This window comes from Glycine max, chromosome 19 (genome assembly GCF_000004515.6).
Source record: "Glycine max cultivar Williams 82 chromosome 19, Glycine_max_v4.0, whole genome shotgun sequence".
NCBI classification, from domain to species: domain Eukaryota; kingdom Viridiplantae; phylum Streptophyta; class Magnoliopsida; order Fabales; family Fabaceae; genus Glycine; species Glycine max.
In genome coordinates this window covers 6,227,031-6,293,201 of record NC_038255.2, presented here as the reverse complement: position 1 = coordinate 6,293,201, position 66,171 = coordinate 6,227,031, and the positions used below count along the sequence as shown (strand labels likewise).

Below are 66,171 nucleotides of genomic sequence, written 5' to 3'. Positions count from 1 at the left end.
GTATCTATGAATAAATCCACTTACAATAAAGGTTTCAAGTTTAATCTTGTAAAAAGATATCTCAACAACAACAAAATCTTATCCTACTAAGTAAAGTCAGCTACATAAATCACACAATCGACACAACTCAATACAGTTAAAAACCGAAGTATTGTATAAGGGTATGAATTAAATTCAAATTAATTAACTGGTGTAGTGAGGCTAAATAGCTGTTTAGGTAGAGTATTTCAAAAGAGTTGTCTTAATCATACCATACTTTCCTATAACATTATTTTCTTTTTCCTTTAATATCTTTCCATCAGATCGATTATCTTATCCCACAATGTTTCTCTTCTCTTCTTATTTCATTTAATAGCACAAAAAATTATATAAAAACTTATACAAATACAATTATTTCAAAATTTGCAATAGACTGATAATGAACTCAATAATCTTCAGACCTAAAATGGATAGTTAAGGGAACAACGGTTAGATAACTAAAGGAACAATGTTAGAAGACTAGTCCTTAGATTTGACTCATGGGCCATAACAAAGTTGTTTAAGAGTAATTAAAGGAACACGGGTTAGATAAGATTAAAATCTTAAAATGGATAATATGATTAAAATCTTAAAATGGATAATCTGATTAAAATCTCATCAAACACTAGCCTCTGTTGACCAGGATATCTAACAGATCAAAATATTGTTAGTCAGCTGATTACTGAAATTTGGTCAGGGAAATTTGTTAGTCACCAGATCAATATATATATATATATATATATATATATATATATATATATATATATATATATATATATATATATATATATATATATTTGAAAAACAATCTTATTGAACTCAAATAAGATTATTATGAATAACAAAAATTCTCCTTTAGAGTACTTAACACAACTTGGAAGGAGAATTAAATATTGATCATAATGATCCTATCCAACTTGATTATCTCCCAGGAAAATACCTAGGATCTATACAAAAAATAAATAAAAAATAGTGTATTGGAATATGTATTTTACTTGTTTTATTATACAGCTTTATTCAATTATAAATCCATGTATACAAGCTTATTTTCAATTTGATTCCCAAAAGGAGTTTTCAAATCAATCCTCATAATTCTGTTTTCTGTTTAGCGCGTATAGAGCTGAATTTTGGTCCGTAGACGTTTTTAATTTTGGTCCCTATATATAATTATGCTGAATTTTGAATAATTTCACATCTGAGAACAAGTTTGAATGATGCAGAGACCAGGTTAGAAAGGAGTTTCACGTATAACAATCAAAAGTTTACAACAACAAAGTCTTTCATCCTTGTTCGGCGCTTGTTATTGAGTTGGTGTAAAAGAGGGCTAAGCCCAAGACAAGAATTCCAATAGTTCGCTTTTTCGTTTTATCCCACTTGATAAAGTCAGCTATATTGATCAAATGATATCATTCTACTCGGTTTAAAACCAAAGCTTTAGGAATAACAATCAAAAGTTTTATTAATATAATTATAATTTAAAATGGAAGATCTGTTAGAATGATATAATGGAAAATGGTGTGGAAATAACATTACAGTTTTCTTTCAAAAGATAGGAACCATTATCTAGCATTTCCTAATACAAGATTACACAGATAATGAAGAAAAAAATAAAAGGAATACGTTGGTGACATGGGGAATTTACAAACAAATGAAGCAATTATATAATTAAGTCCTCTTGTTGAAAACAAACATTATTTTCCTTCCTGTGTTCCAATGATCCAATCTTCATGGTTGCATAACAGAATGAGCAGCAGTTTCTTTCATATCATGACAATGACTCTAAATTTGTAATGTTTCTACTATCACACCTATTCAAACTCAAATTCATAGCAGACCAAACAAAAATCCTCTAATTAATCCAATTGACTAATTCACTAGTTAGGAATAAATGTTTCTTCCAAAGCATACACTTAAATATACCTAAGATATACCATGAGGTAACAAAATAACAAGGGAAGCTATAACAGTTGAAAAGGAATTTAGTGTTTTAGTGATATACCAACTAATTATTGAGACACTAATTCTTTTCAATGGTTTGTCACAGAATGCACAATCATGAGCCAGAGTTTCAAACCTTAAGTTTTATCTAATACCTCATGGCACAAAACAAGATCACTGCTGGCTACTAAAATAATTGAGTTGGATGATTTGAGATGTTAATGTTGTACCCAAAAAGAATAGTTCAGATGTTAATGAGAAACTTTCCAGATTTTTAGTTAAGAACTTTTAATTAACTATTCCTTCCAAATTGACCCAACAAAGAAAATGAAGGGAACAAGAGAAAATGAGGGTCAGTTAAAAACAAAGATTGTTATTTTCTTGTCACCTTGACACTGTTAAGAATTCTATAAGTCTATGAGTTTACATCATCAAAAACCTCCTTAGTTTCTCCTGCTGTCAAATGCACTACAACTACAGCAAAGCCTTATCTCACTAGGTGGGTTCAGCTACATGGATAACACAACGTCATTGGACACGGTTAAAAACCGAAGTTTCAGAAATATTGTTTAGCCTTCGTGTCAAATGGACTGATATTTCAGAAAGAAAAAAAATGCACCATATTCAAAAAAAAAAACACAATTGAAAAGGCCAGATGCTAGCTAAAGAGCTTAAACCTTAAACCATAATGTTCTCATGACACAATGAGGGTTAACAGAGAACGAATGCTCAAGTCCACAACACATTTTACTGAAATAAATATTGAAAGAAACAGCCATCAGATGTATACAGAAATTTATTTTTGTACAATGTAAGAAACTATCATAATTTCTTTTTAAATACCTGAAACCATTAACAATACCTAGTGGCAGTAATGACCAAACCAGCAGATTTTTTCATGACCAAATTCCTCTTTATCAGATCTGCTATGAATCCACCACAAGAGATTAGTCAATGAGTTTCCATCATCAAATCCATTTAACCTTCTTATCTTCTGCATTGCACCTTCATTGTCATAAATACCCTGCAGAGCATAGACAAACCCCTTCCATCCTTCTCCAACACCTTCCCTATTCAAAGCAGGCAATGTCCACTCCACAAGCTCCTTCACAAAATCAACATTGGAAAACAAGACTTCAGAAATAGGCAGTATTGGTAAGAGTTGAATGCCGAGCCTACATTCTCTCCACTCAGGAGGCGCAAACCATAGTCCACTATCCCTCTTATTTGCCCAAAGAACACCAACTACCTTGTTCTCTTTTACAAAATCTTGATCATACTGATTATCTCCCTCTTGCACATGCCACCACATTTGAGCTGCATGAATTTCCAATGCTGTGAGTGTTGATCCAATGGCAACAAGATGCGTGTCACCATACGCCAGACCCATCAAGGCAGCAGAATAATATGCATTAACAGCTTCACTAGTACTCTCCTGATTTCTTCCATCTCCAAACTCAGTTAACCCTCCAGCCCATGAGTGGAGTTTATAAAGGTCAAAGCACCTCAGTCTTGTGTAATTTGAGTTTGATCTTCTGCTCAAGGTCATAAAATCTGCCATTAGTGAATAGGCTTGAGGCTTATACTTCCTACCCCACACCGGATCAATCTTAGCAAGCACTGCAATTCCATAAAGGAAGTACCCCAAATGATAATGGTGATCATTGTAAACTCCAAACCCAAAATCAGCACCAGCATCAGTAGATCCTTGTTTGGTGACAATGCCACCCCATTTCCTATCATACAGAAATCCATTCCCATTAAAAGTCCCCTCCAGCCACGGCTCGATGGTTTCCTTCAAATACTTTCTAACCTTGGGAATCACATCAAGAAAACACACCTCCTCAGCTATCAAAGCAAACCTTGCAGCCCTTGCAACCAATTTCCCATAAAAATACGACGAATTTGTCGCTATTGCCGAAGAATTCAGCCCCTCGACATCGTTCACAAGCGCCGAAACAACCTCATCCCGGGATTCTTCCCTCACACCTCTAACAGAATGCCAAGTCACAGAAACAGGATCAGTTTTCAAAAGCCAAGAATCCCCAACAACCCCAACGAGCTCCCCATCAATGCTCCCATACTTAAAATCACTCAAAACACTAACATCTTCGCTGCCACTATCAGCCAAAAGCTGAATATGGAGAGGGTGTGCCAACATCAACAAATCACCCCACCCTCTCTTCTCCCACTTATACTCCACACAAAAGGGTCTTGCAAACACAGCCTCACCACTCACAGGGTAACAAGAACTGAACCTGTCAAGCACAGCCTCATGCTTCCAATCAGAACCAGGCAAAAGGGCAATCCTAATTATGCCAGAAAAGGCATCAGAAGTTATCTCAGAGAGTCCATGACTCAACCTGATCGGTGAAGAAGCATACAAAAACCAAGTCTGGCCATTGTTAAGATGGAAAGTGTGTTTGGTGAGTGACTCACTTGAGGTAAAGGAGAGAATTGCATGGATTGTGGTGATGGAAAGAGGGGTTGGTTGAGTCACAGAGAGGGTCAAAAAGGGGCTTCCCCGAACAAGGAAAAACCTCAAATTGGAAGAAGGGATATCCAATGTAACACTGAGATCATTGTGGGAAGAGATGGTGTGGTTCAAATGGGAAGGGTGGGATTTTTGAGAGGAAGAGATGGTAAGATCAGGGTTGAAGACTTGGTAGATGAAGGAGGGGTTCATGAAGCGAGATGGGTATGAGAGGGAAAGACAAGAGTTTGAGGATTTGATGAGGTAAGGGTGAATGTATTCAGGTTGGTCACCGTTTTTGAGGACAAAGTTTTGGAAGAAGGAGTTTGTGGGGAGTGGATTTGAGACAAGGTTTGAGGAGAAGAAATTGGAGGGTTCAGGGACAACAGTGGAATCAACATGGGGGAACAGAAAAGGAGTGTGCTTTCTGGTGTGAGACATTGTTGATCTTCGTGGTGGTGATGGAAGTTGTGATGGGGTTGATGGTGATGGGGATGGTGATGGGGTTTTGATTTTGAAGGTTGTGTTTTTATAGGGTTTGGAGCCTTTTCTCGAGCCACCTGCGAGAGCTGTGCTAACCTTGCGTCTAAGTTTTTTCAACATTTTCTAGGTTGTTTGATTAAAACTATGTTTGTATGATTATATTATTGTTTGTATTATTATTAAAAAAAATAGTTATTAGAAAACTCTTTGCAAGATTTTGTAGGGATAACTTGATTTAATTTCTTTTAACTTTAATATAAGAAGAAAAATATTGCAACCCTTAGATCGTGAGTGTATAGGATGATATTTGTGAAACTTGAGGGAGATTAGTCGGGTTAATATGATTTTGGATAGGAGGGTTGGTTAAGCAATAAAGTATGATTTTTAGCATTAAATTAAGAGGTGGGGTTTGGATTTTGGAATTTTTGGTGGTAGTTGTTGAAGGGCTTGACAAAGACAACAATGGTTTTATTGGATTGGGGTTTTGCATAGGATGTGGAGAGGCGAAGGAAGAAGGTTGGTTTTTGGACTGGGCATAATTGAATAAGATTGGTACGCGGGGGAATTTATGAAGGTTGAATGGTTTGATTGAAGGTTAAGGAATAGGGTATGATGGGGCAGCAAGGTATGTGAATTTGACTATGTCAAGAAAGAAAACACAAAAAGGAGGTTTTTCAATAGGAAAGTGCAAGGAAGGGATGGCGTAATGATGTGCAGTTAGATTTTGTGAGGGGTGACTTGTCCAAGTGAGAAGGGGAAGACAAAATCTATGGAACTCTACGCGGTTAAGGAATTATGATCTTACTATGGTACATAAATGAATTGTGATCTAGGAAAGTGACTTGAATTTTAGGCTACATGAGCGCACGTTGTTTGTGTTGCTGTTGCCACAACTCTCAAATATTAAATTGGCTTAATTGTTAGTGATTATTACTTAATGTAACTCCTTTTTGGCTTGATGCACCCCCATTAAAAATGATAAAGCACCTGAATAGACTCTTTTACCCTTTTAAATTTTATCCTAACCCCAACACCTCAACTTTCCTTGTTCTAGCACCACTGCACCGCTTCTCCCCTATTCTATTTTCGCTTCTTTCTTACTCCCCCCATCCTCCTAGTGTTGTCGGGCCTCGGGCCCTATTTGTTGTTGCTCCCAACACCATTGCACCCTATTCTCTCTTTTGTTCATTTCGTATAACGAACCTCATAGCCTCCTCCATGGTATAAACTAATATTTCAACAAAATAAAACACCTCAAAAAAATTTAAATTTTTTACTTATATTACAGATTGACTAATATGTAACAACATATACATTACTAATTGCTCAATCTAAAATTGTATTGACAATATTATGGAATGACCGGTCCATAATGCAACTAATACAATTAGGAAGTGTGCAATCCGGAGCGTATATGTTGTTGCAAATTATTCAATTCATAATGTATTTTTTTGTATTGTGGATTTTCTCTTTTTGTATATACACTACGAATTGTACGGTATGTAATGGTTCACCTCTTCATAAATATCATGCCTTCCAAGCCATCTACAAAGGAACCAACGATGATTTCCAAGTTAATACATACCCACATACAAATTACCCAAAATTAAAACACACCATACCAAATCTCATTCAAAGGCATTCGCCTTGATATGCGCCCACACCAAGCCCTTGTCGTTGGTTGCGATGGAGGAGTTCACCGTTGGTAGAGGAGGAGGAAATGACATCGTTTGGGGTCAGAGGAGAATTTGGATGGCGTGAAGGGTGAGGTTTATGCAGTGTCGGATAGCACGAGGGTTGTGTTGGATGAGATTCAAAGGCATGAGTGCAGAGCATTGCGAGCGGTTACCATTGGCGACAGAGGGTGAGGGAGAATAGTGATGATGTTGTTAGTGGTGGTGGGCAGAGAAGGATGGGGAGAGGGGGAAAGGAGTGGTGATGATGTTGTTAGTGGTAGTGGAGGGTGGGGGGAGAGTGGTGATGATGTTGTTAGTGGTGGTGGGCGAGAGAAAGCTTGGAAAAAGAAGAGTAAAATGAAAATATTAAAAATTGAGAGGTGCATTAAGTAATTGTCATTGTTGACTTGTCTTTTTGTTTTTAGTTTATGCTTTGGGCTATGGATTTTGCCCAACGGTGGTCCATTTGGTTAAAAGGTAGGTGGGTCCAACATCTAATTTGTAGAAAATGTTTTTGAAAGAACTTTTGTCTTGTAATGATTTTTGAAAGAATTTAATATGTGATAAATAATGGTCAATTATTTTAATTATATTGTGGTTGATTAAACTTTTTTCAAACATTTAAAAAATAATTAAACTAGCATTGTGATGGAATTCATTGTGGGAACCCGACGAGTTTAATTACTTTGAAATGCGACAAGTTAAAATTATTTTGAGAACAATTGAGGAGTCATGTGTTTTGTACGGTTCATAGATAGAGTCTGAGCGCTAAAATGTTCTCTAGGTTGAACCTAAATTAGGAGGGAGAGACCCTGATGGACTCTTCGGAGTGTAGGCCTTGGGGGTAAATACACTCGATTTGAATGTTCACTTGGGGGTAAATCAATTAAGGCAACAGTATAAACTGTTGTATTTGGGAAAATCCTTTCCATCTCTGGATCAACATTTATTCCATGTTGGATGAACTCGGTTTTTCCTTGTATGTCCTCTATATCTGTAGTATTAACTATTGGATTTGGGGACTTCCCTTCCTTCTCTTCATCAAATTTTGGCTCAATGAATTCTTTTGTGGCATTTATCACGTCCTGGTTGAACCCGGTTCTACTTGTATGCCCTCCATATCTACAGTAACGGTTGGATTTGGGGACATCCTTTCCATCTCTTTGTCAGCTTTTGGCTCAATGATTTCTTTTGTAGCATTTATCCCATCCTGGTTGAACCCAATTCTGCCTTCTATGTCCACCATATTTGCAATATTAAGTGTTGGATTTGGGGACTTCTTTTCCTTCTCTTCATCAACTTTTGGCTCAATGACTTCTTTTGTAGCATTTACCTCATCTTGGTTCAACCCGATTTTTCCTTGTATGTCCTCCATATATGCAGTATAAACTGCTGGATTTGGGAACATCCTTTCCTTCTCTGGATCAGCTTTTGACTCAATAACAACATTTATCTCATCCTAGTTGAACCCGGTTCTGACTTGTATGTCCTCCATATCTTCAATAACTGTTGGATTTAGGGACATCCATTCCATCTCTTTATTAGCTTTTGGCTCAATGATCTTCTCTGTAGCATTTATCCAATCCTGGTTGAACCCGGTTCTGCCTTGCATGTCCTCTATGTCTACAATATTATTTGTTGGATTTTGTGACATCCTTTCCATCTCTTGATCAACTTTTGGCTCAATGGCAGCATTTATCCCATCTTGGTTGAACCTCGTTCTGCCATGTATGCCTTCTACATCTGCAGGAATTAATTCTTTGCATATAGGATGCATATTGGAATGTAAAGAAAAAGGAAATATATGATAAGCTTTTCACTCCATACTTTCATAAAAAAAGAGAAGATTATGGTTGTTGCAGCAATTCTGAAAGGGCTTCAGAAGAACAAGGGTGAACCATTTTCTGAGTCAACCGATCCAAATTTGCATTATTAATTAAAGGGACACCAAAAGCGGGATCCATTTTTGTTCTTTTTGTAGGTGGTAGCACGACTTCAGTATTTCCAAAAGGAGCACCATTTTTTTTCTTTCAACAGAATATCAGTGCCATGCAATTTCCAGGAGTAACATGTACGACAACCATCATCTTTACAGTCATCAAAATGCAATAACAACTTGATATTTCATAACATTACCCCGCGAAATATTGTTAAAATTCTTCAAATAAAGATATTTAAGCATGATCCTCTATTCAACTGAAACTTTGGAACTACTGCATGAATTCATATTATCATATCCATTTAAACCAAAAATATATGTTGAGCTCCCTGAAGTGAACTATTGATCCCCACTGAGACTTCTTCTGAAAAGTTGTGGTTGTTTCAATTTTTTCGACCCCAACATTTGACCGCAACGTTCACCTTGATTGGAGAATGCATTAGGTCGCGCCATATAAGTTTTACCAGGAAGCCCATATGGCTGCACAAAAGGTTTAAAATTCTGCTGAAAATCTCGCTTTTGGTGTTGATGTTGCCTAATATCTCCAAGGCTTCTCGGGACAGGAGGAAGATCGGAAAATTTTGAAAATTCCTTCAAGGTATCTTGAGGAGTCATCGAATTTGAAGATTCAAATTGGACGGATTTTCCCATTGTAGTCCTAGAACAATCTTCATACTTCACCAAAAGTGTCATCCCTACCAAAGCAGCCAAACAAATGGTAAGCAATACATTATATATAATAACAATAATACTAGCAAAAGAAAAAAGGAAAAATAAAATAAAAGCATGGTTGTAGAAACAAAAATAATAAGTGCACGTGTATGGATTGAAACTTAAGAAACCACATAACTCATAAAAACATACAATTGTCTACCTGTCGCGAAGGAAAATAGGAACTAACTGACTTGCAACTAGCTTTTGGATTGCTTCTCCCACCAAAAACAAAAGAGTTAAGAAGCATGTCCAAATCAGTGCATGTAGCGATTGATGGATGGTTATAAGGTGAAAAAACTGGTTGGGAACAACAGAAGAATAAGACAACCCTCCATTTAGAAAGCCATTTTTATTATCTATAGTCGCTGCACAATAATCAGTTGCATTGGTGATAGAACTGACCATATTTTGAAAAGCAGGTTTCGATACACTTCCATTAGACCTAGCTTGCAATAACCAAGAAGATGGCACCATTTGGGATGTGCAAGCAATAAAGCTATTTACTTGGCTGAATTTTGGGGCATGCAACTTCTTGAGTTGTGTATCCATTTGCCGCATAATTGCTCGTCGATTGACATAGTCCTCCTGCCAAATATGTAGAAATAAAAATCATCAATAAATACCAGGATGCTTAATTAAGATTTGGGTATAATTTGCATTTGATCCTCCATTATCTTGTTAACAAATGAAAACCTCACATGCTAGGACACAGTTCCAAAAACAAACCTTTGAAGCAGCCTCAACAAATAGTCGGTTTTCCAGACAGTTTGCCAAAACAGAGGTCTGTCCTTGCTCATTAGGATGTTGGGAATGCAAAATTGTAGAACTAAAGTAAAATTTAGTTAGTCTGAACTCAATGACAATCTTAGGATGAAGCAAATGCCACCACTAATAATGTCAGCATCTTTGTATCATATAGGGATAAAAGTTATACAAGTTCAGGTTAATAAGAAAACTAAAATCACTTACATTTCAATTTTTATCAAGTTACGGTATTGGCTAATTCCAAGATCTTTTCGCTAGTCAAAGAAGAATGTTGCTTGATTCCTTATATAATTTTGATATCTTAAATCAAAATTTCTGTAGAGGATAGTTTGGGACAAATGATGATGAACTTCCTGGTGTTTGTTTGCAACTATTCCCAAGATTAGAACCTTTGGCATAAATCTTGCTTATCTGAAACATTTTTTCAGGTATAAGCCACTAGAAATTATTAGAGATTGTTTAAAATGAAATCAATATTTTTTATATGATATCTTAACTTGGAAGACATAAAATAGGATTATCAGATATTTAGACAAATTCATGATCAAGTTTACACACATACAAATACCATGACAAACAAACACACAATTGAATCATCAAATGTAAAAAAAATTAGAAAGAAAAGCTAATGATTCAACACACGTAAAATCTAAGATGACTACCTAATCTATCTGGCCACCCTTCAAGAATCCAGCATTGGAAATCATTCAATCACCCTTTAGGAGCATAAATATTATTATTAGCATTTAAAGAAGAAAAAAATTGTTTATGGTTCCAAACTCTTCTTATAGATGGTAAGTAGTAGTACTGTCTCATACAGGCAGACAGGAAAGAAGCTTGTTACTAAGATTCCAACAAGTATATATGGAGGAAAAAAATACATTGACAAACATAATAGGTCAACAAAGAGTCATACAGTAGAATCTAAGGAGCATAGGTATAACGATTGGGTAACATCTATGATGAGGACATCATAGATACATATTGGACATGTGTAGTGGGATTTAACAATAGAAATTTATATATATAATCATGATGGACAAAGTTCAAACATTTCTTTTAGGGCTATGAACACTTTTGTAAATCTTCGAAAGTAATACAGCACAAATGATATAATATATATTAATATTACATCATTAAATCATACAGATCAAATTTATTATATTACAAGAAATGTAAAATCGTCATGATTTTCATACCCTCTAATTAGAAAATTGTCACCGCGTGACATTCTAAGACGGTTCCACATAACCGTCTTAGAATGAGGGTCATAAAAAATAATTTTTTTAGTAGTGAACTGTTAAAGTAAAATTTGATAAGTTCACAACACACAAGTATAACATTGTGTTTGGATGAGAAATTTCAAAATTCCAAAAAATTTGAAATGCTAGAGATTTGAATTATACTTATTTAAACTTTCTTCATTTATAAATGATTTGTTTGGATAAATCAATTCAATTTTTTGAAATTTAAATTCTTAGATTGGATGGGATAATTCAATTCCTTCATATGCAAAATTTTATTTTTAAGTCCACATTTAAAAAATGAAATTTCAATATTAAAATTTACTAAAAATATTGGTTATTTTTTAAAATATTTAATAATTAAAAACTAATCTTAAATATTTAACCATTCAAAAATAATTTTAATGTTAGAGAATATTCAATAATAGTTTTAAATATTTAATAATTATAAACATTAATATTTTTTTAAAAAATATAATATCATCTACTAATTATTCCATTCAACATCGATAAAGTCACTCTAGTAATAAAAATTGCAATCAAGAGAAATAATTGATAACATGAAAACACAATATCATTATTGGGACATAACGCTATCCACAATCACAACATAAACAAGAAATCATTGTCAAGGTAAATATCATCCAATCATAATTCAAATTTTGCACAAATGACCTTTTCAGAAATGACATTTCAAACTATGGATAAAAGAAAGCTAAATAATGTAATTTTAGACTTGTTCATAAGTCATTGTTTTCCTATGTAACATGTTCTTTTTACAATCTTCACCACTCAAGTAATAAATCCTTGAAGATCCTACTTCAATCACAGTCAACATCTTCTCTGCAAAATGCACAACAAATTCGATTAATTATTAATTTATACACTAACAAAACAAAACCTTATTATCGAATAAAACATATGGCCTTGACTTATCAACATGTATAGCAAGTCTCAAATCTCAACTCATTGAATGATAAATTTATCATAAGTTCAACAATAAGCATTACTTCCACCCCCCCCCCCCCCCCCCCAAAAAAAATACAATAAGCATTGCATGGTAACTATTAAAAATAATATTTTGCTTATTTGACTATACTACTACTTGCCGAAAGAGCTGTCAGTGTATATATACAATATAAATGCTAATGTAGGATTAGTGAACGAGACATTTATGTGAATACTATTGTCTTTGTTTATCTAGGCGAGTTTTGGGTTCTTTCATATTGTTATTTAGAACCTCAAGCTGAGTGGACTAAAGATCCAACACAAGCATTTTATAGAAGGTGATTGATTCAATACATATATCATTGATAGAGGATGGACTAAAGGGGCATTGCTCATAAGATTCTAGAAACTAAAAAGACAGAGATGAGACATTAACGGTGTAAGATTTATATTCCTTTTATTTTATCTCCAAATGAAAATGGAGGGGGTTTGCTAATTAAGAGCAACACTTAACAAAGTTAGTGCAGAATGAACAGTGACGAGTTTATAAACTTTATAGAAGAGTTGATTTTTTATAATTATTTAAAGGTTAAACTTTTAATAAATAATAAGTTTTAAAAAATTTACTATTTTTACATATAAAATTCAAACTAATTTTTATATTAAATGATAATAACAACAAACACACAACTCATTTTACACAATTTTATATTAATTATCACTTTAAACATTACAATAAAGTAACAAATGCAATTAAATTTATATTAATTGATTTTAAATACACACACACACACACACACATAAATAGAAAAGTTCTACGGCCTCTAGATGCGTATCTAGGAATGAATAAACACAAATAGATATAACTATAAAAATTATCGTGAGAAAATGGCAAACAAGAACAAGTAGCATGGTCAACTTTCTGTTTCTTGGTTTTCTTAATTAGCATATGTTTAATTAAGCCAGAACACAGGAAAAACTAAGTGCAACAAAAATGCTCAACCCATTAAAAAGACACAATGATAATAAAAGTGAATGAAAACTCAGTTGTTCTCTGTCAGCGCCTCACACACGTTACATGTACACACCATCAACACATTAAAGAATCCCTAAACATTCATTAGAATAGTTCTAGCCCTTTCTATTAACCAGGATTTGGTCAATTCGTTTAGTTCACATTTTATATAAAAAAAAAGTGGTTAACTAGAATAAAAATGTCAATACATGAATTTAGCACATTAGATGGTATGCATCCAATAACATTTTCTACATCAATTATAATCAATATAAGAAAGTTTGAAAAATAGATATTATTTACTTAGCATACACATAGGTTTGGGTACGTTTGGACCAAAAAATAACAAACTTAAAATATTTTTATATTTATAAAAAAAAACATATTTTAACATATTAGTGGTCTTCTAAAACATGCGTTTGGATGTGTCTGAAGTTTTATTGTATGTTTAGAGAAAAGTTAGAAAAGGACTATTTTTTTTTTTACCAAACTAATATTTTCTCTATAATTCCCAGTTAGAAATATCACTACTAGAAAATTGGCATTTAGCATCAGTTATTTTGCACATTCAACATCTATTTTGAAGCGATGTTGAAATTACCATTGTTAAAAGTATATTATTTTTAACATCGGTTATAAACACTGATGTTGAAAGGCACTATACAACATCGGTTCTCCCCAAAACCGGTGTGATATAATAGAAAATAAGCAAAAAAAGAAGCAAAAGACGACATCGGTTCTGGAAAAATCGATATTATATGGTACTTACAACATCGGTTTTTAACAGAATCGGTGTTGTTTTTGCAATTTTTTTATATTTTGTTTATTTTTTATATTTTCTTTCTTATTTTCTAGGAATCTCCTGCATTTTTAACTTTGAGTCCACGAGCCAAATCTTCTTGCCGGTCTCTTCCACTGAGCTTTAGTTTGGTCAATGAAATAGTAATTAGATACTTCATATAATGAATGTTATCAAATAAAGAAGCATATAAATAACAAGTTATACCTACTTTGAAATCTCAAGAACTATTAGCTTAATTGTACCAGTTCCAACCTTCAACAACCAAAATATCTAAATTATGAAAATTTCTCCCAAAGAAACACAAATCTAATTTCATTTCATATGTATATTCGTGAATTCTCATAAATCATGTATTACTAAAAGGAAAAATGAATATAGGCCTCCAAAGAAGGTACTAAAGCATAATAAAGATTAAGGTAATAGCACATGTAGACTTAATGGCCAATGCAAACTAGTCTCCCTCAGACTCGTACCTCTCCAACACCCAAGAATAAAAATGTATGGTCAACTAAGGTCCCCCCCCCCCCCACAACTAATTTTAGGGATGCAAGCAATCCTGCTAATACCACAGATGATGTACCCTGCATTAAACCAAAGAAGGGCATAATCAGTAACCTGAAATACAAATAAGGAATTGTGCACAAGTCAAAAAGCTTTAATGCATGCTACATGTATATTAACATTGAAAAAAAGATGAGATGAGATGCATTTTTCAAGCAGGTCAAATGCATTATGATTGGTGAAATCCTCAAACTGAAAAGGAATAACAAAAATTAGGAAAACAATAATTTCAAGCAAACCAAAGCCACTGCAAGTGTTGAATCTGATATATTACCTGTATGAGAACTTTCTTCCCATATTTCTGCTTAATTGCGCGCATGAACTCCTTTAGAAGCTATGCATATTCCTGAACCACAACAAACAATTATCATGTTAACGGATTAGAAACATCACACTCAAATTATTTTTTTAAAAATGTGAATTAATTAGTATGTTTGTGAGGGCCAAGTATGATCAGACCTGGCCAGCTGCCCGCTTTTGTTAAAGCCCAATGTAAAACTCATCATTCAATAACTTTTCATTGTTTTTGTGAACATCAATGGTTATTAGCAAGCATTGAAATCAGAGAAGATCCAAATAGCAATTTATTATTTGATAAACTATGAGGGAGGGAAGGGAAAGGAAAAGGAATAGAGAAAACAACATTTAATAGTTCTAATAGATGAAGAGCGAACACCTCCTAAAGTTGTATAGAGAGAAAGTTTCCTGATAGGAATTCTTATTCCCTAACAAAATTTTAGAAAAAAATACATTATTATAATATTCTTTGTGTGTAGATTTAAGAGACTAACACTATATTTTACTACAATTATCTCATCTTGGTTCAACCCGATTTTTCCTTCTATCTCCTCCATATATGTAGTATTAGTTGTTGGATTTGGGAACATCCTATCTTTCTCTAGATCTACTTTTGGCTCAATGACAACATTTATACCATCCTAGTTGAACTTGGTTCTGACTTGTATGTCCTCCATGTCTTTAGTAACTGTTGGATTTAGGGACATCCATTCCATCTCTTGATCAACTTTTGGCTCAATGACCATCTTTGTAGCATTTATCTAATCTTGGTTGAACCTGGTTCTACCTTGCATGTCTTCCATGTTTGCAGTATTAGCTGTTGGATTTAATGACATCCTTTCCATCTCTTGATCAGCTTTTGGCTCAACGGCAACATTTATCCCATCTTGGTTAAACTCGGTTTTTCCATGTATGCCTTCTACATCTGCAGGCATTGATTCTTTGCAGATAGGATGCATATTGGAATGTAAAGAAAGAGGAGATATATGATCAGCTTTGCACTCCATACTTTCATAAAAAAGAAAAGATTGTGCTTGTTGCAACAATTCTGAAAAGGCTTCAGAAGAACGAGGGTGAACCATTTTCTGAGTCAGCCAATCCAAATTTGCATTATTAATTAAAGGGACACCAAAAGCAGGATCCATTTTTGTTCTTTTTGCAGGTGGTAGCACAACTTGAGTATTTCCAAAAAGATCGAGCACCATTTTTTCTTTCAACGGAAACCCATAATATCATGAAATTCCAAATAACCCCCAAGAATATAAGTGCCATGCCATTTCCAGGAGTAACATGTATGACAACCATCATCTTTATAGTCATCAAAATGCAATAACAGCTTGATATACCATCCACAATTACATGTCCCTTTAAGACAAACTGTTGAATGCAAATATTTCATAACATTACCCCGTGAAATATTGTTAAAATTCTTTAAATAAAGATATTCAAGCATGATCTTCTATTCAACTGAAACTTTGGAACTACTGCATGAATTCATATTATCAGATCCATCTAAACCAAAAATATATGCTGAGCTCCTTGAAGTGAATTGTTGATCCCTATTGAGAGTTCTTTTGAAAAGTTGTGGTTGTTTCAATGTTTTATGCCCCAACATTTGACCACAACGTTCACCTCGACTGGAGAATGCATTAAGTTGGGCCATATAAGTTTTACCAGGAAGCCCATATGGCAGCATAAAAGGTTTTAAATTCTACTAAAAATCTTGCTTCCGGGGTTGATGTTGCCTAATATCTCCAAGACTTCTCGGGATAGGAGGAAGATCAAAAACTTTTGAAAATTCCCTCAAGGAATCTTGAGGGTTCATCAAATTTGAAGATTTAGATTGGATGGATTTTCTCATTGTAGTCCTAGAACAATCTTCATACTTCACCATAAATGTCTTCCCTGCCAAAGCAGCCAAACAAATGGTAAGCAATACATTATATATAATAACAATAGTACTAGCAAAAGAAAAAAGGAAAAACAAAATAAAAACATGGTTGTATAAACAAAAATAATAAGTGCACATGTATGGATTGAAACTTAAGAAATCACATGACTCATAGAAACATACAATTGTTTGCCTGTCGCTGAGGTAAATAGGAACTAACTGACTTGGAGCTAGCTTTCGGATTGCTTCTCCCACTAGAAACAAGAGTTAGGAAGCACATCCAAATCAGTGCATGTAGCGATTGATGGATGGTTATCAGGTGGAAAAATTGACTGGGAACAACAGAAGAATAAGACAACCCTCCATTTGGGAAGCAATTTTTATTATCTACAGTCGTTGCACAATAATCAGTTGCATTGGTGATAGGACCAGCCACATTCTCAAAAGCAGGTTCTGGTACACTTTTGTTAGACCTAGCTTGCAATAACCAAAAAGATGGCACCATTTGGGATGTGCAAGCAATAGAGCTATTTACTTGGCTGAAATTTGGGGCATGCAACTTCTTGAGTTGTGTATCCATTTGCTGCATAATATTTCGGTAGTTGACATACTCCTCCCGCCAAATATGCAGAAATAAAAATTATCAATAAATACTAGGAGGCTTAATTAAGATTTGGGTACAATTTGCATTTGATCCTCTCATTATCTTGTTAACAAATGAAAATCTCACATGCTAAGACACAGTTCCAAAAACAAACCTTTGAAGCAGCCTCAACAAATAGCCGATTTTCCAGAAAGTTTGCTAAAATAGAGGCATGTCTTTGCTCATTAGGATGTTGGGAACACAAAATTGTAGAACTAAAGTAAAATTTAGTTAGTTTGAACTCAATGGCAATCCTAGGATGAAGCAAATGCCACCACTAATAATGTCAGCATCTTTGTATCATATAGGGATAAAAGTTATACAAGTTCAGGTTAATGTGAAAACTTAAATCACTTACATTTCAATTTTTATCAAGTTATAGTATCGGCTAATTCCAGGATCTTTTCGCCAATCAAAGAAGAACCTTGCTTGATTCCTTATATAATTTTTATGTCTTAAATCAAAATCTCTCTGTAGAGGATGGTTTAGGACAAATGATGAAGAACTTCCTATTGTTTGTTTGTAGCTATTCCTAAGATTAGAACCTTTGTGGCATGCATCTTGCTTAACCGAAACATTTTTCTTCAGGTATAAGCCACTAGAAATTATTAGTGACGGTTTAAAATGCAATCAATATTTTTTATATGATATCCTAACTTGGAAGACATAAAACATGATTATTAGATATTTAGCAAATTCATGATCAAGTTTATACACATACAAACACCAACGCGAATAACAATTAAAATAGTCTAAAAATCATAATTTAAAAAGAAGCTTGTTACTAAGATTCCAACAAGTAGATATGGAGGAAAAAAATACATTGATAGACATAATAGGTCAACAAAGAGTCATACAGTAGAATCTAAGGAGCATGGGTATAACGATTGGGTAACATCTATGATGAGGACATCATAGATACATATTGGACATGTATAGTGGGATTTAACAACAGAAATTTATATATATCCATGTTGGACAAAGTTCAAACATTTCTTTCAAGGCTATGAATACTTTTGTAAATCTTCAGAAGCAATATAGGACAAATGATATAATATATATTAATAGTACATCAGTAAACCATATAGATCAAATTTAATATATTACAAGCAACGTAAAACTGTCTGGTTGTCATTCCCTCTAATTAGAAAATTATCACCGTGTGACATTCTAAGATGGTTCCACATAAGTGGGTCATAAAAATAATTTTTTTAGTAGTGAATTGTTAAAGTAAAATTTGATAAGTTCACAACACACAAGTATAACATTGTGTTTGGATGAGAAATTTCAAATTTCCAAGAAATTTGAAATGCTAGAGATTTGAATTATAATTATTTAAACTTTATTCATTTATAAATGATTTGTTTGAATAAATCAATTCAATTTTTTGAAATTTAAATTCTTAGATTGGATGGGACAATTCAATTCCTCCATATGCAAAATTTTATTTTTAAGTCCACATTCAAAAAATGAAAGTTCAACATTAAAATTTACTAAAAATATTGGTTATTTTTTAAAATATTTAATAATTAAAAAATAATCTTAAATATTTAACCATTCAAAATAATTTAATGTTAGAGAATATTTAATAATAGCTTTAAATATTTAATAATTATAAATATTAATATTTTTATTAAAAATATAATATCATTTACTAATTATTCTATTCAACAACGAAAAAGTCACTCTAGTAATAAAAATTGAAATCAAGAGAAATAATTGATAACATGAAAACACAATATCATTATTGGGACATAACGCTATCCACAATCACAACATAAACAAAAAATCATTGTCAAGGTAAATATCATCCAATCATAATTCAAATTTTGCAAAAAGGACCCTTTTAGAAATGACATTTCAAACTGAGCGGGCTAAAGATCCCACACAAACATTTTGTAGAGGGTGATTGATTCAATACATATATCTCTGATTGAGGATGGACTAAATAGACACTAAAAGAGATTTGCTAATTAAGAGCACTTAACAACAAAATTAGCATAGAATGAACAACAACAAGTTCAGAAACTTTATAAAAGGGTTGATTTTTTTATAATTATTTAAAGGTTAAACTTTTAATAAATAATAAATTTTAAAAAATTTACTATTTTTACTCATAAAATTAAAATTAATTTTTGTATTAAATGATAATAACAACAAACACATAACTAATTATACACAATTTTAAATTAATTGATATATATATATACACACACCTGAGAATGTAGAGATAAGATTTGTCAGGAGATAACAAAAAAAATATTCTCATGCATAACGTATTCTTAGAAATTCATTTTGTATATGTTTTACAATCTTTTTATTCTCATATAAAGAAGAGAAAATATTTAATTCTCATGAGAATGTTTAAAATATCTTATACCAAACATCTTTTAATGAAAATAACATTTCCATAAATATTATTTCAGAAAATATAACAAATCCATGAAATAAAGACTCTCGATATAATATATATATAGGTATGATTTGTCTACAAATTCCTTCGGTTCTTTCAATGTTGGCTTCTTAAGAATTAATGATCTCCGTTGAAAATCTGTTTTAAATTTAAAAATATAAGTAATTTTGGTGAAAATTTCGTGAACTACCAAACTCCCAACCTAGGAAGGATAGAGACTCTCAAGCCATCGTTGAAATTGAAGTTGTAATCATTTTGATGCATGACATACGGGTTCTTTTTGTCTTCTATAAAGTTGCTTAAACGCTTTTCATTTTCATTATTTGAATACTTACATTTACAGGTAAGAAATTAAAGTTTATCTTTTTATTTATTTATTATTATTATATCTGATAAGGAGCTTTTCACTAACTTTTTGTAAATGATGGAATCGATTCCTTTTGATCTTATTACAAAAGAATTATGATTGTTTGGTACTCTTTGAGTATATACCCATGTGATGGAAGAGAGATAAATAAAAGAAAGAAAAAGAAGTTGCTAGATGTAGTAGTATATATATTATAATGAAAAAAGGAGTAAAATAAACATGCAAAATAAAGATGTGATGTTTTGCATAAATGTAGCCACTCACTAAGCACAACTAGACATATTGAATTTGGTGCGGCATGAGCAGCTCTTTTCTTATCATCAATATTAAATATTGGGGTATGGGTTGGGAAGAATAAAACATTTCTATATAATTCTTTCAAAATTTAGTTAGAATGTAATGTAATTTAATTAGCTAATTATAGATCATAATAATAAGATTAATAAATTTTATAATAATTTTAAAAAATTACATTTAAAATGATTTTATAGTAATTGATAATAAATTTTTATATTGATAATATATGAAAATTAAACTAATTTTTTATGTACGGTTCTTATACTTTGAGGGAGTAAATAGAGTAAGACAAGAAAATTATTTTAAAATTATATTACTTATATAATCATTTTTCATAATATTTTTTACAATATTGCATTTTATTACGTTAATTAATCCATTATATATAATTCTCTTCTCTTTTTATCTTCTTTATTGTAAAAATAAGTTTATATAAATGTAGTTTCTCTTTCTTATTAATAAAGTTCTCTTATTGGTCCATACCTATCAAGTGGAGCCGTGGAGGAACAATCATATATCCCTCATAAAGTTCACTTAAATTTCCTTTAATTTCCATTAACGCGATAGGATATGCTCCCCATCTATGTATCAACCAAACAAAGACCCAAGAAGACGTATTAAATAAAACTATAAAATGCAATTGATGAGACCGACGTGAAATTCTCCAATCATATCAAAGAAAGGAAAACAAATAATATAATAATATCGACCCACATAAGTCTTATGCCATATAATTATTATAAATAAAATAAAATGATTGTGAAATTTTTAAATAAAGTATAAGGTAAAGCTAGAAATTACTCAATTGCATATTATAAGTGCGTACGTACGTGATTGTGTATATAAATAATATAATTAGAGTAATCATGATACTGATTTGTTGGGAGGTTGCCATGTTGGACCTATCTTATCTTTTTTAGGGGGAAAAAAAGGTATTCAAAGTTCTTCCGCGATAAACTTGCATATATAATAATCGATTATTCAAGAAGTCATTATTTTCTAACCTGACCTTTCAATGGAATCTAGAAGCACTTAGATGGAGATTCGTTTTTCACACAGCCTGGTTAAAAATATGCATATTATTTAGTAAGAAAGAAAGCTCAGGATCATTAAAATTATGAAAATATATATGATACACATCAGAATAATTTCATAGAGAAATTGCAGACCGTGATTTAGAAATTAATATTAATGAATCCCTTTTCGATTTGAATGCAATTAAGGTTGTAATTGAGAGTGTGATCACACCCTGAACTTGTCAAAATTACCTTTAGGTTGAAATAAATTCATTGGAAACATTTGGTAAGTATGCTGCTCAAGGTAATTAACAGGTTGGACAGAATAACTAATCTTTCTGGTCAAACCCGAAAAATAGAAAAACTTTGTAAGAAAGTATTATCAATGCATCTCACTGTAATTTCTAATGCACCTTTATTGTATTTTTTAGTAAAAAAAACTTTTTATTTGGTAATTAGTAATGTGTGCTAGTACTTGTGTTAGTGAGAACTTTAATTTGATTGCTGAGTTAGTTAACTCACTTGCATCCATGTCACGTAACATATATTATTCCGCACCAATCAATTTCAAGTCTTTGAACAAGTGCCATTTATATAAAAAAAACAATTGAATGGAACCAACTTGATTTATAGCTAGGTAGAGAAACTTGGCAAATCCAATCCTTATAAATTACTATATATTTTTTTCTTGTTTTTCAAAGGTGACACTTGACCATTTTTTGCACTGTAATCTCTTATACTAATACACTCTTTTTTACTTAAAAGACTTTTCATTTAGTAATTGCTTTGTGTGCAACTTGTTAGTGAGAACTTTAATCTGATTGTTGTGTGTAAGTTAACCCACTTGCATCCACATGGCAATTTTTTTAAGTCTTTGAACGCGGAACGATTGTATAAAAATTAAATGAACGGAACTAATTAATTAACTTGACTTAAAGCTACATTGAGAAACTTGGACAACCCATGACTTAAAAACTATTCTTGTTTTTCTTACTCATTTTTCTAACCTGGTTTTACACTTTCCCAATTTAAGCATAAGTTTATTGCTCAACACAAAAGATCCGTTGCATTTCCAACAAAACCTACATAACAAAGCAGAATTTCATTTGATTGAATGCACAATTTCTTCACATTACAAAACTCTCTAATTTGTACAAAAAGTCAATGAATCCTGATTTCTGACAAATTTAGAACATTGCAGCTTTTAATCTTCTTCCCAACTCCTTTCTGTTCATAAAGAAACGACCATTGTTACCATAACATCAAATCCAATATTTTCTGTCACATGCTAAGAGATTAATGAAATAAAAATCTTAACTTACCTCATCAATTGCCTATCAAAACCTGATGCAGCCAAAAGCCCTCTATTTTCTTCAGCCCTTCTCAGAAGGTAAGGCATAACCATATCTACCGGCCCAAATGGCATATACTTGCTAACTTGAAACCCTGCATTGCTCAAACCAAAGGAAAGTGCCTCTGACATTCCATACAGTTGTGCAAATTCTAGCTTGTGGTTTACCTTTCCAACCCCCAATTCATATGCTTTTGCTGCAGCCAATTTCCCTATACCACATTGTCACATCATATCAGTCATTTGAAATTGAAATGCTAGCCAAGACATTTTCTTATTAGTAAAAGTAAATATTCAATGCACTAATTAATTATACTGTCATTCAATTACATTACATATAGATATGTATGGTAAGTTGTTGAAATTCGTATAATGATGGTTTTCGGTTAGTTGGGGATCTACATATAGAACTCTATTATGAATCATAAGAAATTGAAGAGCTTGAAAATTGTACATCTTTAAGTACCTGATTCAATATTGTGAGTTGCAAGAACAACTGAAATTGAACCGGGTCCATTAGCAATCTTCTCAAGAAGAAATGATGAGCAGCCATTGAAGCAATTGTGTGTTTCTTGAATGGTATTGTGAATTGGGGATGCATACCCAAATGACTCAGCCAATTTACTCTCTGTGGACATGTAGGCACCTCTAACCAATTTGAACCCCAATGGAACTCCCATTTTTTCTGCTGCCTTTGTTGTGAGCAACAACCTCTCCTTGGCATCTTTCAAATAAGTCTGAATGGTTCCAAACACAATGGGGTTGTCATCCTTATTGTGCCTTATGGAAGAAGAGTATGTGAAGTAATCGATAGCCGGTTGAACTGTGGTGTGTTCTGCATCAACCAACAAAGGCATATTGGCTTCCTCACATCTTTGGCAAAGTTCAAGGAGTCTCTGGTTGGCAAGTTGAAGATCACTCTCTTCTTCTGGGGTTAGAGGCTCTGGTCTTTTCTGCGTGTGATACAAAGGGCTAGATTCTGCAAAAATTGGAAGCGAATCTTGCTTCCATGGCAAAACAAATGAAGGATCTTTCTGTTGCCATCTTAGAAGATCACTCATTCTTTCAAGCAATGTCATGGGGCATATTGCAGTGATTTTCACAATGACAAAACTCACCTTCACATCAAAAATTAAAATTTTCCTCCATAAGTTCAACATTACAAAACAAAAATTAAGGAAAATAGATGACAAATACTGAAAAATACAAGCAAACACATGAACCTCATGGCCTACCAACACAATGCAAAAAAGAATTGACAATGAAACAACTAAAAACTTTTGTTAGAAAATGATAATGGAACACACTACTCAACGGTGCCCAATTTCAAGGACTGTGACATGACATGCATGTGGCATCAACTTTTTCTACCAATTCAAACACTAGTTTCCAATTTCCATGGCATGAGAGTGGATCACAGTTCATGTGCATAAACAACGATCCCAAATTGCCAACCCCATTGTCCCACTTGTGAGTGGGACCAACATAACACATTACTCATCCTTGCAAAACAAAAAAATAAGGCAAGCATGACCTTAACTGGCATCTCAAGTTGTTGCACTATAATGCTGATGTGCTGACACTTATTTATGCATGGTGTCCACTTGTATATTTAAGCACAGAAAACAACAACACCAGCCGCACCGTACGTGTTACATTGGAAGGACCACACGCACAACCATATTTACTCTATCAGATCTTATATACTTAATTTAACATAAAAAGAGTATTATTTTTATGCATTGTGAATAAGAAATTAATTAAAGTGTTAGTCGATCTATTTTCTCCTGCTTTCCCACAATCATGCTTTTAAGTTGCAAAATCATGTGCTAATAAAAAAAATACAGAAAATAATTCAACCAATGGAAAAGTAGGGAGAAAATAAATGACTCTCACACACTCATTTTTTTCCCGTTACGTTTTATTTTATAATAAATAATAGTAAATGACATGCATTTCAAAACTATGATCTGAAATGTCATTAAAAGAAAGTAAAGATATAAAAATAAATGTAAAATAAATACAAAATAAAGAGTTTCAGAAGTCAAAACATGGTAATTTGTTAAAAAGATTAACGCCTGATAACCATAATTTTTTTAAACAAAAAGTTTGCTACACAACACTTTTTTCATCCTTAGTAAAAAAAACAAGAAAAAAAAACACTTTTTTCATCCTTTTTATATTTCCCGAAAAAATGTAAAATTCTTACAACATTTTTACCGTGAATAAAATGAAAGAGTGATGCAGAGTTGTTGTATGATTAGAGACCATAAAGTAAAGAATATTCACCAAACAAAAAAGTTTACGGGGAAAATTTATAAAACCCAACTGTTTGTGAAATGAAGATCGATCAAAATTATAAATAAACATGCAATTAAAAAAATATAATTAAGATTAGGCTCATCTATGGGTCCCACCTGAATAATGTGGTTTTCTCACACGTAAATATGAGGGACCAGAATTTTTTTTTTCTTGAAGCTGTTTGGATTTCAATTAACGTTGAAGTTACAGAGGAGAAGAAGCACTTACAGAGGATGGTGGAAGCGATTTGCTAACATCCACAGTGTGAAGGAACCCTTTGAGGTTTCTATCACACCCATCGTTTTCATGCGCGTCTTCCACACCGTACACCAGCATGCCACGTAAGCCGGCCTCCTTGAGCGCGCTGATGCTCCGTCCGGCGGCGGCGGCGTCCTCGCCGGCGCAGAAGTGCGAGAAGAACGTCTCCTTCGTGGCGGCCATGATGAGATCCTTCGGCAGCCCGGTCTGGAACACCGGAGACTTCATCAACCACATTCCCAGGTCTACCATGGGCCCCACCGCCGTCGCATGCAAAACCGCGGACGACCGGAGCAGCTTTTCCGTCGATACTGACGCGAAAAGCCGCTCCGCGTCGTCGAGGTTGAGATTCGCCGTCTCCATAGTCGTGGATGTTGTTGAAACAGCATCCGCGACAGGGGACGGCGACCTCTCGAAGAGTGACGGTGGGGCGATGACTGGAGAGATTGAGGGGTGGGCAGCGTTGAGTGGCTTGGTTGTTGTGTTGTAACGGAGCTTCTTGAGGATTCTTGGAGGGATCACGCGTGTTGCCATTAAACTCTCGGAAGTTTTTTTGATGATGATGTTTTTTTTTGTTGTTGTTGTTGTTTTTTCTGAAGAGGTTAATGAACTCAAAGGGTGTTTGTGTGTGTGTTTTTCTTATGTTATGTTGTTCTAAATGGTGGAAGATGTGATATGATTTATAGCGCGAAGGTGAGGAAATGGGTCGGGTTAAGTAAGGAAAGTACAACACTAGAACGTTTAAGTTGGGTAAGTTGCATCGTGTAAGGGTGTGCGTGATAAGATTAGAGTGGTCAACTTGGGTTATCCTTTTTTATTTTTAGTAAACAATAATCATTTTCTTACTTTTCCTTGAATAGTAGTATCAACGGGATTCGATGTAATCTATGTAAAAAAAAAAGTATTCGATGTAATCTCTTTATTTAGTGGAAAATGATTTTTTGGACGTTTCTAAAATAAATTCATATAATATAATGCAGTAAAAATAATAATTACGAATATAACTGGTGATATTATATAATACAACGAGAGAATTAAGGTAAAATAATAGATGTTAATGAAGAGTTTTGAGTGTCTAAATATCAACAATTTTTTTATATATACAGGACATTTTTTAGAATGGATGCATTCTAAGTCAATTATTATTTATGAAGTGTCTTAGAATAATTGTATGATTCTTAATTAAGAATTATCTTAAAAGAGTGTTTTTCTAAGACGATTCGTCGAAATTGAAGATTTTTTACTACGTTATCTTGGAAGACCATTTTGAACTCTGTCTTTATATGTCACTAAGAATCATCTTGGATTGGTCTTTCTTCCCGTGGTGCTAGTAATGCACTTATTAATATATTTTTTAATTTACACATATTTTATTATTAGTTATTTTTTAGGAAATTAGTTAAATTTTATTGCGAATTATAAAAAGATAAAATACTCATTAAATAAGAAATAAAACCCACTATACTTACGTTTTAACCAATAATATAAAATGTATTTAAAAATATGTAAAAAAAATATGTTGATAAGATTTCTCTTATGTTTTATCATTACATGAAGTTTGATTTACGGGAATAAAATATGTGCCATATTAACTTCATCCTAAAAAATGGAATTATTGATTGTGTAATGCATATAAAAATAATTGCACTAATTATATATATATATATATATATATATATATATGATTTTTTTAATTATTATGTAATTAATTATATTAATGTATATGGAAAATTTATTGATTTCAACATAGTTACCGTAAAAAATCATCCTTAATATCATTTTGATCAATATAGAGCATAAAATCTTGTGCATAGACAATGTGTAAGAACTAAATTTTAGTTATACTTTTATTTACATTTTATGATATCTTTCCAAATTGGCAAGGATAGAAAATATTAGTGTGCAATTTTATTAATTCTAATTAAAGATGTGTGAAATTAACCACGTTTTTTTAATAAGTTACTACCTAAAAATGACTTAATACGCGTTTTATTTTTTGTATGTGTGTGTTTTGAATTGGAAGTTGTAACTGGCAGTTAATTAGATGCAAGAGTTGAGGCTAAAGAATGATGAGTGTGGGAGAGAAAGAGTAACTACTGGGTAGTTGGGAGTAGGTGCTATATTCACGCCCAAAGAGAAGAGAAGAGAAGAGATAGCGTTTGTTGGTAATAATAACATTTGATGTTGGTATAAATTGATTGAAAACGTGTAGTGTTTCTAGTGTTTCAATTCCACGCAGATATGAGTTGGCTACATAGGTCGGTGGAATGGGCTTGCGTGGATCCACCGTATCATGCTCTTAATTTGTGATCATCTTCTTGTGAGCTGTGTCCAACATCATTGGATATGTGTGTCAAATTATGCCAAATTCAAACACCCAAAGAAAGAGAAAAATAATATAAATATTAAATTAAATTAAATGTTTTTGTTTTGACTTTCGTTATCATCGTGCCATACTTGGCATGGGAAGATTCTCAATGAGTCTATTCAAGACTTCAATGAGTTCCTACTTCCACTGCTGCTTTGTGCCGAAACTTCTCATTCAAATAGAATCTGATCGAGATTCTGCACTTTTTTTTATCAATAAAAATCGAAAACGATATTAAGAATTTATAATACTCAATTATTTTGTTTCATCGACTGACTTGGATCTTTGTAGATTCTGTACTTTGAAATATGAATGGTATGGATATTTTTTCAGATAAAAAAATAAATGGGATTGTTAATTGTTCTTAATAGGAATTGATTATTTGCAAAATATCTATACCAGTGGTACTACAAGCAGCAAGAAAAGACACTGGAAAACAGAACTTGCATTGATTAAAATTCCCTTTCAGCAGTACAATTACAAAAATTTTAGAAAGGAAGAACAGAGAGAAAGATAATTGACAAGGAAGGAGGAAATGATATCACTTCATAACTGCCCACTCTCTCTCACGTTTTATTTTTAAACTACTTTTGGGACCACACAAAATCAGTCAGCCCAGAGTTAGTTATTCTGGCCCTCATGCTTCGTCTCTCTCCTTCCTCATTTGCCATGTGTCTTCTTGCTTTGGTCCCACCTTGTCCTTCTTCATTTTCCACTAGTGCTGCACTTGTTACATTACCTTCCCCTTTAAAAGAAACCTTGTCCTCAAGGTTGAAGTTAGGAAAAACAAGTTTAATTGCTGAAGTATCTTCCCATGTAGCTTCATCATCTTCCAAACCTTCCCACTTAATTAGTTGTTGTTGCACTTATTGGTGGTTCCTAAGAATAACCCTTGATTGTAAGACCATCTCTGGTTGCAAAACAGGTTGCATTTCAGAGTTTGTGATAGGTAATGGCACATAAGGTTGAGCATGATCTCCTTTACATGATTTCAACTGAGAGCAATGAAAAACTGGATGGATTCTAACAGATGGAGGTAAGAGAAGTTTGTAGGCTACTCTACCAATTTTCTCAATCACAGGAAATGGTCCAAAGTATCTCAGTGTGAGTTTCTGATTTTTTTCTCAAGGACACTGAATGTTGCCTATAGGGTTGAAGTTTCACCAATACCATGTCACCAATTGCCAACTGAAAGGGCTTTCTTCTTGCATCAGCATAATTCTTCATGTGTTGCTGTGCTTTTTGTAAATTCACCTTTAATCTACTGATTACAACATCTCTTTGCATCAGCTGTTCTTGAACACTATGAGGGTCTTGAATGTTGAATGTGTACTTGATTAAAAGAGATGGCTCGCGACCATAAACTGCTTTGAAAGGAGTTATGCCAGTGTTGTGATGAAAGGAAGAATTGTACCAAAATTCTGCCCACGACAACAATTTATACCACTCCTTAGGATTCTCAAAGGTAAAGCACCTTAAATACATCTCAATGCATTTGTTCAAAGCCTCGGACTGTCCATCTGTTTGCAGATGGTATGCAATGCTTAATTTCAAAGTAGTTCCACTCAACTTAAACAAGTGTTGCCAAAAATGACTAGTAAACACTTTATCTCGATCGGAGACAATTGTCCTTGGAAATCCATGAAGTTTTACTATAGTTTTCATGAACAACTCAACAACTTGTTTGCTATTAAAGTCAGACTTCAAACTAGCCAAATGAGCATACTTGGAAAGCCTATCAATGACTACCATAATGACCGTATGTCCATTGGAAGAAGGAAGGCCAGTGATGAAATCCATAGCTACATCTTCCCAAATTTGCTCTGGAATTGGTAGTGGTTCAAGCAAAGCCTGATGGTAATGCTGTATCATGTTTAGCCTATTGACAAATGAGACAACTCTGAACAAACTCCTTGATGTCTTGCTGCATACCATGCCAATAAAATTGAGAAGCAATTCTCTGTAATGTTCTGGTAAATCCAGAATGTCCTCCCAACAATGTACTGTGAAACTCGTACAAAATTTTCTTTACCACTTCATGGCCTCGTGGTAACACTAGACGACCTTTCCAATACAGCAACTTATCAGAAATTGAATAACTTGGATTTGGAGGCTTGTTCTGTAAACAAAGCTGCATAATTAGACTCAATTGTTTGTCCTGTGCAAGGGCTTCCCTCAATTCTGGAATCAGCTGTAACTTAGGTTGAGATATAGCCATCATAAAAGATCTAGAAAGAGAATCAGCAGCTACATTCTCTTTTCTTGACTTATACTCAATGGTGAAATCATAACCAATCAACTTATGCAACCAGTTTTGCTGCTCTAGTGTGTGAACAACTTGATCAGTGAGTGACTTAAGGCTCTTCTGATCCGTCTTGATGACAAATTTGTGACCTAAAAGATAATGCCTGAATTTTGCTATTGCTTCAGTAATAGCAAAGAACTCCCTTGCATAAGCTGATTGTTTTTGCATTCTAACATTCAACTTTTTTGAAAAGTAAGCAATGGGGTGCTGCATTTGACTCCGTACAGCACCTACACCTATTCCCGATGCATATGTTTCCAAGGTAAAAGGCTTCGAAAAGTCTGGTAAGGCTAAAACTGGAGCTTGTGTGATAACATTTTTGAGCTTGTTGAAAGCTTCATCTGCATCTACTCCCCACATGAATTTATCTTTCTTAAGCAAATCAGTCAAAGGTGCTGAAATTACTGCATAAGATTTGATAAATTTTCTGTAATATCCAGTGAGCCCGAGAAAGCCTCTAAATTGTTTAATGTTAACAGGTGATGGCCAATCCAAAACTGCCTGTACTTTGTCTTTATCCATTGACACACCTTGGCCTGAAACAGTATGTCCAAGGTAATCCACTTTTGGCAACCCAAATGAACATTTGGATAGTTTGGCATATAACTGGTGCTTTTGCAGCAATTGAAGGACCAGTTCCAAATGTAAAAGATGCTCTTTCCAAGTAGAATTGTATACTAATATATCATCAAAGAAAACCAGGACAAATTTTCTAAGGAAGTCTTTGAAAACATCATTCATGAGGCTTTGGAAGGTAGCAGGGGCGTTGGTAAGCCCAAATGGCATGACTAACCATTCATAGTGTCTTTGATGAGTTCTAAAAGCAGTTTTGTGTCTATCTTCAGCAGCCACAAGAATTTGGTGATAACCTGATCTCAGGTCAAGCTTGGAAAAATAATTAGAGCCATATAACTCATCAATGAGTTCATCAACAGTTGGGATTGGGAAGTTGTCCTTAATTGTTATTGCATTCAACGCTCTATAATCGGTACAAAACCGCCACGTTCCATCCTTTTTCTTTACCAAAATGATGGGTGAAGAAAATGGACTAGTGTTGGGTGTGATGATGCCTACAGCAAGCATTTCTTATACCATAGTTTCAATCTGTTGTTTCTGACTATGGGGATATCTATAAGGTCTCACCTTCACTGGTTTGGCATCCTTTACCAATGGAATGGTATGGTTCTGAGTTCTTGAAGGAGGTAGTTCATTAGGCACAACAAAGATACTTCTATAATTATGCAACAACATCACCAAATCTGGTTCCATATCTTTAGGTAATTCAAGCCATTTATCCTCAGGCACATCCTGGTGCTTATACTGCAAGGTAAAAACTTCAGCTATAGCATGTGTATGATTCATTCTCCTCAGTTGGTTAAATTCAGCAGGGCCCGGTAATTTAGGTTGGTCACCACGCAATGTGACAAACTGATTGTCCTTGTAGAACTTCAAGGTAAGCTGGCTATAATCAGAAACATGAGGACCCAATGTAGCAAGCCAAGTGGCTCCAAGTACCAAATCAGCACCAGCAATTGGTAGGAGGTACACAGGTAATTTGAGAGAATGACCTTGAACCATGACTTCTAGTTGCTTCACCAAACCTTCAGCAACTAATGAGTTTCCATTTCCTACAAGGACTTGGAAATTGGAAGCAGGTTCAATTGGAAGCTTCAGACAATTAGCAATCCTTGGTTGCAAAAAATTATCTGAACTACCACTATCAAGTAATATTTGAACCACCATGTCATTAATTGTACCACTAAACTTCATAGTTCCTAGGCCAGAGGAACCTTTAAGGGCATTATAAGATAGATGATGGTCTAAATTCAAATTTACCATGGCTTCCTCAATTCTAGGAGGTGGTTCTGGTTGCACTTCAGTATTTTCATCCTCATCCATTTGCAATAGTAGGTATTGCCGATTAGGACACCTATAAGAAGAAGTGAACTTCTCATCACATGTATAACATAGCCCTTTCTCCCTTCAAATCTGCATTTCCGCTGGTGACATTCTTCTAACATTTCCTGGTTTTGGAAAATTGGAGTTGTAATTCATTTTAGGGCTTGGAAGTAAGGGTGGTAGGCTTGTGGATTTGATTGATTGAGAAGAAGGTAGGCTTGTATTTATGTTTGTGTTTTGGTTACGATTTTGGTAAGGACTTTGAAATGGCTTGTGCTTGGGTAAGTATTTCTCCTCAAATAGCTTGGCCAAAGATACACAACGTAGTAGTGTAGTTGGTGATTGGGCTATTACATCACGTTGAATATCAGGTTTAAGTCCTCCCACAAAGCAATCAATCAAAGCTTCACTAGTAACACCTTGTACGCGGTTTGCAAGAACAGTGAACTGAGTGTAATAATCATGAACAGATCCTATTTGTGACAATTTGAATAACAGAGATCTAGTACATTCATATGGAGATGGACCAAATTCCAGTTCTAAAGCACGAGTAAAATCAATCCATGACTGAAATGGAGTAGATTGATTAGTCATTTGAAACCAGGGAACTACCTCTTTTTCCATGTGAATTGCAGCAATGGCAAGACGTTGAGTATCCGGAGTGTTGTAGTAGTCAAAAAATTGCTCAGCCTTGAAAATCCACTGAAGAACTTCAGATCCGTCGAAACGAGGGAAGTCAAGTTTCACATTGCGTACCTGAAACGGTGGAGGAGACGACAAACCTCCAATGGAGTTGTTTCCCGCTACGTTCATGTGCAGATTCGCACCAGCATTGTTCGATTTCAGCAATGTGTCCATCAGAGCCTCTAGAGTTTCGAATTGTGCTTTGTTCTCTTGCCTATCGGCTTCTAACATCTCAAGCATCTTGGACATGTTCACAGAAAGCTCCTTAAGACATGTATTATCTGCCATGTTCGAAGAATGAAAGCACCAAATGTAACAGTGGTACTAGAAGCAGCAAGAAAAGGTAATGGAAAACAGAACTTGCATTGATTAAAATTCCCTTTCAGCAGTACAATTACAAAAATTTTAAAAAGGAAGAACAGAGAGAAAGATAACTGACAAGAAAGGAGGAAATGATATTTAAACTACTGTTGGGACCACACAAAATCAGTCAGAGTTAGTTATTGGTCCTCATGCTTTGTCTCTCTCCTTCCTCATTTGTTATGTGCCTTCTTGCTTTGGTCCCACCTTGTCCTTCTTCATTTTTCACTACTGCTGCACTTGTTACAACATCATTAATCATTAACCATTAATTTGATAGACTAGTTACTGGTGTTCCACGCCTTTTTTTTATCCTATGCGTTATTTTTTTTTTTTAATGAATCCCATGCGTTATGTAAACTGTAAAGTACCTCAAATTTGAGTAATGATATATTCATATACCAGGAAAATAGACACCGGCGTTCATCCTGCATATGTGATTAATCGCGTATATAAAATGTGATTTAATTTTATTTTGCAAATAAATAATTCCTATTAGACATTTTAGTAACCTCTTAAAATGATTAACCACTAGTAAAATAAAATTATGACTAATGACTATATATTCAAGACTTCTGCATGTTTATGTTTTTGTTGAGTAGAATAGAATGAAAAAAAAATATTTAAACTATTTTTCTATCCCCTGTAACATTGCACATGTTAAGTATTATCATTTATTATCTACTTATAACCAATTTTTAATTTTTTACTAGTAAATTAATTATGTTTTCTTAAAAAAATTAATTCTTTCTCTCCTTTTTCTTTTATAGACTCACCTCTTTATAATTCCTCTTTCCACTAAAAAAATTATAATAATAATTTTTTATTTTATTATTTTTTTAAAAACAATATATTTTCACATTTAAAAGTCATAAGATTAATTCTCAAAGCGTAAAAATCACTAAAATGAATTTTATCTCACACAACAAATTTTTTTTCATACATGAGAATTAAATCTCCGTCAACATGCTTAAAGAATCTAATATATCAATTATGATGGATGTTGTTGGTGTCTTTCTTTACTATGGCAGGAGATAAAAATATAACTCATAAATTTTTAATTCAGACTCGCATTAAGTGAAAAGGCAATTCTGCCATAAGACCCATTCTACATTTAAAAACTCAACGTCGACATTGTATCAAATACTGCAAGAAGAAATAAAAAGCAATATATGATTGAAGCCAATCCACTGAATTAAGTTTCAAATTTGGTGCCTATAAATCCAAATATGCATATATGATATAAATAAAAAAGGCAGTATATTGAAAGAAAGAAAAAAGCCAATAATAGTTTAAACCTGTCTTGAGAAGTAACGCAATTGCTTTTTATATTGAAAGGAAAAAAAGCCAAGAAAATCTCTGTCTTTAATTATTGTTACGCTAGTACAAGCAACACCGTATGAATTAAAAAAATTCTTAACTTTTCTTTTACAGAGCTTGGTTACGTTTTTGTATAGCAAAGAGGGGAGCTATGTTCATAGATATGAATTACCAGTGAATTTAAATTGATTAAAACTCATTCGAACAGTTCAGATTAAATCATTTATATATTTGGGTTAAAACTAAATTGAATCGATCAAAACGGTTCATGTACGGATTGAGTCATGGGTTTAGATTTATAGATCCGATGAAAATCAAACCTAATCAATCAAGACTGATCAAATTTTTTAGAGTTGTTTGGTTTAACTATAAACACTACTAATATTGGAACTTTACATCTTGAAACTAAGTGTTGGAACTTCCTAAGGTATTATTTTCATATACATTGTTATTTATTTCACTTTTTTTCATATTTATTTTTTCTGTCATATTTATAATATTAATAGATCATATTTTATTCATTTATTTCAGCAAATTTAGTCGCAACAAATCTAGTTGTAACAAATCTTGTTACAATAATTATTGCAAGAAATTAGTTTATAGGAAATAGTTGTGATTTAGACTATTATAATAAATCTCATTAAAAAATATTTTGTTTTAATTTATATTAGTCTATTTTAGAATATTGTGTTGATGACATTAAATGAATTAATTTTATTACTTTCAGGCATTTTATAATATTAGGTTAATGGTATATATTAGATGTTTGGATGAATCATGATATAAAATAGTAATTTTAAGATAAAAAAGACAAATTTAAATGAATAATCTGTCAATTCGAACCGAACCAAATCGTTCCTGAATAAGATAGGTTGGTTAGGTTGGATTTAAAAAAAATAAAAATTAAAACAAACTAAAATAATCAAATTTGATTGGATTAAATCTTAAATTTAATTAAAATGGATCCAAACCAACATACCAAAGATTGTGTATTTAGAAATGGATTTAGGAAATTGTGATTTTGTTGATTCTAAAAGGTGGATAGTCCTGTCCTCTTAGTTGAAGGATTTTTTACCTATAAATTTATACAATGTAGCTTCTAAGGTTATTATTAAGAGTGTTGTGATTCAACCTGGACGAATCGTGAGGGACAAGTAAGGATCTTGATACTCCTCTTTTAGGATATATATATATATATATATATATATATATATATATATATATATATATATATATATATATATATCAATTAAAATTAACAAAATATCAAAAAGAAAAATATGTTTTTGAATTAATATTTTCTTTTCTAACAATGAATCATATCTTTGATTTTACACATAAAATTATCATTTAAATATGATTATTTCTATTATTTTATATTTTTTAACTACTTCAATAAAAAAGATTATTAACATTTATAATTTATTAAATTAATTTAGTAATTTTCAATTATCAATTAAGTTTTTCCTTTGTTTTGCCGTGGGAGTCGTCATCTTGAATATAACCTTCTCCAAATGCAATTAATGTACAGGCTCATCTGTGACAGGCGCGACTCCCCATTATATTGCTTGTGGTTTTTGTTGCAAAGATGATTTCAAACGAGCAAAGTGAGTGGCTTTGGTATCAACAAACCCAGTGGGAAATATAATTTTAATTACTGCATGTTATACTTGAAAATTGATTAATGATATAGTTCAGCTTATTTTTTAATTATTGTTGTAGTCGAAATTTACTAATAATATTGTTAGTTTTTTTAATAATTTTCTACTTTAAAATTTATTATTAATAAAATTAATTTGTAATATTTGTTTAGGTAATTTTAATTGTCACTTTATTACCTTATAATGGTCACGTTTTAAACTATTTTTATTTTAAAATCTCTAATATTTTTTTAGGAAATTTTAATTTTGAACTTATGTTAATTATTTTTGTTTAAATGAGATGATGTGATGGGCTAAAATTAACAATTAGAACTTACAAGAATAAATTGTCACTTTTGTTCAAATGACATAGTTATCATTTCTCTTTTTTTTTATATTATTTACCATCAATTAAAAAATTTATGAAGAAAATTTTGATATTTTTTATTTAAAGTAGTTAATTATTCTAAAATGAATATACTTGTAAATGCATTTTTGTTTAAATGACTTTAGATTTACTTGCATCCCTCAATATGTAGAGTGATAACAAATTTATTCTTAAAAGATAAAAATTTAAATTTTAGTCATCAAAAGTGAAAAAAAGTGTGACAAATTAATTCATCCGTTGACTTCCGTCCACCGTTAATGAAAGAACATATGACATTGTGTTAGGAAGATGATGCAGCAGGAAGACATCTCTCACGTAAAGTTGCATGCATGGTCATTAGTTAGTTAGCAAGGTTGTTAGTTAGTTACAAACTGTTAGTTAGTTAGGCTTTACAACTGTTAGAGAGTTAGGATATGTAGCAACGTAAACTCAATTGTTAAAAGGATACTGTATGCATGAATAAGAGAGTAGAGAAAAGCCATTTTCAAAGTAAAAGCTTAGTGTAGTTAGGAGGTAGCCTTCCCTCGAAGTAAGGCCAGTTATCTCCTTCCTCTCCCTCGTGACCTCTGCTCATAACAATTGGTTCGACCTGCCGCCGCTGCAGCCACTACCTTCGCTGTCGCCGCTGCAGCCACTGCCTCTGCTGACGCCGCTGCATTTGCATCCATCGTCAACATGGCTGACCATACAACAAGAAAGACCACATTCGATAGACTTGAAGACACCATCACTCGCCTATCCAATAGTCAAGCTTCCCTCAATGATAAATATGCAGAACTTTCCGGCAAGGTGGACTCGATTCTCGATCACCTCCACCTGCGGTCACCCAACCATAATCATCTCAATTCCAACACCCAGCTCCATCAACGTAATGTAGCCAAATTAGATATCCCGCAATTCTCGATCACCCACTTGCCGCCCATGGCTGCCACTCGCCAAACGAAGCTTCCATGGCTGTCGACGACCGCCTTGAGGCCGCCTTGGCCAACCTTGCTGTCGCTCAACACCGCCTCGAATCCTCAATGGATGCCCTTCTCCTAAGACTGCCGTGGCGACCCAGTCACCTCTACCCTTCTTCCTCCCTGCAATCACCACCGTCGCTGCTCTCACGGCTCACGACAGCTTCGTCCTCCTCTGCACAACCACCACCCACGTCAGTCGCACCCATGGCTCCGCTGCCACTTCCCCGCTTTCATACGACCAACCGCCACTTCCCGCTCAATCGTTACCGCCACGACCATTGCTGCAAAATCCCTTACGGCAATGACACCGTCTTGCTCCGCAACGATGCCGTCAAGCATCAGATTCCTCCACGCTTGGTTTGGATTCTTTTCGCTGTCAAGACTTGGCCTTGCTCCGTCTGTCATCGGCGACGACACTCGCCGCCACACCCGCCACCACATCCACCACCACCACCACCGAAGCCACCGCCTCAACCACAACCATGGCTGGCACAGGCTGAGCTTCTATTTTACTCATGTTCTGTTTTTCTGCACCCAACAACTTGAGGACAAGGTGTTTTTGATGGGGTAGGGAATGTTAGGAAGAAGATGCAGCAGGAAGACATCTCTCACATAAAGCTGCATGCATGGCCATTAGTTAGTTAGCAAGGTTGTTAGTTAGTTACAAGCTATTAGTTAGTTAGGCTTTACAACTGTTAGAGAGTTAGTTGCAGGATATGTAGCAACGTAAACTCTATTGTATAAAAGGATACAACATGCATGAATAAGAGAGTAGAGAAAAGCCATTTTCAAAGTAAAAGCTTAGTGTAGTTAGGAGGTAGCCTTCCCTCGAAGTAAGGCTAGTTATCTCCTTCCTCTCCCTCGTGACCTCTGCTCATAACACACTGAGGGATCAAAATGTCACAAAAATGATTATCAACATGACTATTAAACAGATGAGACCAAAATGTCAGAAAGTTTTCATTGGACTAATATCCCAAATTTTGTTTCATTTAAGGGTAAAATATAATTTAATTTTCATCTTTTCCCTTTTTTTATGGTTTCACTTATTAACTATAAAGACTAAAAGGGATAAGTTTGGAAACTATAGAGACTAAATGAGTAATTAAACCTTTTTTATTGTTACAAGCATAACATTACAATTAATAAACATTTTAAAAAATAGGAAAGCAAGCTTAAGTTAGAACAAACATAATAATAAGCATAATATTGATTAAAAAACATAATTTATTTGTTGCTCCAGAATTTCTAATGTGACAATATTTCCAAAATATGATATTCAAACAAAAATGCAAAGTTATTAAGTTAATCCCTTAAAAAAATGCAGAGTTATTAAGTTTATCACTACTTAATTTTGTCACAAAATAAATTTTCAAAAAATAAACATTCCACTAGTGTACCAAAATAAATATTGTAGCATTGTATCAATCATTATAAATTTTCCAATCACAGGAGGAGAAGATGAAGATTAAATTATATTTTACCCTTAAATAAAACGAAATTTGTGATCTGACAAATTAGTTTAGTTCAATGGAAACTTACTAACATATTGATCCAATGAAAACTTACTCACATTTTGGTATGATGGAAGCTTATTGACATTTTGGTCTAATCTATTCAGTAGTCATGTTGACTATGATTTTCGTTCCTATGTGTCACATAAATTTTTTTATTAACACTAACAGACAAAAGTTAACAGATAGATGAATTTGTCGTATATTTTTATTTTCGGAAATTAAAATTAAAATTTTGATCTTTCAAAGATAAATTTATCAATGCTCTATGTATTTAGAAACAAAAATAATTATTTGACAAATGGAGAGCAAAAGTCTACACTAGGATGATCACTCCCACCACTATAGGCAGAGGCCAATAGACATATATAATTGTGACTGTAATTGTCCCACAAGATTTTTTTTTTTAACTGTATACGTGTAATAAAAAATTACTTCCATAAAAAATAGGTATTATCTTTCATAATTTTTTTTAATAAATGAATGTAAAAAATAAGAAAAAAGAATAAATTAATACTAAATATACTACTTTATCCTTTTTATTTTTTTATAATATTGACAATGTAAAAATTATACAATATTTTTAAAATATGAAAATAAATAGAAGATAATTATATTTTGTAAAAACTTAAATATTTTTTTATTTTTTTTGTCATGACATAATGTATTTTGTAAAAAAAAATTGATATTTAATTTTCTTTTGCAAAAATATTACACTATTAGGTTAATTATATTTTTGGTTCCTAAACTTTTTGTAAATTTTATATGTATTTTTTTTTTTTTTGTAAATTTTACCTGGTGTCCCTAAACAATTGTTTGAAGTATTTGGTTCCTATCATTTACTTCCGTTAATGGTTATAGTTCATATTGTAATTGATGACATAATTAATCGCATTAATAGTTTAGTACCTTGTGACGTCATTAAGTATAAGTAGTTATGTGTAATTTTTTTTAATAAACTGTGTCTTTAATATCTTATCTATTTAAATCAGTTGATGATGCTATACAAGTTTATGATGGATTAACAATATAATTTACTAAAAAAAATTTGTAAGCGATAGTTCCATCAAATACTTTGTTAACGTAATAAGTTACCAAAATACTGCATATTACATCATCAAATAATATTACTTGATAACAATAACTAATTAAAACCGTTAGTAAAAATATGAGGACCAAAAATACTAAAAAAAGAATATTTAGGAACTAAAATTAAAATTTATAAAAAGTTTAGGACTAAAATCATAATTTCTAGATCCACGTAAACGAAAAATAAAAGTCTACTCTAAGGATGAGCCTCCTGATCTTACACGGTAAAAACAACTTTTGTCGTGTAAATATTTTTTTTTCTACTTTTATATAATTTTTGAAAACTCATTTTTGTCAAAAATCTGAAAGAGTGTAGCAGTAGTTTTGTGAAATTAATCTTGTGTGTAATCTTCTTTGGTGAAAACAATGTAGCACAACGTAATATTTAAAAGCATATTATTAGGTGTATGAATAGAAAAAAATAAATATTATATTAAAAAACTAAAATAACATTTACTTTGAGACTTGTTTTTTTTTCACATAATACTTATTATGGGATGGAAGGAATATATTTAATAGTATTATTAAAATTAATTTTATTTTTTATATTTTGTAAGTACAACAAATAATATTATTGTTTAACGTTTATATAACTAATAATTGATACATCAATAGATTAAGTACATGTATTATTATACATGTTAATGTTTTATTTTTTGGACAACATGATATTGATCGGTGCATATATATAATATGTATTAACATTTGTTAATGATTAATTTCTATAAATAAATTTGACTGATAATTTTTAATGAAATATTTTTTAATCATTTTTTTTCTTTTACAAACTTCAACTTAAGATTTTATTAAAAGAATTTGAGCTTAATTTCACACAGACCAACAATATTATTTGCACAGTGCCTTCCAAAAAAAAAATAGTTGCCTAACTAAATGATCATTTTAGTCATTTATCTTTTTTTTTTATTTAGTTTGATCCTTTATTTTTTAAAATTTTTATTTTGATCCTTTATTTTAAAATAATTGAATATATTTAAATAATTAAAGGAACATTTTAACAAGATAAAAGATCAAATTTATTTGTTTTTTTAAAAGATAAAGGACCATTTTGAGCAAAATAAATAAGATAAAAGACTAAAATGGTCATTTAGCCTAGTTGCTTATAATTAGGATTTTATTTACATTTAATTATGAGTGTACAAGAGATATAAATTATATTCGGTAAAACATTTCAGTTAATTTTTAATTTTTTTACTAGCTGAAAAGTTTATTTGTTTGTTCTATAAATAAATTATTTTTAATAGCTTTTGAAGTAGCATTTTTTGATGTAGTGACGGTTTCTAGTTTTATATATTTTCTCCTTTTCTATCCTTACTATATTTATCAATTTTTCTACTTACCTTTTTAAAATAAATTATAATTTTATTGTTTTCAATCATTTTATATTTTTTAATTATTTTAACAACTAATTTTACCTAACGCACTTATAATTTAATAGACGAGTTTTTCACTTTCAACTACCATTACCAAGCTAACTTTTTAGTTAATTTTGCTCAATATAACCATATATAGATTATGAATGAATTTATATTTAAGTATAACTTAAATTTAAATTGTAACAACTTACCATTAGTTCTTTTATCATATTAATTTTTTAACACACTCCCAGAAAATGATGGTCGCGAAGACAATGCCAATTTTATTCATCTAAAATTTGTGTCCTGAAAATTACAAATATGAGTAACATCCAGTTAAAAAATATTATTAACATTATTTAGATAATTAAGACCATTAATATATCTCAAAATTAAAGTTTAATTTAGTATGATGATATATGCTAAAATTATGGGTAATTTTATTAATGTCGTTATTCTCACATTATTAAAATTATAATCATTATTAAAAAAATTTAACTCCAGTGATTTGACAAGATATGTTTTGATAATAATTATGTGTTATAGACATAAAGTTAATATATATTTATGCATTTATATATTAAAATTTATAATTATAATGTTATTTATCATGGGAATATAATTTATATTTAGTACGTATAATTTGTGTAGCATGTGTAATAAAATAAGATAAATAAAATACATCTACAACTAATAAATTAATTGTTTTTAAATTTGGTCATCTATTTAAATAGTAGATGAATATCATCCACCCATCTAAGGTGCCCATTCGAATACCAGGACCTAGAAAAAAAAGAATACAAAGATTGATTGCTTTTCAATTCACACGTTTCCTATTGAGTAAAAAATTAATTACACATAAATTGAGCATCTTATTTGACATGTTTTTTAAACGGAAAAATTAATCAAAATTTAACAATTAAATTAAATGTAGATTGAATGACTAATAATTACATGTTTTTAGGAAAAAAAAATAAAACGACAAAAATATCTCATACATTCTTACTTATATATATATATATATATATATATATATATATATATATATATATATATATATATGTTTTGTAAACTAATTCTTTTAAACAATAATAACATAATAATTTTTAATGTATATTTTATTGTATATTTATATTCAGGTATTAAATTTTCTAATGAATTTTTATTATATAGAAATTTATTAAAAAAAACCATACATTTAATGAATATGTGACTTTTGAGAAATATATTATCTTATAAAATGTAATATTTAAAAATATTATTAAAGTTATAATAGAAACCATATAATAATAACTAATATTAGAAAAGAAAAGTTTTATACAACTATTCGTGTAAACTTTATTTTTTTTAATTTGGTCAGCCAAAAATATATTTTATGAACAATAATAATTCTAAAAAAATGTCTTAACCAGAATAAAAAAAAAAAGCTGTGTACAAATGTATTAAAAAATTATCAGTAGTCCATATGCGCAATAGGCGATTACATCGAATCCTGTTGATACTACTATTTAAGGAAAAGTAAGAAAATGATTATTGTTTACTAAAATTAAAAAGGATAACCCAAGTTGACCACTCTAATCTTATCACACACACGCTTACACCATGCAACTTACCTAACTTAAACGTTGTAGTGTTGTATTTTCCTTTCTTAACCCGACCCATTTTTTGTCATGTCGGTGCCTATAATAATACATGACATGTTGCATCATTTTCACAACACAACAAAGAAAGAAACAAAGAAACACACACACCCATTAAGTTTATTAACAACAACATCATCAAAAACTCGTGAGATTAATTTTAATGGCAACCCGGGTGATCCCTCCGAGAATGATCCTCAAGAACATCCGTTACAACACCGCAACAAAGCCACTCAAAACCACTCACCCATCCCTCTCTCCTGTCACCGCTACCGCATCACTCGTCAAGAAGCCGTCGTCTCCTGCTACGGATGCTTGGGCATCATTTGCCCAAGCATCCGTAACAACGGAGACGGCGGCCCTGAATTTGGAGGACGCGGAGCAGCTGTTCGCGTCGGTGTCGACGCGAAAATTGCTCCAGTCCTCTGCAGTTATGCATGCGACAGCTGTGGGGCCCGTGGTGGACCTGGGAATGAGGGTGATGAAGTCTCGGGTGTTCCAGAGCGGGGTGCTGAGGAATCTCCTCATGGCTGCCACGAAAGAGACGTTCTACGCGCAATTCTGCGCCGGCGAGGACGCCGCCACCGCCGGACGGAGCATCAGCGCGCTCAACGAGGTCGGCTTACGTGGCATGCTGGTGTACGGTGTGGAAGACGCACATGAAAACGATGGGTGTGACAGAAACCTCAAAGGGTTCCTTCACACTGTGGATGTTAGCAAATCGCTTCCACCATCCTCTGTAAGTGCTTCTTAACGTTAATTAATTGGCCAGGTTCCAAACAGCTTCGAGTCATTTTTCTTTTTCTTTGAATCATGCGTCTTTCTTTGAAACTCACCTGGTAGATGGGTTATATATATATGAAATTGTTTTTTTTTTATTTTTATTTTTATATATTTATGGAAAAATATAGTTCGAAACTACCAAGAGGGCTAGCGGTTGAACAGGATGCGTTGTAAACTCAAATTTTACGGATAAAAAAAATATTATTACATGCATGTTTACTGTTAGGATTAATATTCAAATGACATGTAAATTGAACTTTGTAATATTTTTTGTAAATTAAAAAATAATTACAAATTATGTGAAGATTGATCACTTCATGATCCTAAGCCATATCAATAATTTCTCGTCATCCTTTTCTTTTTTTATATGCTTAATTTTACATTCACGGTAAAAAATTTGCAAGAATTTGACAGTTTTTTGGGAAATATAAAGAGGATAAAAATAGGAAAAATATTTAATGAAGACCCACTATTAACACTTAGGTGATAGGAAGAGAGATATAAAAAAACAAAAAAATATTGTTAGAATGTTTAAAATGAGAGAATATCCATATATCACTCTACTTTAAAAATAATGTCGTGAAACAGAATCTCTTTATTTAATTGTATAATTATCAAACGATAGTCTTTTTGACTTTTGATACTCTTTATTTTGTAGTATTTGTTTTGATTTTTTATATATATCTTTACTTTCTTTTAATGCCATTTATAAAATGAAATGTAACGGGGGAAAAGTGTGTGTGACACTCATTTTTCTTTTCTCCCCACTTTTCCATTTGTTGAAAAGAGTTGCTTTACACTAATGCATCAATAAATTCGCATTATTAATGTTATATAAGAAGAGGCAGAGTAAACATGGTTTGTGTGTGTGGTCCTCTTGCAATCGAATACGTACGGTGCGGCGTGTGTTATTGTTTTCTGTGATTGAATGTACAAGTGGCTATCATGCATAAATAAGTGTCAGCATATCAGCATTATAGTATAACAACCTGAGATGCCAGTTATTAGTTAAGGTCATGCTTGACTTTTTTTTTTTTTTAAAGATGATTGATTTGGTATGTGGGTCCCACTCACAAAAAGGACAATGGGATTGGCGATTTGGGATCGTTGTTTCTGCACATGAACGGTGATCCACTCTCTTGCCATGAAAATTGAAAACAAGTGTTTAGATTGGGAGAAAAAGATCGATGATGCCATATATATGTCATGCCACAGTGCTAGAAAATGATAATGAACTAGTGTTTATTATCATTTTCTACTCTAATCACTAATGTTTGTAGTTGTTTTATTGTCAATTTTCTCTAGCATTGTGTTAGTAGGCCATGTGGTTCAAGTGTTTATTAGTATTTTTCTTCTGCTTTTCTTTGTGACTTGTATTGTTGAAGTTATGGAGGAATGATTTAATTTTTTATGTGATAGGTGAGCTTTGTCATTGTGAAAATCACTGCAATATGTCCCATGGCATTGCTAGAGAGAATGAGTGACCTTCTAAGATGGCAACAAAGAGACCCTTCATTCGTTTTGCCATGGAAGCAAGATTCCCTCCCAATTTTTGCGGAATCTAGCCCTTTGTACCACACACAGAAGAGACCAGAGCCTCTAACCCCAGAAGAAGAGAGTGATCTTCAACTTGCCAACCAAAGACTCCTTGAACTTTGCCAAAGATGTGAGGAAGCCAACATGCCTTTGTTGGTTGATGCAGAACACACCACGGTTCAACCGGCTATCGATTACTTCACATACTCTTCTGCCATTAGGCACAACAAGGATGACAACCCCATTGTGTTTGGAACTATTCAGACTTATTTGAAAGATGCTAAGGAGAGGTTGTTGCTGGCAACAAAGGCAGCAGAGAAAATGGGAGTTCCAATGGGATTCAAATTGGTGAGGGGTGCCTACATGTCCATAGAGAGTAAATTGGCTGAGTCGTTTGGGTATGCATCCCCAGTTCACAATACTATTCAGGACACACACAATTGCTTCAATGACTGCTCATCATTTATGCTTGAGAAGATTGCTAATGGAATCGGTTCAGTTGTTCTTGCAACCCACAATATTGAATCAGGTAATGTACAAGTCAGATTATTCATTCTATGATTTATAATAGAATTTAATTTTTATCTTTAGTATGACTTGTAAGATTGTTATTTTAGAAGTTAACAAACTTTTCTTACATGACATGATTTGTGATTAGATGACAATATCATGGTAGCAATAAAAATTGACAATGTCAAAACCCTTTTACAATTTCAGTGCATGTACTAATTACTACTTTTTATAATATAAGAAAACTCAACATCCCAATTCAAGTGATTGATATGATTTAACCATGTTGTGTAGGAAAATTGGCTGTGGCAAAGGCACATGAATTGGGTGTCGGTAAGGTGAACCACAAGCTAGAATTTGCACAATTATATGGAATGTCAGAGGCACTTTCCTTTGGTTTGAACAATGAAGGATTTCAAGTAAGCAAATATATGCCATTTGGACCCGTAGATATGGTTATGCCTTACCTCCTGAGAAGGGCTGAAGAGAATAGAGGACTCTTGGCTGCTTCAGGTTTTGATAGGCAACTAATGAGGTAAGTTAAGATTTTCATTTCATTAATCTCTTAACATGTGACATGGAAAATATTTGCTTTGATGGTACTAACAATGCTTATTTCTTTTTGAGTAGAAAGGAGTTGGCAAGAAGACTAAAAGCTGCAGTGTTCTAAATTAGTCAGGAAGCGGAATTCATTGACTTTTTGTATAGAGAATTTTATAATATGATGAAATTGTGCATTCAATGAAATGAAAATCTGTTTGTTTTTTTTTTTTTTTTTTTTGTTGAAAATGCAAGTTTTGTGTTGAGAAATGAGTTTGTGCATAAGTTGGAAAAGTATAAAGTCAAGTTAGAAAAATAAGAAAACTGAATAATTTATAGGTTTAAATAAGTTTTTTTTTCCTTGAACTTTAACACTTTTTTTTTTTGTTTAATCCTTACCGATTTTCTTTTTAAAAAAAAATTCTCTTGTTAATTTTCCCTCTGCGTAATTTGTTCTGTTGTTAATATTCCTTCAACCATGTATATTTTTAAGTTCCAACATTATAGCGTATTTTTGTTTTAGTCATTCACAATGTTCTTTATGCTTTCATTTATTAATTTTTCATTGACATAATTTGTTTATGTTACTGATCTATTAGTTTTGATAATTTGTGAATGCCTTATTAATTAATAAATTAATAAATTTCTTTTGATAATATCATAAAATCACTTCATCAAATTTAATTTATAAATATCTATTAATCATAATTTTCTACAAAATAAAATTATCAGAGCATATTCAAATTTAGATAAAATTGTGAATAAGTGTTTGTTTTAACTTCTAAAAAAAGTATTTGTATTAAGGTAATTAAATAAATAAATTAACTAGATAAAATAAAATAATTTTTGTAAAAATTACAATGATTTTTAAATTTTAATATTTCTTTAAAAAATACCTTTGTTTAACCTATCCATAATCAACTATAAACATAATACTACTGGCTAGTTTTGTCTTAAAAAAATTTCATAAATTGAATGTTAGTTTAAATTAAATTATAGTCGAAAATATTTAGGAAGCTAATATATATGATAAAATGTTAATTTTGTTATCACATTGAAACAATATTAGTTCAAATTAAATTATTAGTTTTTATAAAGCACTATTTACTAAGCGCTATTGTAGAAAAATAAAAAATATTTAACATTCTCAACGAATGATATTATTTCATGAATAAATAAACAAATGTTCATGATTATTTTATTAAATAAGGCTATATTAGAACTTTAGTTTGGGTTGGACTTTAGTGAAAAGGTGGGTTAAGTTGTGTTGGGGTTGGACTTAGTGAAAAATGGCCCATTCGATCGTCTTTTATGATGAGTATCCCTTCAGTCAAGACAATCATTCTCATTCCCAACCCTAAGTTTTCTCTTCTCCTCTTTTCTCTAAAAGCTCCATCATTCTCTCATGTTCTCCTCCACCCATTCCCAAGAATGAGGCTTGATCCTCTTTCAAGACAAGATGCTCTCTTCTTTTTCTTGGAGCTTGTGATCTATGGTTGGATGAAGTTGGTGAGGTTGTATGTGTTAATGTTGAAGAAAACCCTCTTTTGTTGAGCTCAAGGCTTCTCCCTTGTCTCTTCTCCTTGAGAACCTAAGCTTGAAGATCTAAAGGTAAATGAATGTTTACATTTTTCTATGTTTTGTTGTTATGAGTTTATTCAAGGGATGAAAATGGTTATGTGGTGAAATTGGGGGGAGGGGGTTGGAAGTTGAATGAGAGATTTTGATTGATTGAGTTATGATGTTTGGTTTGCTCTTGAGTTTTGTCCTTTTCCATATTCTTGAAATTAAATTTTAGGGATTTGAGATTCAATTAGAGGATTTGATGATTATGTGTTTGGATTATGAAATTGTGTGTTTAAAATTGATTAGAAACATGTAGGAATCAATCTTAGACCTCATTGTTTTGTGTACTTGATGCTTAGGCCAATTTGGGGGAGATGGAACCCCAAATTAACCAGAAAGTCACAAAATCGCAATTTGTTGTCATGGCTTTAGCTAAAGATGAAAATTTTCTCACTAAGTGCAAGATTTCTAAGAAAAAGTGAGTCTTTGGAACCTCTACACTAAGTGTTGGAAATTCCAATTCTAAACAAGAGTTTTTTTTTTCCCCATAGAAGTGAAGTCTTATGACCCTCAACACTAGGCATGGAAAGTTGGACACTAAGTGTGGGATATCTAATCTCTTCGCTAACAATTTGTTTTTTTTATACCAGAGATAGATTTAATTGCATGTAGGCAGAAATAGGGTTGGCCAAATAGGTAGAGTGTGTTTACAAGGAAATAAATTTAAATTAGGAGGGTCCTAGCTTGAAAATTCGCTAGCCTTCACAATTGGTGAGATACAAAGAAGATTCATATTTGGGTAATAAATGTCTCATTTACCCTTTTTTGTTTTGCTTCATGATTGTAGTGGCTCGGATATTGTATCTACACGGTTTCTAGTGAACAAATGCTTTAGAGGCTCTAATTAAGCATTCTCCCTCAATTGAACATTTCTTATTAAGCGTTGAAGCATAATAAGATCTTTTGGTATAAGCATCTTTATCAAAGATTTTCATAGAAAGTGTGATTCTAACTAGCATTTCTCTTCTTTTTTTGTCTTTGAGAGTTTTGTGCTAAAATTTGTATTTGCCAAATGATTTAGGGGTTTGAACTGAAAATGTGGGCAAAATTACCGATATTAAGGTTGGTTCTATGAGTATAGAAAAATCCAAGGAAGGGAGAAGTGACAAAGATGTTATTTAAGATACTACTCAAGAAGGCTCATGATTTTGCAAGAAATTGAGGGTTTTTCTAGGATAAATGATTTTGAGTTTCATAGGGGAAGGATCCTCTAATGACAAAAGCAAACAAGGTGAAGGTATATATATTCTACCTTTTCTGACCATTCTTTTAAGAGTTCACACTAGCTTTTAGTTTCAATTAAAAATTCGCTTCTAATGAACATTTGTATACTAATCCAATGTATGAATGACATACACAGTTCGGTATAAATGTTAATTAAAAGCACATTTTAAATTGAAACAAGAAAATAGCATAAATTCTAAGAAGAATTGTCCGGCAAGATAAAATATATATACCTTCATCTTGTTTATTTTTGTCATTGATGGATCCTTCCCCTTTGGAACTCAAAAGTGTGTAACCAAGCAAAATATTCAATTTCTTCCAAAATCTTGAGTCTTTTTCAATAATATCTTGAATAACATCTTTGTTGTTTCTCCTTCCCTTAGATTTTCTTATACTCAAAGAAAAAACCTTAATACCAGTTATGCTCCCCATATTTTCAGCTCAAACCCTTAAACCATTTGTCATATACAAATTTAAGAACAAAACTCTTATAGTTTGTTGATGCTGAGCACACTCCCATTCAGCCAGCTATTGATTACTTCGCATAGTCTTCGGCCATCATCCACAACAAGGATGACAATCCTATTGTGTTTCAAACCATTCAAACTTACTTGAAAGATGCCAAGGAAAGGTTGTTGCTGACATCAAAGGCACCAGAGAAAAGGGGAGTTCTAATGGGGTTCAAATTGACCGAGTCTCTGAGGTGTGCATTTCCAATCCACAATATCATTCAGGACACACATAATTGCTTTGTTGAGATCTAATCATTTTTCCAAAGAAGATTGCCAATGGATCTTGTTTAGTTGTTCTTGCAACCCACAATGTTGAATCAGGTACTTAAGATGTACAATCAAGCTATTCATTTTATTATGATTTACTATATAATTCTATTTCTAAATTTTTAGACCAAAAAATAATTTTTAATATTAATTTCAACAAACATGTCATACATGACTGTATGTAATTGAATGATTGTATAATTTATAAATGACGAATACTCAACAAGCATTCCAATTTAAGGTGACTAATATGATATGATAATGTTGTGTAGGGAAATTGGCTACATCAAAAGCACATGAATTGGGGGTTGCAAAGGTGAAGCATAAGCTAGAATTTGCACAACTATATGGAATGTCAGGGGCACTTTCCTTTGATTTGAGTGATGCAAGGTTTCCTTTGATTTGAGTGATGCAAGGTTTCGGGTTGGAAATTATAAGTCATTTCGCACTATATATGCTTATGTCTTACCTTTTGAGAAAGGGTTGAAAAGAATAAAGGGCCCTTGGCTGCTTCAGGTTTTGATAGGCAACTGATGAGGTAAGCTAAAATTTTTATTTAATTAATGTTTTAACTTGTGTCATTTGGAAATAATTTTTTTTTAAGTTATGCTATGATGCTAACAATGGTCATTTCTCTGTTAACAGAAAGTGGTTGGAAAGATGACTAAAAGATGCAATGTTCTAAATTAGTCAGGAAGCGGGATTCATTTACTTTTTCTACAAATTAGTGATTTTTGTAATGTGATGTAATTGTGCATTCAATGAAATGAAAATATGTTTGTTTTGGTATTTTCATTGGAAATGCATTTTGTGTCGAGAATGAGAGTGTTCAGAAAGTGTAAAGTTAAGTTAGAAACATAAGAAAATTGAATAATTTATAGATTTAAATAAATTTTTAATCTTTGAACTTTAACACTTTTTTGTGTTTAATTCTTATTGATTTTTTTTTTAATTTTTGTCTCTTCTTAATTTTTCCTTAGCATAATCAGTGTTGCTGTTAATATTTCTTCAAATTAAACATGTTAGCGTATTTTAGTTTTAGTTTCTCATAATGTTTTTTATGGTTTATATCCTTAATTAACTTTTCATCAACATAATTTGTCGTTGTTATTCATCTGTTAGTTTTGATAATTTGTGAACGCTTTATTAGTTAACAAAATATTAATTTTTTGTTGATAATATCATAAAATCAAATTATCATTTTAAAATTGTAAATATCCTATTAAATGATAATTTCCCACAAAATAAATCATCAAAACATATTATAATATATATAAAGTTGTGATGAGTATTTGTAATAAGATTAAAAAATAAATAAAATAACAAGATAAAATATTTTTGTGTGCAAATTAAAATTATTTTTAACTTTGAATATTTCTTTTAAAAATCCCTTTATTTTAACCTTTGTACATAATCACATATAAACATAATAAATCTGGGTAGCTTTGTCTTTAAACAAAATTCAATAATAAATACCACCAAGTGCAAGAATCAATTAGTATTGGGTTGTTCCAATTTAATGTTCTCGATTTGAGTTTTGAATATGTAATTGCTTTAGATACTTAGAGGAGGGAGAGTTTTTTAGCCCATAGTAATCTTACCCTACTTGAACAAGATTGTCTTTAGAGAAAGATATTTGTGATTTAGACAAAAATAATAATTTAAAACTAGATAGTTTTCTCTTAAAATATTTTCGTAAATTAAATATTAATTTTGTTATCACATTGAAACAATATCCTTAAAGCACTATTTTAGAAAATAAAAAATATTTAACATTCTTAGCGAATGGTATTATTTCATAAATAAATAAATTAATCTTCATGATTATATAATCGAATAAGGACTTATTTGATTATCAACTAGATTGTTGTTGAATGTATATATTACTAAAGAAAAAAGTAAAAAAAAAATGTTAAGTTAATTAAAATCCTACTGCTATAATGTTGTGATTTTTTTAATGCGTGATTATGTTATTTTAATTAAATTACAAGTAACAATTAAACTTATTTTATGTTGCTGAAAAATAAAATAGAAAATAAAATATAATGAATGATGCATTAAGATGTTTATGGGAGGTGGGTTAAGTTGTGTTAAAGCTATGGGTTGGGTTGGGCTTTAGTGAAAGGGCTCATTCTCTGTTTCCCTCGGTCTTTTGTGAGTAACCTTTTGCCCGAGAGAGCCATTCTCAGTCCTTCTTTAAGTCTTAGCGTTGCTAACTCAAATATCAAACAACCGCCAGAAGAAATTAGACACCTAAGCTTGCTAAGGTTATTGGATTTAACTGAATGCAACTTTCTCATTCAAATATCTGCTAATGACTTGGCAAGTTTGTCTAGACTATAAGAACTCTATATTAGAGTGAGAAATCTCCCTTTAGAGAAGGCTAATCACATTCTTATTGAGTTACAATCTTTATCTCATCATCTGAAGGTCGTAGAGATTGCAATTTTGGCAAATGAAGATTTGCCTAAGGATTTGGTCTTCAACAATCCGGTGAGGTTTTGGGTCTATATTGGAGATTCATCTACTTTTTTTTCATGGCATTTTTCGTAAGGGATACTTACACCCAAATATTTTGAAACTAAATAATATATATTACAACTTTATTAGGAAGAGTGTGATGATTCATCAGTTGCTTCAAAAAGTTGAAATTCTCAACTTGGTTGATATCAAAAACTTGAAAAATGTCATCTCGGAATTAAGTGAAAGGAGTTTTCCATTTTTGAAACATCTCAGTATTGAATTTTGCAACAATGTTAAATATGTTGTTGATGCATTTGATGGTCGTGTCTTTCATCAACTTCAATAATTTTCTGTGTAATTTGGACAATTTAAAAGAGATAGTCAATGTATATAGTCACATGAGTCAAACTAAACATGAGTCAAGGTTGGCATCAACACTTCATGTCAATGCTTTGGAAGCCTTGCAAATCTTAAAATAGAATATTGTAACAAGTTGAAGATTGTTTTCACATTGTTTCCAAGGATCATTAGTGTGGCTACACTTCAATGCTTGCATGTGACTGAAAGTTATGGAATTGAATACATTATCTCAAGCAATAGTAAATATGATTTATTTTTTTGAACGGAAATTGTAAATATGATGGAGGAATTGAACGATCTAGTTTTCAAATTTAGTGGAATTGAAGTTGCAAGAACTACCAAACTTGATCGGATTTGCTAAAACCAATGTTATGCGTGACTATCATTCCTCAATGGTCCAAGTAAGTTTGTTATTACTGTTAATCATTAATACTTACATTTTAGAAAACAAAGAACTTGGGCAACAGATATATTTATAAACTTCAAATATCTAGCTAATTCAATTAGTTTCTTACAGATTCATGAATCTAATTATCAATTGATTGACAAGGTAGTAACTGAAGAGGGTCAGATGTCCACTTCAAAATCAATTGTTGATGAACTTATGCCCATTAGTACTCTTTTCAAATCTAACAGGATGCTTTTGTTCCCAAAGTTGGAGAAACTCTTCATACATGCATGTTTTTCGTTAGATGTGATATTTAATATGCAAGAATCACACTTTCATGGTGAATTAATTGCTTTCTTATTAGCTCAGCTGAAAGAGAGATATCTTGGCTTAGTAAGTTGAGAAACATTTGGGGTAATTCTCCTAGCTACATTCAAGGCTTTCAGAATTTGAAATCAAAGTTAAGAAATGTGATTCTTTAAGGCATGACCTCACTCCTAACATTGCAAGGGCACTTACTCAGCTTCAAAAAATGGTGATACACAGCTGCTAGTCCTTGGAGAAAATTGTTGGAAAAGAAGTAAATCTTGATGAAGAAAAGAATGTGGAAACCCTTCCTTTTGGTCAATTAGAATCTTTAACACTTATTGATCTCCCAAGCCTTGTGAGTATTTGTCCAGATTCTCATGAAATAGTATGGCCATCTTTGAGATTTGTATGCATTGAAGGATGTCCTCAGCTTAAGACATCTGCCACATTTACTCAAACTGTTGCAAGAAAAGAGAATTTCAATGCCTCATCGTCAAGTTATTCAACATGTGATGTTGCAAATAGTACTTCTAAAAAGGATTCTACAAGGTTTCTTCAGTGTTGCCTTGGATGCACCCCACGTGCTTTTTCCAGAGTAATCAATAGTATTATTAATCTGGTCACCGCCACATGTTGGCTGGACAATTTTTTGAATTTTTTCATTTATTTTATTGAATTAATTAATTTGTTATTCATTCTCTTACTGTTTTGTTTTTCTTTCAAAATCCGTGTAGTGCACAGGTCTCAATGTTAGTTTATTATATTCCCTACACACATATTACAACAATATGCAATTTTTACATTGGCAATTCTTTTGTCTTTTTGTGTGGTTCTTTATTCAAAATTAGATTTTTACTTTGATAATCTACATAATAAATATTATTTATAAGTCAATGTAAGTTACAAAACTCCAGTTCTAGTTAGAGATTTGACCAAAAACAACTTAAAAATTGTATCTATGTTTTATTCTATTAATTAAAAGATAGTTAGATTATTCCTAATGGCCATGCAAGCTTCATCAACAGAGGCTTCATCAACAGAGAAAGGTGATGTTCCTTCTGTCAGCAATATATATACCAAAGAAGAAATTGTATCCCCCACGCCACTTTTGGAACAAATGCAAGTAAAAGGATGGGATTCATTAGAAGTCTTATACCTGCGTGAACAAAACCAGCATTCTAATGAAGTTGATAACTGCACAAGTACCAACAAGTCCGGTTGGAGTCCCTACATTCAACAACCTCACTATGTTAAGTTTAGATTCTTGTCACAAGTTGCGATATCTATTCCCATATTCCATAGCAAAGCTCCTTGTGAAATTGCAAGAAATAAAAATGTCAAGTTGTAAGGTGGTAAAACTAGTCCAAAGAGAAGGAGAAGATGATTTAACTCTATCTCTTCCTCAACCAAATTCTCTCAAAGTGCATGATAATTCATCATCTGAAGAGAATTAGCATTATTCATTGTGGGCTGCTAGAAGTTGTTTTTGGTAAAGCAGAAGAGAAAATAGATAGCATTGCTTTATTTGCTCAACTACAGTCTCTTGCATTGAGCCATCGACCTTATGGATCAGAACCACAATATTTTGGGAATTGCCATGAGTGGCTATCAAAACCATGAGGTACGTAATTCATTGTTAACTAATGACAAGAATTGTTACTAAAACTAATTTTGTAATAACAATTATGCATAGGCAACATAGCTAACATGCATAACTCCATTTGAGTTTATGTGGAAAACTTTAAATTCTTTGGTTTGATTACTCCTTGTTCTTCTTCATGTTTGTACAATGAGTGGAATAAACTCTATCAATTGTTATCTCAAATTTTGAGTAGTATAAAATTAACTTAGGACTAATCTTAAAAATAACACAACTTAATTGACTAAAAAAGAATTTAAAAAATATACAATTAAGCTAAAGAGAATAAAAGTATAATTAAATTAACATATGTGATAAAAATAATTCTTATCATTTAATTACATATTGACATATATGATATTATTAACTTTAATAATGATTATTTTAAAAATCATACATATCATGATTTTTTTTATAATATAAATTTTTTGCATGGATAGTACATAAAAATTAAAATCATATTCAATTATGTTGATCTAACATATCTAGCAATATAACGAGCTGCAACAAATTTATGAGACTTGATCCACTTACATTTTTATTTCACTTATCCTTTTGTAGGGAACAAGTAATGGAGAAGACAGAACTATGAGACTTGATCAACTTAGAAATGACTTCATTGTTTCCACTCTAACATATGTAGCATTAAGAGGCTGCAATAGAATCAGTTGTTTGTTCTCCCCTTCAACAACAACTAGCTTATGCGTTTGCTAGAGTTAGATATATGTGGCCATAGGGACATAGAGGAAATAATGTCTACAGAGAAACACGAGGGAATGTGATTAAGATTGTGTTCCACAGCTTGCAATGTCTAAAACTTGAAAACCTACAAAAACTCAAGGCCTTCTGCCAGGGATTATCTGACATTGATTTTCCATCATAGCATGAAGTGTTCCTGAAAAATTGCCACGTGATGTAGACATTCTCTTATGGGCCTTCATACACTCCAAAGTTGGATAGAGTCACCATGGAAATTGGAAATATTACCAGGAATATATGGATGGGAGATCTAAATGCTACAGTACCATTTTGCAAAGGACATGTATGTAAAATTCCCTATCTCTATCTTTATAAGTGTTGATTCTTTACTAAATTAAAAAGACAAGCAATTATTGGAATATACATTCCTATATGAGCAAGGCCAATATTATGGACCACCCTCACTCCCCAATATATAATATTGTGCACTATATAGTATTATATGACTATACATACTATAATATTATATATTCACATGATATAGTCTCTATGTTAAAAAAAAACTTCACACTAAAATTATTAAATGGCTGATTATCTTTTATTTTTTAACCATGATGCATCGTTTCATTTACTCATGAATGTGATTTTCAAACATCAGAGACATTTGGATGGATCATGCAGTACCAATGCACACAGAGATACTTCACTGAAGAAAAACACATGACTGTTGAAGGTTTTCAAAAACTGCTAAATCTTATTCCCTCTAATGTGATATGCATATTTCAAAATCTAAAGGAACTCAATAAAAAATTGTGGTTCACTAGTTGAGGTGTTTGAATCACATGGTGTGGATGTAAGGAAAGTGCATGCCAAGATACACTATAAGATAGAAGCCATTTAAAAATGAAACAATGATGGAGTTCTAGGATTCCAGAAGCTAAGAAATTTAAAAGTGGAACACTGTGGCAACTTGTGTAGTTTGTTCTCTCCAACAATAGCTAGAAGCCTAGTGCAATTTAGGCACCCAAGAGTGTATAGTTGCCACAAGATGAAGGAAATAACTACTAAGGAAGGTGAGTAAAAAGAAGGATCAAATATTGTATTTCCACTTATGAACAAGCTGGAGCTTTGTTATGTCCCCAACCTCAAATGTTTTAGCTCAGGAACATTCAATATTGATCTCCCATCTTGTGAAGAAATGATAGTTGAAAAATGTCTCAACATGACAACCTTTTGCTATGGATCTGTAACAACAGCAAGGCTTATACATATATATAAAGGTTCATATGAGTATGTTGACATAATGGGAGACCTTAATATGACCATCTATCATGCTAATGAGGGTTTGAAGGTACATGCATTCTTCATATGTAATCACATACTCAAAGATGTTATTAGTAATAAATAAATAAATAAATAAAAGGAAAATAGATGTGATGATAGAATTAACTTTTGCTTTTCTTTCACAATCACTAACCACCAAAAGATAATATTTATAAAATGGAGCATTAGTTCAGTTTCTGTTAACAAGAAGCAATATATTGCAGGTTGCACTACAAACATCTGAGACAATGACAAGCATTGAGCATGATCAACACCTGCTTCCTTAAGAAGTGATACAGAACTGGTTGTTTAAGGTAGTGAAAAACTGTTGAATTGCATTCCATCCAGCATGTTGCATAGGTTCCAGCACCTAAAACAACTCAAGGTACACGATTGCGGTTCGCTAGTTGAGATATTTGAATCAGAGGTAGTGGATGAAAATGGAGATGAAGGGTATACCAAAACACCATACAATTATGATCAGCAAGAAATGCATCTGTATAATCTTCCTAAACTGATGGACATATGAAAAAATCATGGTGGAATCCTAGGCTTTATGAACCTTAAAAGGTTAAAGATTCGGCACTGCCTTAGTTTGAAAAGTGTGCTTTCTCCTTCCATGGCCAGAAGCTTCTCACAACTCCAAGAGCTTTCAGTACATGAATGTGAGATGATAGAGGAGATCACCAGTAATGAGGAAAAGGAACTATCTGAAGAACCAAACAAGGTGAAGATTACATTCCCAGGATTGCAATGGTTAACCCTTTATCGCCGCCTTAGATGTTTCTATTCAAGCACTTACCATTTTGAGCTGCCATCTTGCCATGACATAACCATTACAGAATGTCCTAAGATGGAGGCTTGCCATGGAACCAGAGGTACCTCAGAACTTCCCTTTCTCTCAATGAAGAAAAATGATTTCAGGGATGAAGAGAGATCTTAAATAAATGAAGAATGAAAATTCATTCTGAAAGATAGATGATAATGATGATGAGCACTTTATTGTAGCTGAAAGTTGCAGAAGCACAAAAAATTGAGCATATTCATGAATTGTGTTCAATCTTATGCCCCAGTGGATTTAGAATTACTCAACCATATAACTTCAAATTTGCAATCTAAATCAAGTGTTGTACATTTTGGGTGTTCACACCCTCAACGGAGACTTGTGTTCGATACTTTTACTACTATGAACCTGTGCCAAATTATTGCTCCTCATTTCTACTCAAGATTTTTCTTTTTTTGGTTCTTGATATTCTACTAAAGACATGATCCATCTAGAAAGCACCCCCAATTAAATAAAAGATTGCAGGACTGCTAATTTGGTGCAAATATCCCAATATATTGGTAAGTTGAGTCTAGTAACAATCCACATAGTATACACAAATAAAGAAATTGTTCCCAACCCAATACTAGCACGAGTAATGCATGTAAGTGGTATGTAACTAGACTTGTTATTCTTTATTAGGCGTGACTCACTTTCCTGGGATTAAGGCCCTACTTTAATCTTTGCAAAAAAAAAAAAATTCTCTGGATCCATTTCTAATGAGTTTTGGAGCGAAACAGCAGAAATCATGTCATACATTTAACATTGGCAGAACAAAGATTACTAGACAAGCTAAACAGCAAAGTGTATGATATTGGGTAAGAGACACCAAATCAAAAGTAAATAAAGGTATACAGATACAACTAAAAAAATCCAACATCACATTGTTTTCAGTGGTATACATATTTTTAGAAAAGAATGATGTTTCAATTATCATGTATGAAGAAAACTAAGCACATATGTGAGTAAGGCCAGAAATTATGCATTTCTAGAAAACTTACCAACAGATAAAAACAATGGGAAATAACACGTCCATATGTTACAATGCTCCAACATCAACAACCAAAAAATTTCACTAAGAATTGCTTCTAGTACAGTGTAAAAACTATCACCCTACAAAAGCCAATTGATGGTAATGTTGCCAAGCCATGTGAACAATGGGAACTGAACCAAAGCAATAAAGAGCAAGAGATAGTGGTGTCTGCTTGAGTCATAACTCCTGACCTCTGCAAAAAGGACTCTCTTCATTGTTTTCACCAAGAAAACTCCCATGCATAAACAGGTCCACGGCATCAGAAAGTAGTAGGAGTAGCCCAATATTATTCTTCCAAGAACAGCTAAACATATGCCGGTGAAAGTATACCCAGCATACGCAATAATGTCCAGAAGGGGTGCTTCCCCACTGCCCAATGAAAGCAGTGTCACCTTAAGTAGTGCGGCTTGCATAAACCAACCGAGCAATCCCTTGATGAATAACAAGTTCAAAGCTTCTGGACTAAACCTGACATAAAATACAGCATCTTCAATAAACAATGGAGCTATCAAAATGAGTAAAATGAACTAAACATAATTTTAAGTGTAGCTTGCTAAAATCCAAACTGTGAAAATTGAAAAAATAACAACCACAATGAGAATATAGTTAGCAATCTTTGTAACATCTAAGAAGCTCAAGACTTCTCTGGCTTCCAATAAAGTACTAGCAGCTTTTCTGTTATCAGTAGGAAATACAACATAAAATCATATTTTACAAAAAAAATTGAAACTGAAAAAACTTGAGCATCCAATGAATGAAAAAAAATGAAGGGGAGTAGAAATAAACACAGATCACACTGATGCCAAAACTTATTACAACAAAGTTGCCAACATTAAACACTGCTAATAGAGGACCATGCATTTAATTGCAGAAGGCAGGTGGCGATTTGTAGTCCCCTCCCTATGACACCCACATCATACTAATCCTCTTCACATAAATATTTACCAACACTTCATCACAGACCAATTAAGACTCACAGCACAAACTTGAGACAATAAGAAGAAGGAAAACAGATTTCTCTGTATTCCTTTAAAATATCTTCCTAAGGCAATAGCATATAATTGACATTGACAACATAGTTATTCTATCCATGGCAATTCAAGAAAACAAGTATGAACAGGACAATGAGGAGCAACATTTCTAACTATAAATTTGAGAAGAATAAGTAGAACACATGACAGTACTTACTTTCTGTGAAGACCCAATGAGAGGCCAGCAAGAATGACATAGGTACCAAATGCCATTAACGGAATGTAAAGGTCTGGTGCATTTATGTCATAAATTGGTGGCTTATAGGAAAGCCTACCCCCCACTGGCTCAGTAATTCTAGTCCAATGACCCTGAACCAGGAAAGAAAAAATCAGCATGAAGATAAAATAAGATAATCAAATGAAAATTTACGGAGAAATGCATAAAATTGTAACATTACTGCTTACCCTATGCAGGAATGGCAACAAAACCACCTTCAATTTGTTCTTAACATACTGGTCATTCACTTGGAAGTAGTATTGGGGATCAGAGAAATACCGACTTATCTGTAATTATATAGAGAAGATTAATTTAAAAATGAAAATCTTGTATTAACATCTTGTGAGACTATCTATACTCGAGATAATGATACCTAGCAAATCAAGGTCCATTAAGCTATTTAATAACATTTTTCAGCTGCATTAGTATCCCCTCTATAATCAGTCAAGCCTAACTTGATGGGGATATATTGTCAAGATAGAAGGTGAGCGCACATGCCATCTATGAACTACATTTTAAAAGTAAACCATGGAAAATTTTCAAATTTTATTCATAAGATTAAAAAAGAACTCCAAACACTAAAGTGTGAAGTTGTGCACACAGCAATAGTTTCTGAAAATCAATAGATAAGTATTGCTAAGATGATATACCAACAGCTTAGAAACAGGGATTGAATTTGTTTTTGAGAGGTTATGCCACTAAGTGAGATCGACTACATGGATCACACGACATTATTCAACACAGTTAAAAACCAAAGCTTCAATCAAGAATTATCATGAACCATATGGAAAATTAAATCATTGGGCAAAAATTTTACAATGTTACTTAGTCTTACATTGCTTTGGACATACTCAGAGCTCGATCCTAATATTTTCCCTCCATACGCACCCAATCCACCTCGAATGAGTCCTGAACCAGCAACATTAAACGCACTCCCAAAAGGATTTGGAGGCAAACTTGTTTGAGACTGCTGTACCCCCGGTTGGGATCCAACATTACCATACATTCTCACTGCCACCACCACACACACACGAAAGAAAAAGAAACACAGCCAATCAGAAAAATTCTTCAATGTGCACATAAAATCAACATCATCAACATAACATAATACATAACTAAGCAAACCCTCTTCACACAAAAACCCACTATTTCCAAATACTACTCGAGACCCATTTTAGACACAGATTGCCACACCATAATACATAAAAATTAACAAATCATTAACAATAACCAAATGCATCATAAGGTTGAAAGAAAGAAAATACCAAGCATGAATGACAGAGAAGACCCAATTTTATCCAATTCCATATATTAACAATTTGAACAGAAATTTTCATTTATATAAATGATTTGAAACGCTATCAGCAACGCAATTATACACCAAAATAACCGTAGATTCAGAATCCATATAAAAGAAAGGGCAATGAAATTCGGAGTTGCATGTGATTTTGAAAACGACCCAATAAGAAAGAGAGTGAAAAGTTTCAAGCTATAAAAGCCAAAGGGAGAGAAAATCGGCACGAGCGATAATGGGTATGGAGAAAAAAGAGCAGATTTTGAATATAATTATGAATTGATAGAGAAAAGTGGAATTAAAAATCTGTGAATATGGTCGAAGGAGAAGAAGAAGAAGAAGAAACCTCGAAGTTAATAGAAGATTAGGGAGACGAATCACGGTGGTGGGGGAATAAAAAACTATGGCTCCGGCGAAGGAACTGAGTGAGATCTGAGAATTGAGAAAGAACCCACAGCAGAGGCAAAAACAGTATTTGGGACGAGCTTCCCTCTTTTATAAAAATATGGAATGGAAATATATATATATATATATATATATATATATATATATATATATATATATATATATATATATACTTTAATTTAAATATTAGTCCAAATATTTTTTTAAACAAATTTCACTTTTTTTTTTAATTTTTTGGTTTCATAATTTGGCCTTTCGAATTAATTTTTAGTTGCAATAATTTCGGTTTTTTCAAATTCGTTTTTGTTTAATAGAAGTTTTTTGTATATTCCGAAAAAAGAAGTTTTCTGTATAACATTAATTTTATTTTAAAAAATGGATTTGTTAAAGTGGGATGGGCCAACACATTTTAAATAAGTGTAATTAGGTTATATTATGAAAATGTAAAAGAATTTTACATCATTATATCATCATAATTCACAATAAGTGTGTTAATTTCTATCGTAATTATTTTAAATGGCATATTAATAATGGTTTGTGATTGGATAAAAATGTTAAATAATATTATTCTTAATTATAAGATTTTTTTTCTGATTTTTTTTTCTTTTATAAGACCCTTCTCAAATTTCTAAATGTGTATTAAGGGGATCTAGCTATAAATCTCTTTGTTTAATTCTTATGAATAAAAAAATAATTATATATATATTAATTATTTTTTTCTTTTAAATAATCTTACTTAATTCTTCTTTCTCAAAAAATTGATGAGAAACAATTAAGTAGATAGAGAGATAAGAAAAAATAATTTTGAAATAATAGTACAACTAATTGATATATTTAACATAATTAATTAAATTAACCACTTTTCTTAAGAGACATAAATGAGATGGAATGATCTCATAATTAGGGAGTAGAGACATAGGGAGTATATGACTATTAAATTCTTTAAACGATCATGTATAATAGCAAGTATAAATAATAATAATAATTTAAGAGTTTAATGTCATGCACTCACAGTGTAAAATAATAATCTTATATTATCATTCAATCACAAATTATCGTTGATATAACTTTTTTAAGTAATTATCATCATAAAAGTTAACAATCTCACCATACATGGTGGTTTATGATTGGGTAACAGTATAAAACTTTTTACACTACCACTTTGTAATCTTTGTCTCATAATGTATACTTCTATACTAATAATAAAGAGAATATCTCCCATTTGATGATCATATTTATTTGGACAATTTTATCCATAAATCACTTCTTAAACTTTCAAATTTTTCTTCTAACCTACAATAACTTTTCACTACTTTTATATTGTTAGCTTTTTTTATTATGCCATTTTTTTATTAATTGTATTAACTTTTATTTTTATATATTTATTATTTAAAAAGTCTAGAGAGAGATGTCTCTATTCCTTTAGTAATAATAGTAACTAGGTGAAAGAGAAGCACTTTGTGCCTCTATATGTATTTTTTAAAATAAAAAGTAGAAAAAAAAAGGAGTTGAAGAACAAAATGACAATAATTATATTTTGAACGTTCATGAAAGAAATGGAAGTAGTTATATATTGAAAGGTAATTTAGAAATAGAAAATATGCACACCAAAATGGGTAATTACCTTTATTTATTTATTTATCCTGGATTGGGTTGGGCAAGGAGCACCCGAAACCCAAGATTATTTAAAACTCACTTGGGAATCACTTACATAAACATACTCTAAAAAGGAGTTTGACACAAAAGAAGGCATAGCATGAAAATAAATACAATCAATAGCTAAAGATATGCCATGTTTAGCAAAAAAGTCAGGTAGGTAATTCATCTAACGGTGGACATGATAGAACTCACAGCTCTTGAATCCATCCTCCAGTTATTTCATTTGCAAGCTCATTGAAAAGAGAAGAATGAGATGATTTATCATCAACAATTTAACAACGTCAAGACTGTCATTATAAATGACCAAGTTTTTAATTCCTACAACAACAACCATACGTATTCCAAACAAGATAGCCTACAACTTAGCCTCAAGGATTGAGCAGTGGCTCATTCTTCTTGAAAAAGTCTGGATGAACTCACCATTGCTACTCCACAATAAGCCACTGATGCTAACTGTTAGAAAAAAGCACCATCACAGTGAAGTTTGAAGTAGTTCTCCCACATGTGGCGACCACCATCACCAGTAGTATCATATGTAGACTTTTCACCAACTTGCAACTTATTCTGAGTCTCCTTACCAAGCTTGATATCCTTTAGCAAAGCTCAAATATTAGCGACAACACTAGAAGATGTCATCCAATTTTGGCATAAAATGAACTCATTACGCCTCCACCAGATTCTATCCAAAATAGCACCAAAGACAATGCCCCAACTTAGTCCTTCAACCAATCTAGCACTCTTTCAAGTTTCCACTTAACTAAGCACCCAAATCACGATGGAAAAAAGATGAAAGGGGACTCACATGAAATCATGACCCAACCTGCTTGGCCTAATGGCAATCCTAAAAGATATGGAGGAGAGATTTTGTAATAGTATTGCACAAAGGGCGACATTTTTACCAAAATGAATTAAAAATGAAAACTAATTACCATAATGGATTGCTCAAGAAAGTATTTACCAAAATGGGTGATTTTTGCTATGTAGGAAGTAGGTGCCGCCATCCTGGGTGGCTCCTTGTGCTTTTTGTTTGTCTTGTAGTAGGAGGCGTTATCCTGGTATGCTTCATCCTGTCAGGTATTTAGCGTCGGTCAAGCCAATGCTAAATATTCTTGTTTAATGACTAAATTCATGTTACATTCACTAAGATACCTATCAAACTAAACTCTTGACTTTACAATAATTTATTTTGATGAGGCAACTTATAATAAGTATAAATCTATAACTAATTATGAAGTGCCTTGCCTATGTATACCATGCAGTCAAAATTCATGCCTACGGCAGTTTGTGACAATTTGGGCCAAACTTGTCGGAATTTCATATAGGGGATACAGAATCTATGAAGAAGGTGCACTGGGTGGCATGGAAGGACCTCTATCAGCCCAAAGAGAATGAAGATATTGGAATGCGCTTGGAGAGGCATGTTAATGATTCCTTTATGATAAAGGTGGCTTGGGAATTGTGTATGAAACCTAGTCATTTGTGGGTAAAAGTTGTGAGAGCCAAGTATGCTTGTAGGGATGATCATTGGCATATTATTGAGAAGAAGAAGAGAGGATCAAATCTTTGGTCTAGTATCAAATATGTTTGGGATGCTTTTCAGGAGAATTGTGTTGTGAATGGGATGAACGTTGCTTGGAGATCATCCTCATATAGAAATTTTAAAGTAAAGAATGTATACCACTGTGTAGCTAATTTGGAAAACTCTCCTAATACTATGTTATTTAGGATTATTTGGAGGTGGGAGGGAGCTAAAAGATCAAGAGTTTTGTTGTGGAAGATGGCAAAGGGTGCTTTAGCTACAAATGAAGCAAGGAGGGAAATGGGGTTCACAGAATCATGGAGTTGTCCAATGTGTGAGAATGAGAAGGAGACAACTTTTCATTGCATGAGGGATTTTCAACATGCCTAGACCATTTGGAAGGAGGCCACACCTTTTTTTTACTAACTCTTTTTTTTATGCAGATGATATAAAAGAATGGATGACCATAAACCTGAGAGGTAGGAGAGGGTTTCCAGGTAGATGGCCTTTACGGTTTGGAATGATACTGTACATTCTTTGGTAGCGACATAATCATCATGTTTTTCATCGTCAACTTTGGAGAAAACAAGATATTTGGGTTAAGTTACAGAGAATGAAAATGGCTTGGATGACAACTCATACTACTCGTGAGGTAATTCCTACAAAAAATTATTTGAGTCCTCACAATAACTACATGAACTAGAAACTAGCAATGGGAACTACATTACTAGAAAATATGCATTCAAAATCACCAATTTAACATCGGTTATATGCAAAACTGATATTAAATTATGTGTGGTGACATTTTTTTAAATAAATGGACTTCATTAACATTGATTTTGTCAAAACCGATGTTGTTTAGTGCTCGTTAACATCAGTTTTGAGCATAATCGATGTCGTTCAATTCACATTAACAACGATTATTAGAAAAATCTATGTTGTGCTTTTTCTAAAACCTTCTCCCATTCAATCAATTGCTCACTTTGCTCATTTGTCTTTATTTCTGAAGCCTAAACTTCTCCTCAAATCCACCCCTCACACTGTAAAATCATTTCATCT

The 66,171-nt window shown here is 32.4% G+C and overlaps 4 protein-coding genes, 1 long non-coding RNA gene and 2 pseudogenes across 5 annotated transcripts; 2 read left to right on the top strand and 5 right to left on the bottom strand.

Moving 5' to 3' along the window:
* Positions 1 to 2,701: 2,701 nt before the first annotated feature.
* LOC100796721 (probable endo-1,3(4)-beta-glucanase ARB_01444) lies at positions 2,702 to 5,448 on the bottom strand. Its single transcript, XM_003555022.5, has one exon. The coding sequence runs from the start codon at positions 5,030 to 5,032 to the stop codon at positions 2,819 to 2,821; it is 2,214 nt and encodes a 737-aa protein (XP_003555070.2). The 5' UTR covers positions 5,033 to 5,448; the 3' UTR covers positions 2,702 to 2,818.
* Positions 5,449 to 14,083: 8,635 nt separating this feature from the next.
* On the bottom strand, positions 14,084 to 15,619 carry LOC113000403 (NADP-dependent malic enzyme-like; annotated as a pseudogene).
* Positions 15,620 to 22,415: 6,796 nt separating this feature from the next.
* PDH (proline dehydrogenase) lies at positions 22,416 to 26,066 on the bottom strand. Its single transcript, NM_001250359.2, has 4 exons — positions 25,381 to 26,066; positions 23,318 to 23,969; positions 22,823 to 23,063; positions 22,416 to 22,727 (listed from the first exon to the last, which is right to left on the bottom strand). Exons 1-4 carry the CDS (start codon positions 25,942 to 25,944, stop codon positions 22,688 to 22,690), a joined length of 1,497 nt encoding a protein of 498 aa, NP_001237288.2. The 5' UTR covers positions 25,945 to 26,066; the 3' UTR covers positions 22,416 to 22,687.
* Positions 26,067 to 42,762: 16,696 nt separating this feature from the next.
* Positions 42,763 to 46,528, top strand: LOC100800978 (proline dehydrogenase 2, mitochondrial). The gene is made up of 4 exons (XM_003555025.5): positions 42,763 to 43,691; positions 45,155 to 45,800; positions 46,076 to 46,316; positions 46,412 to 46,528. Exons 1-4 carry the CDS (start codon positions 43,116 to 43,118, stop codon positions 46,449 to 46,451), a joined length of 1,503 nt encoding a protein of 500 aa, XP_003555073.1. The 5' UTR covers positions 42,763 to 43,115; the 3' UTR covers positions 46,452 to 46,528.
* Positions 46,529 to 47,473: 945 nt separating this feature from the next.
* LOC100810224 (proline dehydrogenase 1, mitochondrial-like) lies at positions 47,474 to 50,492 on the top strand (annotated as a pseudogene).
* Positions 50,493 to 53,502: 3,010 nt separating this feature from the next.
* LOC106797414 (uncharacterized) lies at positions 53,503 to 55,349 on the bottom strand. The gene is made up of 2 exons (XR_001386516.3): positions 54,627 to 55,349; positions 53,503 to 53,928 (listed from the first exon to the last, which is right to left on the bottom strand). It is a non-coding gene; the product is annotated as an uncharacterized lncRNA (long non-coding RNA).
* A 3,510-nt stretch (positions 55,350 to 58,859) lies between these two features.
* LOC100803636 (protein YIF1B-A) lies at positions 58,860 to 62,041 on the bottom strand. Its single transcript, XM_003555026.5, has 5 exons — positions 61,876 to 62,041; positions 61,071 to 61,246; positions 60,424 to 60,522; positions 60,176 to 60,327; positions 58,860 to 59,455 (listed from the first exon to the last, which is right to left on the bottom strand). The coding sequence occupies exons 2-5, from the start codon at positions 61,239 to 61,241 to the stop codon at positions 59,068 to 59,070; spliced, it is 810 nt and encodes a 269-aa protein (XP_003555074.1). The 5' UTR covers positions 61,242 to 61,246; positions 61,876 to 62,041; the 3' UTR covers positions 58,860 to 59,067.
* Positions 62,042 to 66,171: the final 4,130 nt, after the last annotated feature.

Bases quoted from the DNA above. Each gene is read 5' to 3' on its own strand.
- LOC100796721 (XM_003555022.5), bottom strand. From the start codon at position 5,032: ATGTTGAAAAAACTTAGACGCAAGGTTAGCACAGCTCTCGCAGGTGGC.
- PDH (NM_001250359.2), bottom strand. From the start codon at position 25,944: ATGGCAACACGCGTGATCCCTCCAAGAATCCTCAAGAAGCTCCGTTAC. The intron at 23,064-23,317 runs GTACTTAAAGAT...AATGTGGTATAG, and splicing joins AACTCACAATATTGAATCAG to GGAAATTGGCTGCAGCAAAA. The intron at 22,728-22,822 runs GTAAGTTAAGAT...CTTTATGAACAG, and splicing joins TTTGATAGGCAATTGATGAG to AAAGGAGTTGGGAAGAAGAT.
- LOC100800978 (XM_003555025.5), top strand. From the start codon at position 43,116: ATGGCAACCCGGGTGATCCCTCCGAGAATGATCCTCAAGAACATCCGT. The intron at 43,692-45,154 runs GTAAGTGCTTCT...TTTATGTGATAG, and splicing joins AATCGCTTCCACCATCCTCT to GTGAGCTTTGTCATTGTGAA. The intron at 45,801-46,075 runs GTAATGTACAAG...CATGTTGTGTAG, and splicing joins AACCCACAATATTGAATCAG to GAAAATTGGCTGTGGCAAAG.
- LOC100803636 (XM_003555026.5), bottom strand. From the start codon at position 61,241: ATGTATGGTAATGTTGGATCCCAACCGGGGGTACAGCAGTCTCAAACA. The intron at 60,328-60,423 runs GTAAGCAGTAAT...TTCCTGGTTCAG, and splicing joins TGTTGCCATTCCTGCATAGG to GGTCATTGGACTAGAATTAC. The intron at 59,456-60,175 runs GTAAGTACTGTC...ATTTTATGTCAG, and splicing joins TCATTGGGTCTTCACAGAAA to GTTTAGTCCAGAAGCTTTGA.